The sequence below is a fragment of the Arachis ipaensis genome, chromosome B8 (genome assembly GCF_059453495.1).
Source record: "Arachis ipaensis isolate K30076 ecotype BB chromosome B8, ASM5945349v1, whole genome shotgun sequence".
In the NCBI taxonomy this organism is placed as follows: Eukaryota; Viridiplantae; Streptophyta; class Magnoliopsida; order Fabales; family Fabaceae; genus Arachis; species Arachis ipaensis.
Genome location: NC_142443.1, coordinates 23,856,556 through 23,928,644, shown reverse-complemented (window position 1 = coordinate 23,928,644; position 72,089 = coordinate 23,856,556). Strand labels below are relative to the sequence as shown.

General features: G+C 38.2%; 3 protein-coding genes and 3 pseudogenes across 12 annotated transcripts in view; 2 read left to right on the top strand and 4 right to left on the bottom strand.

Annotated features, from left to right (window-relative positions):
- Window positions 1–16,142, top strand: part of LOC110265426 (uncharacterized) — an 18,460-nt gene extending 2,318 nt beyond the window's left edge. For 2 of the 6 annotated variants that reach the window (XM_088497194.1, XM_088497191.1), the window contains 2 exons: window positions 1–441; window positions 541–921. The exon at window positions 1–441 is cut by the window's left edge and continues 187 nt beyond it. In XM_088497194.1, the coding sequence (XP_088353320.1) occupies window positions 1–372 (372 nt within the window). In that variant the 3' untranslated portion in view covers window positions 373–441; window positions 541–921. Of the gene's footprint in view, window positions 442–540; window positions 922–13,225; window positions 13,639–14,447; window positions 14,537–14,627; window positions 14,763–15,323; window positions 15,446–15,591; window positions 15,662–15,824 lie in introns of those variants that run through there. The other 4 variants (XM_088497192.1, XM_088497193.1, XM_088497196.1 and 1 more) reach the window with 4 other exon arrangements.
- A 1,073-nt stretch (window positions 16,143–17,215) lies between these two features.
- On the bottom strand, window positions 17,216–20,272 carry LOC107610720 (protein FAR1-RELATED SEQUENCE 5-like; annotated as a pseudogene).
- A 9,921-nt stretch (window positions 20,273–30,193) lies between these two features.
- Window positions 30,194–32,503, bottom strand: LOC107610718 (protein FAR1-RELATED SEQUENCE 5-like; annotated as a pseudogene).
- Window positions 32,504–42,674: 10,171 nt separating this feature from the next.
- LOC110265807 (uncharacterized) lies at window positions 42,675–48,931 on the top strand. The gene is made up of 10 exons (XM_021109100.2): window positions 42,675–43,070; window positions 43,195–43,822; window positions 43,922–44,019; window positions 45,810–45,894; window positions 45,986–46,060; window positions 47,052–47,141; window positions 47,233–47,367; window positions 47,929–48,050; window positions 48,197–48,266; window positions 48,401–48,931. Exons 2-10 carry the CDS (start codon window positions 43,334–43,336, stop codon window positions 48,536–48,538), a joined length of 1,302 nt encoding a protein of 433 aa, XP_020964759.1. The 5' UTR covers window positions 42,675–43,070; window positions 43,195–43,333; the 3' UTR covers window positions 48,539–48,931.
- A 484-nt stretch (window positions 48,932–49,415) lies between these two features.
- Window positions 49,416–52,323, bottom strand: LOC110265806 (protein FAR1-RELATED SEQUENCE 5-like; annotated as a pseudogene). The gene is made up of 2 exons (XR_015896525.1): window positions 49,872–52,323; window positions 49,416–49,711 (listed from the first exon to the last, which is right to left on the bottom strand). The product of XR_015896525.1 is annotated as a protein FAR1-RELATED SEQUENCE 5-like (transcript).
- Window positions 52,324–53,182: 859 nt separating this feature from the next.
- Window positions 53,183–69,272, bottom strand: LOC107612098 (uncharacterized). 4 transcript variants are annotated; one of them, XM_021109106.2, is made up of 8 exons: window positions 68,576–69,272; window positions 66,583–66,825; window positions 66,158–66,290; window positions 55,526–55,588; window positions 55,388–55,447; window positions 55,059–55,101; window positions 54,105–54,149; window positions 53,183–53,857 (listed from the first exon to the last, which is right to left on the bottom strand). In XM_021109106.2, exons 3-8 carry the CDS (start codon window positions 66,267–66,269, stop codon window positions 53,794–53,796), a joined length of 387 nt encoding a protein of 128 aa, XP_020964765.1. In that variant the 5' UTR covers window positions 66,270–66,290; window positions 66,583–66,825; window positions 68,576–69,272; the 3' UTR covers window positions 53,183–53,793. The 4 variants fall into 4 exon arrangements, with proteins under 4 accessions (XP_020964765.1, XP_088353151.1, XP_088353152.1 ...); XM_088497025.1 differs by having other exon boundaries at window positions 66,583–66,787; XM_088497026.1 differs by having other exon boundaries at window positions 66,583–66,782.
- Window positions 69,273–72,089: the final 2,817 nt, after the last annotated feature.

Genomic DNA, 72,089 nt, shown 5'->3' with positions numbered 1-72,089 from the left:
AGCAACTCCTCGTACATCATTTGGTCTAAGAATAAGGGGACGACTACAACGGAACCCCTGAACAAGCCGGACACCACAGGGCTAAGAACTTACAAACGGTGTAAGACCAGGACCAAGAACAACAGGAATGATGACCCGGATTATGATCCAAAGTTGAATCATATCACCAACTCAGACGATGGATCGTTCAAGTTCAGCCGAGGCAAGGGCAAAAAAAAGGTGTCATTCAAGACTGCTATGCCGAAGTCCGGTCCTAGGGGGAGGCGTAATCTGTTTCCGGCTTCGATGAGTTCACGTGGATGTCACGAACCCAAAATCTCGTATGTCACGAACACGACCGTTAAGATTGCTCGAGCAAGGAACCTTCAATAGAAGTTCATGCTGCATCGAAACCTGGATAGCAGTTTCATGGCGGGAGACATTGGTAAAACAATACCCAAGGTTTGTTCCTTTAACATTGTGGTGGTAATTGAATTTATTCTATTTGATGTCAACTGTTTCTATTTCTGAATGAATTTAAATCCTGCTATCATTTTTCAGGGTATGCCGGTCTCGTTTCAACCTACACTCGACATGGAGATAGAAGGCTTACACTTGGCCATCGCCGCCTACATCTTTAACACAAAACTGGATCAAGAGTGAGTTTTACATATCCACACTTGTATACTGGTGCACGAATTGTGACTCTCTTACAATTTCGCACATATGACCAGCAAGTGCACTGGGTCGTCCAAGTAATACCTTACGTGAGTAAGGGTTGAATCCCACAGAGATTGTTGGTTTGAAGCAATCTATGGTTATCTTGTAAATCTTAGTCAGGAAGTCAATTATGTTTATCAGTTGAATTGCAAATAAACAATAGAGCATGGATTAAGGGTTACTTGTTATGCAGTAATGGAGAATATGTTGGAGTTTTGGAGATGCTTTATCTTCTGAATCTCTACTTTCCTCTGTCTTCTGATTCATGCACGCACGTCCTCCTATGGCAAGCTGTGTGTTGGTGGATCACCGTTGTCAATGGCTACCTTCCATCCTTCCAGTGAAAACTACGCTCACGTGCTCTGTCACAGCACGGCTAATCACCGGTTGGTTCTCGATCCGGTTGGAATAGGATTTACTATCCTTTTGCATCTGTCACTAACGCCCAGCCTTCAGGAGTTTGAAGCTCGTCACAGTCATTCAATCCTTGAATCCTACTCGGAATACCACAGACAAGGTTTAGACTTTCCGGATTCTCATGAATGCCGCCATCAGTTCTAGCTTATACCACGGAGATTCTGATTAAAGAATCTAAGAGATACTCATTCAATCGGATATAGAACGGAGGTGGTTGTCAGGCACACGTTCATGGTTTGAGGAAGGTGATGAATGTCACAGATCATCACCTTCATCACAGTTAAGCGCGAATGAACATCTTAGATAGGAACAAGCGTGTTTGAATGGAAAACAGAAATACTTGCATTAATTCATCAAGACACAGCAGAGCTCCTCACCCCCAACAATGGGGTTTAGAGACTCATGCCGTCAGAGAATACAAAGTTTAGATCTGAAATGTCATGAGATACAAAATAAGTCTCTAAAAGTTGTTTAAATACTAAACTAGTAGCCTAGGGTTACAAAATATGAGTGGACTATGATGGATGATGCAGAGATCCACTTCTGGGGCCCACTTGGTGTGTGCTGGGGCTGAGATTTAAGTGAGTCACGTGCAGAGGCCATTTGTGGAGTTGAACGCCAGTTTTTATGCCAGTTTGGGCGTTCAACTCCAGTTTTTGATCCTTTTCTGGCGCTGGACGCCAGAATTGGGCAGAGAACTGGCGTTGAATGCCAGTTTACGTCGTCTATCCTTGTGCAAAGTATGGACTATTATATATTGCTGGAAAGCCCTGGATGTCTACTTTCCAACGCAATTGGAAGCATACCATTTCGAGTTCTGTAGCTCCAGAAAATCCACTTTGAGTGTAGGGAGGTCAGAATCCAACAGCATCAGCAGTCCTTTTTCAGCCTGAATCAGATTTTTGCTCAGCTCCTTCAATTTCAGCCAGAAAAATACCTGAAATTACAGAAAAACACACAACTCATAGTAAAGTCCAGAAATATGAATTTTTCCTAAAAACTAATAAAAATAGACTAAAAACTAACTAAAACATACTCTAAACTATATGAAATTATCCCCAAAAAGCGTATAAAATATCCGCTCATCACAACACCAAACTTAGACTGTTGCTTGTCCTCAAGCAACTAGACAAATAAAATAGAAGACTAATAGGTTGAGAGGCAATAATATCTCAGAGTTTTTGAATGAAGCTCAGATCCTACTTAGATGAGCGGGACTAGTAGCTTTTTGCTTCTGAACAGTTTTGGCATCTCACTTTATCCATTGAAGCTCAGAGTGATTGGCATCTATAGGAACTTAGAATTCAGATAATGTTATTGATTCTCTTATTTCAGTGTGATGATTCTTGAACACAGCTTCTTTATGAGTCTTGGCCGTGGCCCTAAGCACTTTGTTTTCCAGTATTACCACCGGATACATAAATGCCACAGACACATAATTGGGTGAACCTTTTCAGATTGTGACTCAGCTTTGCTAAAGTCCCCAATTAGAGGTGTCCAGAGTTCTTAAGCACACTCTTCTTTTTGCTTTGGACCTTGACTTTAACCGCTCAGTCTCAAGTTTTCACTTGACACCTTCACGCCACAAGCACATGGTTAGGGACAGCTTGGTTTAGCCGCTTAGGCCAGGATTTCATTCCTTTAGGCCCTCCTATCCACTGATGCTCAAAGCCTTGGGATCCCTTTTAATTGCCCTTGCCTTTTGGTTTTAAGGGTTATTGGCTTTTTCTGCTTGCTCTCTCTCTTTTTTTTTTTTTGCTGCTTTTTCTTGCTTCAAGAATCATTTTTATGATTTTTCAGATTATCAATAACATGTCTCATATTCATCGTTCTTTCAAGAGCCAACATATTTAACAGTCTTAAACAACAAATTCAAAAGACATATGCACTGTTCAAGCATTCATTCAGAAGACAGAAAGCATTGCCACCACATTTAACCAATTAGAATTTGTTTTATTTAAACTCTAAATTTTATTGCTTCTTATTCAAAAGATCTACTATTTTATTCATGTTTAATGATGATGAGAAAAATAAACTATAGCTTAATTGGAGATAAAATCAAATAGATACTAATTACTATTATATGACTTCTAAGGTAGACTTTTTATAAGGACACTGTCACAGAGTTAAGGCAGAAATTGGAAATTAACAACCTTTATTCTGGGGGTATGGGGGTTCCTCTGATCCTTGGGAGGCTTGGTATCACAGAAGACTTTTGGCGCTTCAGTTCTCTTAAGTCACGTCCCTGCTCCTCTTGTTCTTTAAGCATATGGGTCAGCATTTGACTGTGTTCCTTCTGTTGTTTTATTATTTGCTCCATAGCTTCCTGTATCTTGGTGACAGACATCTCAAGATATTCCCAATATTCCGCTTGAGGAATCTCTGGGAGGAATTCCTGTGCTCTCTTCTTGATATGCTCCTCCTGTGCTTGTTGTCTCTCCATTGATACTTTGGTGATTGACTTTTCAATTAGGATATATTCAGTTATTCCCATCTTGACTCCAGCGTCCTTGCAGAGCAGAGAAATCACGCTTGGATAAGCCAACCTGGCCTCTCTTGAATTTTTATTAGCTATCTTGTAGAGTTCAGTGGAAATCAGCTGATGAACCTCCACTTCCTTCCCAGTCATGATGCAATGAATCATCACTGCTCTTTTAACTGTGACTTCAGAACGGTTGCTAGTGGGCAACAGAGAACGCCCAATGAAGTCCAGCCATCCTCTGGCAACTGGTTTGAGATCCTCTCTCTTGAGCTGGTTTGGGACGCCCTTGGTGTTGGTGGTCCACCTGGCTCTAGGGATACATATGTCCTCTAGAATCTTATCCAGGCCAATGTCTGCTCTCATCATCTTCCTGTTGAAGGAGTCTGGATCATCCTCTAACTGAGGTAGCTTTAATATCTCTCTGATCTTGTCAGGGGTGGTATGAACAATCTTTCCCCTGACCATGGTCCGAAATTCGTAGCAGGCAGTTCCAGATAGTCTTTGCTTGTCAGTCTGCCACATATTAGCATAGAACTCCTGGACCATGTTCCTTCCTACTTTCGTTTCAGGATTAGCTAGGACTTCCCAGTTCCTGATTCGAATTTGCTCCTGGATCTCCGGATATTCGTCTTCTTTCAGATCGAATCTAACTTCCGGGATCACTGATCTCAGACCCATTACTTTAAGATAATGGTCTGAATGTTCTTTAGATAAGAACTTCCCTTGATTCCAAAGTGGTTTTGGAACGCTCTCTTTCTTGCCTCTAGGAGTGTATTGTTTCCCTTTGGGAGCCATGATCTTAGTAGTGATCTCGGATAAACACACCAAACTTAGAGGTTTGCTTGTCCTCAAGCAAAATAAAAGAAAGGAGAGGGATAGAAGGAGATTGAGTAGCACTTGTTGATGAAGGAGGGGGGAGGCCGAACCCAATTTAAAGGGGTGGGGGGTGGTTTTTTTCGAAAAATTGGAAGAGATAAGATAAAAAGATTGAGTTGAAAAAGATAAGATAGAAGATAGAGTTTAATTTTGAAAAGATATGATAGATTTTTGAAAAAGATAACTCTGAATTTTGAAAAAGATAATATGGATATTTGAAAAAGATATGGATTAGTTGAAAAGATTTTTGAGTGAAAAAGATAGATTTGTTTTTAGAAAAGATTTTGAAAAGAGTTGGATTGAATTTGGAAAGATGGATTTTTAGAAATTAAGGATTTTAGAAATCAGGGTTCTTGATATGTTCATGTAAAAATCATGCATTGAAGCATAAAATTTGAAATTAAAATGGAAATACGTGTTGGATTACTGGGTTTGGCTCCTCCCTGTCCTCCTGGCGTTTGAACGCCCAAACACTGCCTGTTTTGGGCGTTCAGCGCCCAAATGCTGATCTCCTGGGCGTTCAGCGCCCAGTTGCTGCCATTCCTGGCGTTCAACGCCCAGTGGGTGGCCATTTCTGGCGTTGAACGCCCAATTGCTGCCATTACTGGCGTTCAGCGCCCAGTGGATGCCCATTTTGGGCGCTGAACGCCCAAAATGCCCCTTTACTGGCGTTTTCTTGCCATTGAGCTCCCTTTCTCTATTTTGTGTGCAAATTCCTTCTGTAACCCTGTAAACTTATACAAATGATTCTGTACCTTAGTGTCAGTGAACTTTATATAAACAAATAAAAATAAAAATAGGGCGGAAATGCTTAGAGGATTGATGCCCCATGGCTGGGTTACCTCCCAGCAAGCGCTTCTTTATTGTCTTTAGCTGGACCTTGCTGAGCTTTTAATCTAGCTTCAGCCTTGAGCAGTCTTGCTCAATGTTGCCTTCAAGATAATGCTTGATTCTCTGTCCATTGACAACGAACTTCTTATCAGAATCAATATCTTGAAGCTCCACATAACCATATGGTGACACACTTGTAATCACGTATGGTCCCCTCCACCGGGATTTCAGTTTCCCGGGGAATAGCCTGAGTCTAGAGTTAAACAACAGGACCTTCTGTCCTGGTTCAAAGATTCTAGATGACAGCTTTCTGTCATGCCATTTTTTTGATTTTTCTTTATAAAGCTTGGCATTTTCGAAAGCTGTGAGTCTGAATTCCTCTAGCTCATTTAGCTGGAGCAATCATTTTTCTCCTGCTAATTTGGCATCAAAGTTTAGGAATCTGGTTGCCCAGTAGGCCTTATGTTCCAGTTCCACGGGAAAGTGGCATGCCTTACCATACACGAGTTGGTATGGAGAGGTTCCTATAGGGGTCTTGAATGCTGTTCTGTAAGCCCACAGAGCATCATCCAAGCTCCTTGCCCAATCCTTTCTACGGGTATTTACTGTCCGTTCCAGGATTCTCTTTAATTCTCTGTTCGAGACTTCAGCTTGCCCATTGGTTTGTGGATGATATGGGGTGGCCACTTTGTGGCGAATTCCATACCGAACCATGGCAGAGTAAAGCTGTTTATTGCAGAAGTGAGTGCCCCCATCACTGATTAACACTCTAGGGACACCAAACCTGCTAAAAATGTGTTTCTGGAGGAACTTCAGCACTGTTTTAGTATCATTAGTGGGAGTGGCAATAGCCTCAACCCATTTTGATACATAGTCAACTGCCACCAGAATATAAGTGTTTGAGTATGATGGTGGGAAAGGTCCCATGAAGTCAATTCCCCATACATCAAACAACTCTATTTCCAAGATTCCTTGTTGAGGCATGGCGTAACCATGAGGCAGATTACCAGCTCTTTGGCAACTGTCACAATTACGTACAAACTCTCGGGAATCTTTATAGAGTGTGGGCCAATAGAAGCCACATTGGAGGACCTTGGTGGCTGTTCGCTCACCTCCGAAATGGCCTCCATATTGAGATCCATGGCAATGCCATAGGATTCTCTGTGCTTCCTCTCTGGGGACACACCTACGGATGATTCCGTCTGCACATCTCTTAAAGAGATAGGGTTCATCCCACAAGTAGTACTTTGCATCAGTAACTAATTTTTTCTTTTGTATTCGATTGTACTCTTTGGGTATGAACCTTGCAGCTTTATAGTTTGCAATATCGGCAAACCATGGTGCTTCCTGAATGGCAAATAGATGCTCATCAGGGAACGTCTCAGAGATCTCAAGAAAGGGGAGGGACGTCCCTTCCACTGGCTCTATCCGGGACAGATGATCAGCTACTTGGTTCTCTGTCCCTTTTCTGTCTCTTATTTCTATATCAAACTCTTGTAGAAGCAATACCCATCTGATGAGCCTGGGTTTTGAATCCTGCTTTGTGAGTAGATACTTAAGAGCAGCATGGTCAGTGTACACAATCACCTTTGATCCTACTAAGTAGGATCTGAACTTGTCAATGGCGTAAACCACTGCAAGTAATTCCTTTTCTGTGGTTGTGTAATTTTTCTGGGCATCATTTAAAACGCGACTGGCATAATAAATGACATGCAGAAGCTTGTCATGCCTCTGTCCCAATACTGCACCAATGGCATGATCACTGGCATCACACATTAACTCAAATGGCAATGTCCAGTCTGGTGCAGAAATGACTGGTGCTGTGACCAGCTTAGCTTTCAGCGTTTCAAACGCCTGCAGGCATGCTGTGTCAAACACAAATGGCGTGTCAGCAGCTAGCAGGTTACTTAGAGGTTTTGCGATTTTTGAAAAATCCTTTATAAACCTCCTATAGAATCCTGCATGCCCCAGAAAGCTTCTGATTGCCTTAACATTGGCAGGTGGTGGTAATTTTTCAATTACCTCTATTTTTGCTTGATCCACCTCTATTCCCTTGTTTGAGATTTTATGCCCAAGAACAATTCCTTCAGTCACCATGAAGTGACACTTTTCCCAGTTTAAAACTAGGTTGGTTTCTTGGCATCTTTTCAGAACAAGTTTCAGGTGATCAAGACAGGAGCTGAATGAGTCTCCATATACTGAGAAGTCATCCATGAAGACTTCCAGAAATTTTTCCACCATGTCAGAGAAAATAGAGAGCATGCATCTCTGGAAGGTTGCAGGCGCATTACATAGCCCAAATGGCATCCTTCTATAAGCAAACACTCCAGATGGGCATGTGAATGCTGTTTTCTCTTGATCCTGGGGATCTACTGCAATCTGGTTATAGCCTGAGTAGCCATCCAAAAAGCAGTAATAATCATGACCTGCTAGTCTCTCTAGCATCTGGTCTATGAATGGTAAAGGAAAATGATCCTTTCTGGTGGCTGTATTGAGCCTTCTGTAGTCAATACACATGCGCCACCCTGTAACTGTTCTTGTAGGAACCAGTTCATTTTTTTCATTATGAATCACTGTCATGCCTCCCTTTTTTCGGACGACTTGAACAGGGCTTACCCAGGGGCTATCAGAAATGGGATAAATAATCCCAGCCTCTAGTAATTTGGTGACCTCTTTCTGCACCACTTCCTTCATGGCTGGATTTAGCCGCCTCTGTGGTTGAACCACTGGTTTGGCATTATCCTCCAATAGGATTTTGTGCATGCATCTAGCTGGGCTTATGCCCTTAAGGTCACCTATGGACCACCCAAGAGCTGTCTTGTGTGTCCTTAGCACTTGAATAAGTGCTTCCTCTTCCTGTGAATTTAAAGCAGAGCTTATGATCACTGGAAAAGTGTCACCTTCTCCTAGAAATGCATATTTCAAGGATGGTGGCAGTGGCTTGAGCTCTGGTTTAGGAGGTTTTTCCTCTTTCAGAAGAAAGTTCAGAGGCTCTTTCATGTCCCCTGAATCCTCCAAATCAGGCTGAACATCTTTAAAGATGTTTTCCAACTCTGATTCGAGACTCTCAGCCATGTTGATCTCTTCTACCAAAGAGTCAATAAGGTCAACTTTCATGCAGTCTGTTGATGTGTCTGGATGCTGCATGGCTTTGACAGCGTTCAACTTGAACTCGTCATCGTTGACTCTCAGGGTTATTTCCCCCTGTTGGACGTCAATGAGGGATCGTCCAGTTGCTAGGAAGGGTCTTCCTAGAATGAGAGTGGCACTCTTGTGCTCCTCCATTTCCAGCACAACAAAGTCAGTGGGAAAGGCGAATGGCCCAACTCTGACAATCATGTCCTCAATCACGCCTGATGGGTATTTAGTGGAACCATCAGCAAGTTGGAGACATATCCGGGTTGGTTTAACTTCTTCAGTTAAGCCAAGCTTCCTGATAGTGGATGCAGGTATCAGGTTGATGCTTGCCCCAAGATCGCATAAAGCTGTCTTGGTGCAATCACCTTCTAATATGCATGGTATCAGAAAACTCCCAGGGTCTTTAAGCTTTTCAGGAAAGCTTTTCAGAATGACTGCACTGTATTCTTCAGTGAGGAGAACTCTTTCTATTTCTCTCCACTCCTTTTTATGACTCAAGATCTCTTTCATGAACTTGGCATAAGAAGGTATTTGCTCAAGTGCCTCTGCAAATGGAATCTTTATTTCAAGAGTCCTTAGATAATCTGCAAAGCGAGCAAACTGCTTATCCTGCTCCTCTTTCCGGAGTTTTTGAGGATAAGGTATCTTGGCTTTATATTCCTCAACCTTAGTGGTTAAAGAAGCCTTTTTAGAGGGGTTGTTATCAGCACTTGTGTGTGTCTGATCCCTCACTGGCAATTGAGTGCCAGAGTCAGAAGCTGGAGTGACGTTAGACGCCAGCTCACTGTCTGTTCCTGGCGCCTGAACGCCAGAAATGTGCCCCTGTTGGGCGTTCAACGCCAGATTCTTGCCCATTTCTGGCGTTGAACGCCAATCCTGCCTTGTTTCTGGCGCTGAACGCCAGTTTTGGGCATGGTCTGGGCGTTCAGCGCCAGCCTTCCACCCATTTTCTAGCGTTTTAGTGCCAGAATTATTTTTCCCTGGGCTCTTACTGTCCTCAGGTGAATCTTTGGTGGGTCGCTCATTTCTTGAATTTTTGATGCCTTGAGGTGGGGTATTTAATGTTTTTCCACTTCTTAGTTGAACCGCTTGGCATTCTTCTGCTATTTGCCTTGATAGCTGCTGCTTTGTTTGCTTAAACTGTTCGTCCATGTGTATATTAGCTATCCTTGTCTCCTGTAGCCTGTCCTTGAATTCAGCTAGCTGCTTTGTTAGAAAATCCAATTGCTGATTGAATTCAGCAGCTTGTTTTACAGTACTGAATTCAGCAGTTACTGTTTTAACCTCTTCATTCATGGAAGGGTTGCTGCTTAGATACAGATGCTGATTCCTGGTAACTGTATCAATGAGCTCTTGAGCCTCTTCAATTGTCTTTCTCATATGGATAGATCCACCAGCTGAGTAATCTAAAGACATCTGAGCTCCTTCTGCAAGCCCATAGTAGAAGATGTCTAACTGAACCCACTCTGAAAACATTTCAGAGGGGCATTTTCGTAGCATCTCTCTGTATCTCTCCCAGGCATCATAAAGAGATTCATTATCTCCTTGTTTAAAGCCTTGGATGTCCAGCCTTAGCTGTGTCATCCTTTTTGGAGGAAAATACTGATTCAGGAATTTTTCTGTCAGCTGTTTCCATGTTCTTATGCTGGCCTTAGGTTGGTTATTTAACCACCTCTTAGCTTGATCTTTTACAGCAAATGGAAACAGTAATAGTCTGTAGACATCCTGATCTATTTCCTTATCATGTACTGTGTCAGCAATTTGTAAAAATTGTGCCAGAAACTCTGTAGGTTCTTCCTGTGGAAGACCGGAATACTGGCAACTTTGCTGCACCATGATAATGAGCTGAGGATTCAACTCAAAGCTACTAACTCCAATGGAGGGTATGCATATGCTACTCCCATATGAAGCAGTAGAGGGGTTAGAATATGACCCCAGAGTCCTCCTGGACTGTTCATTTCCACTTATGTCCATGATGGATATATGGATATAACTTGGACTGATTTATCTTTTTATTTATTTTATTTTATAAAAAGTAAATACTTAAATAAAATAAAATAACTAAAAAGAATTTGAATTTTGAAATAAAATTATTATTTTTTTTCGTAAAAAAGATAAAAATAATTAGTTAAAAAAAATAGAAATTTTTGAAAAAGAGGGAAGATATTTTCGAAAATTAGAGAGAGAGAGAGTTAGTTAGGTAGTTTTGAAAAAGTTAAGAAACAAACAAAAAGTTAGTTAGTTAGTTGAAACAAATTTTGAAAAGATAAGAAGTTAGGAAGTTGGAAGAGATATTTTGAAAAGATATTTTTGAATTTAGTGAGGAGAGAGAAAAACAATAAGATAGTACAAGATTTAAAATTTTTAGATCTAATGCTCCTTGTTTTTGAAAATTTTGGAGGGAAAACACCAAGGAACACCAAACTTAAAAATTTTAAGATCAAGACACAAGGAAAACTCAAGAACACTTTGAAGACTCACAAGAACACAAGAACATGAAGAAAGAACACCAAACTTAAAATTTTTAGAAAACCAAACCAAAATTTTCGAAAACCAAAGGGAATTCAACAAGAAAACACCAAACTTAAAGTTTGGCACACAATTTAATAGAGAAAATATTATTTATGAAAAAGAAGGTTTTGAAAAGAGTATAAAAGATTCTAACCCAATTACCAAGAACACAGATTAACGCTCTAGCCAAATGAGTTATGGAACTTTCGAAAATTTTAGGAAAGATTATTTTTGAAAACACCAAACTTAAGATTTGGCACAGGATTTAATAGAAAAATTATTTTTTTTTTGAAAAAGGTTTTAAAAATATGATAGCCAATTATCATGAACATAAACACCACGTTCTAAATAACTGAGCTATAAATTTAAAGTGTTTTAACAAGGGATAAATAATAAAAGACTCTAAACCAAAAAGAGAAAATTTTTCCTAATCTAAGCAACAAAATAATCTGTCAGTTGTTCAAACACGAACAATCCCCGGCAATGGCGCCAAAAACTTGGTGCACGAATTGTGACTCTCTTACAATTTCGCACATATGACCAGCAAGTGCACTGGGTCGTCCAAGTAATACCTTACGTGAGTAAGGGTCGAATCCCACAGAGATTGTTGGTTTGAAGCAATCTATGGTTATCTTGTAAATCTTAGTCAGGAAGTCAATTATGTTTATCAGTTGAATTGCAAATAAACAATAGAGCATGGATTAAGGGTTACTTGTTATGCAGTAATGGAGAATATGTTGGAGTTTTGGAGATGCTTTATCTTCTGAATCTCTGCTTTCCTCTGTCTTCTGATTCACGCACGCACGTCCTCCTATGGAAAGCTGTGTGTTGGTGGATCACCGTTGTCAATGGCTACCTTCCATCCTTCCAGTGAAAACTACGCTCACGCGCTCTGTCACAGCACGGCTAATCACCGGTTGATTCTCGATCCAGTTGGAATAGGATTTACTATCCTTTTGCATCTGTCACTAACGCCCAGCCTTCAGGAGTTTAAAGCTCGTCACAGTCATTCAATCCTTGAATCCTACTCGGAATACCACAGACAAGGTTTAGACTTTCCGGATTCTCATGAATGCCGCCATCAGTTCTAGCTTATACCACGGAGATTCTGATTAAAGAATCTAAGAGATACTCATTCAATCGGATATAGAACGGAGGTGGTTGTCAGGCACACGTTCATGGTTTGAGGAAGGTGATGAATGTCACAGATCATCACCTTCATCACAGTTAAGCGCGAATGAACATCTTAGATAGGAACAAGCGTGTTTGAATGGAAAACAGAAATACTTGCATTAATTCATCAAGACACAGCAGAGCTCCTCACCCCCAACAATGGGGTTTAGAGACTCATGCCGTCAGAGAATACAAAGTTTAGATCTGAAATGTCATGAGATACAAAATAAGTCTCTAAAAGTTGTTTAAATACTAAACTAGTAGCCTAGGGTTACAAAATATGAGTGGACTATGATGGATGATGCAGAGATCCACTTCTGGGGCCCACTTGGTGTGTGCTGGGGCTGAGATTTAAGTGAGTCACGTGCAGAGGCCATTTGTGGAGTTGAACGCCAGTTTTTATGCCAGTTTGGGCGTTCAACTCCAGTTTTTGATCCTTTTCTGGCGCTGGACGCCAGAATTGGGCAGAGAACTGGCGTTGAACGCCAGTTTACGTCGTCTATCCTTGTGCAAAGTATGGACTATTATATATTGCTGGAAAGCCCTGGATGTCTACTTTCCAACGCAATTGGAAGCATGCCATTTCGAGTTCTGTAGCTCCAGAAAATCCACTTTGAGTGTAGGGAGGTCAGAATCCAACAGCATCAGCAGTCCTTTTTCAGCCTGAATCAGATTTTTGCTCAGCTCCTTCAATTTCAGCCAGAAAAATACCTGAAATTACAGAAAAACACACAACTCATAGTAAAGTCCAGAAATATGAATTTTTCCTAAAAACTAATAAAAATAGACTAAAAACTAACTAAAACATACTCTAAACTATATGAAATTATCCCCAAAAAGCGTATAAAATATCCGCTCATCATATACATGATGGCACTAGAAATTGCAATTATATAAATAGGTTCAAATAACATGGAAACTAATCACTTGACTTGGCCACGGGAGATAAAATTGAATCTGTCAAGTATTTTTAAAAAGGTAATATATCCAATTTAATCCCTGTTCTAAACATTTTCCCATCAAAAGTGGTTCTTGTTGGAGGACAAAACACGTATTTAGTAGTTTACTCATTAACTTTGATATGATTAACGAATTCAGGGAGATGCTTGTTTCAAATCCACACTGTGCGATGACACGGAAGGCACTGAGGACATTAGAACCGGGAAAGCAAATAGTGGATGACGTATGTGACACATCCATATCTGCTATCTGGTTTTGGCAGCAAGATCTCTTCTTGATGACATTTTTTTAACGCAGGTGCTGATTCTGCTGGCAAGGATGCTTGCGTTTGACTCGACCAGGCTGCAATGGTATCTTCCAACGGCATTTGTGGTTATTTTCCAAACCCTATAATCTGGTTTACATTGATCAACTGCGATAGGGGATAAACAGGAAAGTAGCGAATGCCCATGATACATGAGATGCGACGGATAATTACACCGCTTGAAAAGTTTGAATAATTTTTTCATTAAGAAGACAATTAAATGTTTCATTTTTTATATATATTACTAAATAATCAGGTCCAATTTCAGTCTTACACAATGATGAAATTGACACTTTATAATATAAATAATTAATTTTTTTACTTGATGTCGTTAATACTAAAGAAGCTAGAACTAACTTCATTAGAAGAAACATGAATAAATATCCGTATATTTGAATGTTACTTTTCATTTTAACTGTTCTCTATCGTTAGTTAATATAGCTAGATTTCCAAATTTAAATTACTCATGGATCTGATTATTCAATAATAATCAACCATGTAATGAAAAATGTACAGAAATATAATTACAAAATAACATGCAAAATAATTGAAGGCCTAAAATATATAAAATTCAATAATAAATCTTTAATTGAGTCGAAAGAATTTAAAGAATGAAGTTAAGTAGGTTTTCTTGGAAATAATTGAGTTAAGAAAGAACAAGTGAAGAGGATTAGAATTTCAGAGAGCATTAAAAAAAACATGACTTTTAATACTTAAATTTAAATTACTGACTTAATTTTTTATTTTAATTTTGGATTATCTTTTTATTCTAATTATTTAGTTATTATTATAATCAACATGATATTGTTATAAAATAGTTAGATATTTTCTCTGTACATTATGGAAACAGAGGTTGATTAAAAAAAATTATATCGGCGTCAAACTTATTTATTGAGTGTGGGCGAATAAATTTTTATCCCATGTACTACATATGCCGCTATAACATTTTAAAGGGGGCACTTGTCCCCCACAATCTCCGAAGTTGATCCGTCCCTGTACACGTGGTTTTTAATTAACCGAAACTCTGACTGGCGATGTAATATTTTTTATTTGTAGCAAATAGCGACTGGGCGAGGACCTATACCTGAAGCAACCATTTCTGCTATACGCAAGGACTTCATGGGCTCGCTGACGAAGTGCTGAAGGTACGTAAACATGATTAAATTTCTGCCTGCTGCCTACATGACCATCGTACATGACTGATTACACACTTTGTCTCTGGTAATTTTGTGGTAGATTTACTGCCCTATGTGGTGCGATAACCATTGGTTTCTCGTTATTATTGACCTCTCACGAAAGCAACTGGTGTATCTTGACTCGCTGCGGTCCCCAACAGCCAGGTCAAAGAGCCGTCACCAGATCCGAAAATTGGTAATGTTCTTATTCCGTAAGGTCTAAATAGCCTAACTGCGTAGTAATGACAATGAACGATTTTTTGAAAAAAGCATATGTCCCCATTTCTATACTGCATGACCTTAACATGTAACTGTAGATCAAGTTGCATTAGTGTCGACAAAACTACTAGCCATGGGGTGTTGAATTAAAGGCCTCCACCTGTCGAATCCTGGTGTCTTCCTTTAATATCCACATCAAATGTACAGCTATTAGTTGAAAAAAATGGGTGACTTATATTGTAGAATACTAACCATTCCAATTTGTTTAAAAAATCCAAAAGTCATGATTAAATCAACTTTGCAGTCTTAATTTACGGTTGGAGTAACTAGATCTTCCTCTACCTAGGTAATAAAATCACATGCAGAAACAGTTCACATGTTGAAATTCAAAATTAAGGTTGCTGTGTTTGCGATAAGTGTATGTTGCAATAGTTTAATTCCGGACCATTTGGTTATAGTTATTTATTTAAAATTCCCAACCTAATTCTTGCATTAAACTAGACATAATTAACACAAATGAACTATTATTGTTACACAGGCAATATTTCTGGATGACCTCTTGGATGACCGTGCTTGGTATGCTAATGCAGATATTGACAAAATAGAATGCAGTGAGTTTGACATAAAGGAGCCTGAAGTTGCCCAACAACTTCCTGAAAGGTGAATTATTTAGATGTAGAACAAAGTAAAATTTATATTTAATGGTTGCAACTATTACGTTACTTCAATTGGTTAAAACAAATTGAAATCTGATTGGGTGACTTGATTTGTCTTGTTATCAAACACGGGGCCAATAACCCGAATAGCAATGATTGTGGCGTATTTGTTGCGCAGTGGATGATTATGTACCACTTGTTCTATGACTACGATATCGAGGTATCATCTGCACTTACCTTACATGCAACTATAATGAATTACCTCACTTCCCAATGAGCTTGTATAAAATATCGTCAAACGTAAAGCTACACTACTGCGTAACCTAACCCACAACGCGCTTGTGATTATTATAGGCATTTCATTTTGTGACTGATTATGGCAGGATGTGCCTTGCAATCGACATGGTTTTAAAGTATCACAATGATAACAGAATGGAAACCGTTGAAGCAGCTCTAAATTACTGGAGGAGTTTCACAATTGCTCCATGGTAGCAATCCGAAAGGCGTACTTTGCCGCTGAATCTGTTTCTTTGGTTTGAGGCATACAAACTTTTGTTCCGTTCAAGGACTTTTTAGTTGTGCTATTTTGTAAGGTCATTTGTGTAACCAATATGTAAGTGAAAACTGATCTATTTGTGCTGCAGCACATGTGATCTTTAACATGTTATGTGGATTTGATTCTACCGGACATATATATTTTGAATGGCGTGTAGGCTTTAATTTACAACATTGTTGGCATAGCCTTTAATAATGGTTAGAGAATACAGATTGAGTGACATACTTTTGTTGGTGTGCCTTCAGAAATGGTTGCCCGATAACTTTGGCGTATACTTGTGTACAATGACTATAACTTTTAGATGAAGTTTCTTACTGTCATTACCAGCACCTTTTATGTTCACAGATTCAACCATTTAAATTGTCAACACAAAGCATTCATGCATGGCAAATTGTTAATAATATAGGTCCACTCACCAACAACGTTGCAATTGATGGAATATATTTTTTCCACTCCCCAACAACGTTGCAGTTAATGGAATATATTTTTTCAAGTGTGACCTAATGCATCTCCTTTTGTTGGTGATTTGATATTGATGAAAAGTTAGATTGCACAAATGCCTAATGTTAAGTAATGATTTCTTTTAGTTACAATTCTAGCCTTATTTTAATGGCCAACAGTTTAGACATGCTCAAAAAAAGAAATTCAAAACTTGGAACTACATAAGTAAGTGAATGACATAAGTTACTGCGTCGCTTAAAAATTCTTCACAGTAACAAAAGATAAGAAAAAAAAAACCTGCCTTAATAATGGCGAAAATCAAAATGAAGGAGCCATGATAGGAATAGAACAAACTACTTGCACTCAACACCAAAAGTAATGCCTCAAAAAGGTCTCATTTATGGGACAACCATCACATAATAACCAATGTTTACATCACATTAACCTACCAAAAAAACCAACTAAATTGACAGCACAACTAGAATCATTTACATTGAACAACCAAGGTACAACTATGTAAATTTTTCCTAACCACCTAAAGACTTCAATCACATGCAGTCATGACCATGAACCTACTTTCGTCGTGACCTCTTTCCGGAAGTATAAACTGGCCTACAGCCGGATCCACCACCCTGCAAACAAATAAATCGCTTGTGCAATCAAATGGTATAGTTCAAAACATTAATGCACTAGAACTATCATGACATAAGTAATAAGTATAGATGTCAAGAATTACCACATCAAGCGCATACGGATCACCAGAATACCAGGAATTAATCAACAAATACATACCTCATCAACAACATCGTCATCCATGGCAGTGCAATTTCTTCTGTCGTGGCCTAATCCGAGGCACCGCCTACAACGCCTCCCGTTATTCGCATTTGTGCTACCCCGAGGTGCACCCTTGGACCTGATAACCTTTGGGTCGAGAATGTGAGTTTCATCCGCTCCTACTTGAACACGACTGCTCCTTTGCCCTATGCCACCTAGAGATTCAAACTCCCTCGACATTCTGGCTACCTCTGTCATGGCAGTGTTGTATGTTTCCATGCATTGCGCGGCTGTAAAATACAGTGACAGGCAGGCACTCCACAATGCACCGTATCTAACACAAAATCCATCCGTGGGATTGACTGAGGCATGCTGACTACTACTATCGGCGACCTTGGCATCTTTGCACCCCCTGCGCAGGACCAATCGGCTCGGCAATTCTTCTTTCTCTAGCTCTTTCAGGACACAAAATATATGGCAGCAAGGTATCCCTAATCTCTCCCACAACTTACAAGAACATTCATACTTATCACAACTTATATCCACGAAAACCGAGTATACATGATGGGGCTTTCGATACTTTCAGAACATGAACTTCTCCATGCCACCGATACTGTCCCTGTGCAACACTAACAATGCCCCAACTCCCTCAATCTGTTTTTGCACCTCATAGAATATTTTCCTCATGTAGAACTTGCTCACAGATCTTTCCAATGCTTCAAGACCCGTTGTCAACACCGGATTTGAGTAAAGAGTCTTGTAATCTGCAATGAACTCGTTATTCCAGTAATCTTTAACTACTCGATCCAGGTTCTCGACCAGCTCAAGTAAGCAATTCCCAGACTTGATAAATTTCTTAAGTGATGAATTAATACCCTCGCACTGAGAAGTGGTTCGTATGCCGGCATAAAACTTCTCACACAAATAAGCATTTTCCCACATCTCTCTCTTTTCGTATGTCTTTGCGACCTAATCGTTGTCCTCTAAACCGAATGACGTGATCATGTCTACCCAATATCTGTCAAATTCTTCCATATCAAAGTGACCATACACAGCAGTCTTAAACGCAGCACAAAAATCTTTGTCTTTAATATTAACAACTGCATTTTGAGCAAGATGCCAGGTGCATAGTCTATGTGTCGCACTAGGGAATTCACATCTAATGGCTTCTCGCATGGATTCATCGCCATCTGTGACAACGACTTTCGGCTCCTTGTGCCTCATTACCTCCAAGAAGCTACTTAACAACCATTTGTAGGACGGAATCTTCTCGTCCTCTAGCAAATCAAACCCAAAAATAATTGTCTGTCTATGATGGTTGGTGCCAGAAAAGATCACAAGAGGTCTGTTATATAAGTTTTTTCTGTACGTTGAGTCAAATGCTAACACATCACCAAAGCATTCATAGTCATGCTGCATGTTACCATATGACCAAAATAGGTGCCCAAGGTGCTTCTCAGCGTAATAAGAGTACTGTACAACTGCCATCGGATCCAACTCAGCCTTGCCCTTCAAATAGCTTATTGCTGCGGCTGTATCTCCCTCGACAATCCTTGATTGCCTAACTCCATCCATATAATTATACAAGTCCTTACTAATGAAGTTAAGATTCCGATATCCACCACACATGTGGGCAAAGAAGCCCATTATTTGAGTTGTTTTGAACCCAGCTTCATGCATGCTATGTATATGCGCTTTGTCCCCTTCTAGGATCTTCCTATGTGGAGCCATGACATTAGTGAACTCCTGGGGCACCAATTCGTGATTATGTTCCTCGACCAATGTTTTCGTCCGCCATTTCCTACAACTTTTGTCCAGAAACACCACAAGCTTGGCATTGCAATTCGTTCTCGTCTCCGGTTTATGAGTCCTTTTTCTATCAACTCGCTCGTAATGCTTCTTTTCACGCAGCCCTTGCCGATTGCAGAGGAAAAACTTCCTAACAATATTCCCCTCCTCGTCTTTAATAGAATCTCCCTTTCGCACTGCAAAGCTAATTCCCTTTGCATACGCGACATAGCTTGCATACGCATCTCCAATCCCATTAAATTCTGCAGATAACAACACGGAAGCAATCACAGGGTCTGGACAACTGAATTGTTTACCCATGACATTCTCGGAGTTTGCAGGATCCTCTGCAGCAGCATGCATATAGCTTCCACCACCATCCCTACCGTCGTATTCACTGTCGGAATGGCCACTATCCCCTTCCTTAGTCAGCGGTTCCTCCAACCCGTTCAAGTCATCCCCATCTCCCGAATTGGTGCTCCAACCATCAGTCCAATGACCTGACAACTCTGACGTGCTGCCATCATCCAAATCTGACTCACTATCAGACTTCCCTGGATTTAAAAAAAAATATCCATCGAGGAACAAAGCATGTCGTACACATTGTCACTTATGGAATTAACTTAAATGGAGAAAATTGCTACTTAAATTAGCATTAAGCGAAGTCCATAGTCGTCAGTCAATAGTTTATCACAGTGTATGGTCTAAATAAATTGGTTGACTCATTAGTTTCTAACATTACAAAGATAATTTCTTAATTTTTGGGTTAAGGTTGACCAGAAGAGAATTGCTAAAAGAATATATCAAATTCAGTTTAACCAAAATCATTTATACTAAACGCACATAGTTTTGTTTTCAAAAGCATAAGTTTGGTCATTTGATTTTACAGCATCGGGACCTCAAGACCATGACAACGGTTAAATATTCTATTAAGTTTACTGTTCTTGGTAAAGTCATAAGGATCTGCTTTTGTTCCAATCACAAGCAGCCCCTAATAAACAATTTTTTTCGGTTGTCGATTACAGGGTTCATCTTGTTCCTAAGCATCATAATAGAGGTATTAACTTACTTTCAGAAATTCAATTTAAGCAACTCTGTGCATTTTTTTGGGAAACAAAACCAGTATATCCAATGCCTAATACAACAAATTAACAACCATCTCAACAAATTCAGCATAATTGCATATTCCTCCGATATAGAACAAAGCTAAAAAATTATACTCACCAATGTAAGAGCGCAGAATAGGAACGAATAGGAGCCAAATTTCACCATTTCCGAAGAGCAACGACACAACCCAGCAGACACAAGGGACACCAGCGAGTCAGAGATCCAGAACCAGCCTCCAGAGTTCAAGGGTTCCACCCTTGAGAGAGATCGAATGGGCACTTCAAAGGAGACAGAGGAGAGGCAACGATGGCGCGAACCCTACCGTTCCACTATTCTTCTGCTCTTCCTTGCTGAATCGCCGACATAGATTCCAATCGCCTCTTTGGGGATGGCATGCAGCCACCTCCCGCAACAGTTTGCACAGCTTCAAGATGAACCCTAACTTCTCTAACTTTCTTGAAGGTCTGCTCATTCATTTCTAAAATTTGGGATATTTTTTAATTTTTCTTTTTGATTTCTATTTCAATTCCCCTTGTTTCAAGTATTTTCAAATTCGAATAAATGACTCTCACAAACTACAATTACTAATCCATTACATTTTTCCTACTTACCGGTGTTTACTCACATTTACCGTGGCTCATTAACCAAACCAATTATTTCTATGGTCAAACTCATTTGTGAGTTAGTCAACATTCATTCCATGTGTCACGCTTCAATTGGCTACATATTTATTAGCCACCTTGTCCACCCAAATACCTTGGCCACCACAAAAGTCACCTATGGGCAACTCTGTGGTGACAATGTATTAGGTGACCAAGAGTGACCAAGAATGACTTTTGGTTGACCTTCCAATAACCTTGAGACACGTGGGTTATTGGAATGAGTTGCTGAACGGGTTGTCAAAGCAAGTTTAAAGTTGAGCACGGTTATTATTTTGGGTTTACTGTTAGGGCATTTAAGTAATTTTAAGATAAAAAAGAATGGGTTAAGATGGACCGCAGAGAAACAATCAGCCAAAAACCGAAAAGAATGGGCCGTTGGGATGTTCACCATTAAATAAAAAACAAAGCTGAATGAAATAAATAGTAGAGAGCAAAAACCTAGATTCAGTTGGAAGAAGTCCGGAAAAAATGAAACTCAATTGTTATTATTATTATTATTATTATTATTATTATTATTATTATTATTATTATTTTGAAATTTATATTCAATTTTATTATTATTGTTATAACTTAACAATTAAAATGTAAAACATAATTTTTTCTCTCGTTAAAATTTAGATGGCATATTGTTTTCAACTTAATAAACTCCTTTGCTCCGTTATCTCGTTTACTTTACGATTTATTATAGATTTATTTACTTAAAATAATTCTTTTGTGTTAGAAAAAAATTATTTGCCAATTATTTTTATCAGATGACATAAAGTCATTTTAAGTAATTTATATTAATCGTGTATCCTTTTGATGATTTGGAGAAAAAAAAAGCATTCACATTGTAGATAATTAAAGTGAAGACTAAATTTTTTAATGCAAGAATTAAAATTATAAAATATAATTATTTATTGTCCTATTTTTTATACATTCTGAAAATAGAAAAACGAAAAAACAATTAAAATTATAAAGAAAATTAGACTTTTATTTTTTTCGAGAAGATAAAATAGTTGAAATACATGAAGCAATCTAATTTATTAGTTTAATGACTGACTTGTCTTTTTTTTAGATTTGGGTTAAGGTTCACAAAAGCAGACCAAACCCGCAGAGTTCGACCCATTCCCAACAGACCCATACTTCCGACTTGGATCCCACCCACTCCAACGTAGACCTTCTTCCTCCAATAGTAACATATAAAAGTTCCACGAACGTTGAAGAAGATGATGTTCTTTGTGGACTCTCTACACGCTGTCGTGGAATCCTCGTCAGAACATATTTCGTTGCTGCCTCTGTGTCATAGTTGTCGAAACTGAACTGATCATCGAACCGGTTAGACTTCTAGAATTATTATTTTTAATTATATTCTTTCATTGGATGGCATACTATTATTTTTTAGACCTTGTCTTTGGTGGAGATGGTATTTTTCATACCTTGATGGATCTAGTGGAAAGATGCAAATTCAATAGCTAGGATTGTATCCTTACAACAAGTGATAGAAATTCTATGTTTGACCCAAAGTTTAATGAATTTGCAGACCGGTTCAGTATAGTTTGGTTGGACCAATTATTTAAAGACTGTTTTTTTTACAAAAAATAAATTGTTTTTTACGAATTATATTTTTTTTGTAACATGGACTTAAAATAATGTAACATAACTCCATACTCTGAAAAAATTTCCTGAATTACTACCCATATCTTAATGATCAAACACTACATATTTCAGTGAAACACATATTCTCCTGTACAACTTCAACTTTCATATTGACATATGATTTTTCTTTCCTGCAAAAATTTGAAGAAAATGAAAAGGAGTTTATAGTAAATCCCAAGTGAGTTAATTTATCATTTCTAATAGGAACAATAATACATATTATAAAAAAATTAGAATAATAAACAATACACAAAAATTACAATGATAAATTTTACAATATCAAACAAAAAATATTCTATAATTGTTTTAATATTTTCAATATTTTTTTATTTAGTATTATTTTGGAAGTTAACATTTTATTCTCAAAAACCATAGTGTCTTGGTTGAATAGAATCAGTGCATTAGGTAACGGAATTCCTAAAAAGTTATATACCAACACAATCCACAAAATACTACTCTGATTAATAAAAAAATAATAGCAAGATTGATCAGCTTCCAGCTTCGTCGCGACATCGGATCTGCAGTATTGTGACTGGGTCAATTGAGATGACCTCGAACACCCCAAGACATTCGGGCTTGAAGTCAGGGTAGTTCGTGTTCCCATCTTCCTCTTGCTGTAAAATTTCACCGATTTGTTTATTTGAATTGCCTCCCAGCACATCAATTGCAGGTACATTTGATTCCACATCCTTAATCCAACTCATCATCTTGTTATGAACTTCAAGCCAAGGGAGACAATCTTCTTGCTGCTTAGTACCCTTATCGAATCCTCTGTCTCCTCCATATCTCCATTAGATTTCAAGTACTAAAAAACGGCTGCAAAGAATTCCGATAGTGGCCTCCACCTACACCCCCACTTCGTAATGGAACATTCTCAGAGACTTGGATGTTGCGACTAGATTTGGAGAGGCGATGAACAGCGGTGGCGACGGCAACGACGACGGCGAGGCGAGGTCTCTCTCCTCTATGAATCTCTCTGTTTTGATCTTCTCTTAGATCTCCTCAACCAGCAGCACTGAGTCCACGCCAACTTGCCGGGGAAGACGACACAGCGATGAGACCAAGGGGATCCCCTCCAGCTTGACGCGGCATTGGTACTTTCTTGTAATAAAAAATTTTATACTTTTTTTTCAAATTCCTCTCAACTGTAATTCTACTTTATTTGTGAACCAATTTATGTATTTTTTATTATTTGAATTTATAACCTGGTTCTTCAGGGTTCAGATTATTCTTTTCCCAACAAAAAAACCTCCTTATTTTCTAATACGTTTGCACAGATATGATTTTTAAAAAAGAATAATATTAAATCATATTTTCTTATCTATGAGAACATTATACTTTAATATATTATAAATTAACACTGCACAATCAATAGAAAATAAAAATATATATATTTCATTTTGTGTTATTATTTCTAATGGTGTAAGATCATACTTTATACTCTAAAATAAAATCTAAAATTTAGAGAATTTAAATCCATTAATATCGCATGCAAACTTTTTTAACCTGCCTTATTTAGACGACAAGCCTGTTTGTCGATTTAAAAATATAAACGCCATGTATGCCAATCCTTCAAAATCTAATTTAATACGTAACATTGTTATTTCACTAACAAAATTAATTATAAAAAAATTTTGGTTTTCGTAAACTTCATTTTATTTCTTTACTTTTTAAATTTAAATTTGTAATTTTTTGCCATTTTATAAAACAATAATACTGGCATGTAGGTACCTTTTATCTTTTTAATTAATATTGAAATGGATATGTAAAAAGATCACAAACTATGATAAATAGTTTCCAATTTAAAGGCAACGTAAAAGTGCAGAATAATGTTCGATCGCGTAGTACACCAAAGTGCAGCATCTAAATTGGTGCCATAGCAAAATAAAAAGCATTGTTCCTAATGGCTTAAGGTTCTCCTATTTCTAAAGGTAACTTGATATCGGTTGTGAAAAAGACGTCGTTGAGGCCTACGAAGACGTAGGGATCGTCTACTCTGAGACAGACTCGAAACTTGATGACATGTACTCAAGGTGATTCAGGCGGCGATAATTCCTGAATGATGAAGCCATGTCGCGATAATGTGCACGGAGTCGTTCAAGCGCGTTGCGGGTCTCGTAGTGGACAAGTTTCTCCTCCTCTAACAAGTCATCGTTGAAGTCATCAACGACCATCGAATGCAACTCCAACACCTTTCTCATCAAGGCCGCTGCAGCATCTTCGCGCGCAAGATGTTCGTCCGTTGAGTATCTACCAGCCGCACTGCAAGAGGAATACTCCGAGTCGGTTGGAATGACAACCAGGAATCTGTGAACAGTTCCCCTGGTGGTGGATTCGTAGGTCTGCTTGTGGTACACAGGCGGAGGTTCGTGTAGACTAGTACACACTTGCCGGAGTGAGGTTTGGCGGCTCTTGTAAAGAGCCACATGGCTCCAATCACGATCCGGAACGAATTCGACTCCTGCAAAGAAACATGTGGTCAAACACGTATTGCATGTGCGAAATGGGTATGTTCTAGTAGGTGGAGGATGACGGACAGGTACCGTGGTCGTGGCGGTCGGCGAGGGTCAACTGGCGAAGGACATCGTTCTGGTTGAATGACCATGGATTAGCACGAATGCTTGAGCCAGATCGTCGCCGCGCTGATTGCGCTGCACGAATTAGTGCCCGGATGTGCTCCATAGATGCAACTTCATCAGCGGTGACGGCAGGGTTGATCGGGTGCGACATGGCTGTCGGGTTGGAGAGACAACGTGAGTTTGAAGGCCCTTATGTGTGTTCTATACGATGCAGTGTGAAGACAAGAAAATGTCTGGATACAAGTATAAATAGGCAAGAGATCCATCCCCTTCACCACATAAAATGGGCCCCACTTACTATGTTTATTTGCAGAAAGAGTGGAGACCTATTGGCCAGAAAAACCATTATGGAGTTTCGGTAGGTGCATCATAAGAAATGTGAATTAGCTTAGAATACTATGCTTGTGTGTAATTTTTGTTAGCCACGGCCACTGTATACATTTTAAATAGTATAAGTTAAATACAATGAAGAATTATTGAACTACAAATTTTGTACCATGTTTAAAACTCATTACACATGAACATAGGATAGAGTTTAAACTATAATCTAATTAAGCATAACAGAAAAAAAATACAATACTTGTTTTGGCTCTGGTACTTCATTTTGGCTCTGTAATACATTACTTGTTTGATCCTTTTTCTGATTTCTTAATTAAAGTCATTAGATGGACAACGCGAACTAGAGTTAGGAACAATATTACAGTTAATTCGTCTTAACCTTGTTCAACTTAGTAAGATAAATTATTCATGTGAACCAGCTTTAGGAACAGTTTTGAGTAATGATTAGCGAAACTAAAAATCTATAATATTATTTATTGTTGTCAAAATTTTGAAAAAAAATTATCTTTCTTATAATTTTTTATTAGCAATTAACTCTTTTTTAAACGCTAATTCAAAGCAAAAGTTTTATTAAGAGTAATTTAGTTGTATGTGATTAGAAATAAATTGATTAATTACATACTGTAAATAATTATTATTATTAACAAATAAAAATAAAATTCAGTCTAAATTAAAAATAAAGTTTGTTTAAAAATAAAATTACAGTATAAACGGTTTATTTTTTTTAAATGACTGTTTCACATATAACATTCATAAATACACTTTCTTTAGTGTTTACTATTTCATCAAATTGCATTGAGTGTCCATCATGAACAATTTTATATTGTATATATAATTTTAATATCTTATATTAATTTTAAATTTATAGGTTTTCTATTCCATGTAAAACAGTGATAACGAGTAGAAATAGTATCATTTATATAAGTATTTAAATTAAAAAATGTCAACTTAAAAGTATAATTTAAAATTTAAAATAAGTTAAATAATATTTATACAGAATTGCATCATGATTCATTTAGTCTTTAATTATTGATGTATATATAATATTTTTAATAAAAATATGAGTGCTAACAGTACAAGAATATCAAAAGAGAAAGTCTAGGGGGCTAGCACTTTTGTTGAAATCTGGCCAGCACTTAACCATCAAAAGGAAAATGATTAATCCTACACCATTAGATATCATCTCACACCATTAAAAATATTAATGATGGCTAAACGTCACAAATTCTGCTGGCCTCCTAGTACTCCTCATATCAAAAATCTCTAAAATAAGGAGTACACAAAATACCAAAAATTTATAATTGTAACAACTCAATAGTATTAAAAACTCTAATTTGAGTTATGGATACCTAAGTAGAAAATCAAACTAAATAAATTAAAACTTTAAAAATCAGTTTGAAGCTCAAATATAAATCCAAAATAGAACTTTAACTTCTGTAGTTATTAGTTTAATTGAAAATAAAATAAAACCAAAATTTAAAAAAAAATTCTATCAATACATTACGAATTCAAAATTTCTGTACCAAAATTAACTAGGTCTTCTCTTTAAGTTAAAAATTTAATAAAATAGTGATTTTAATTATATCGACCAATGTCCTAATTAATTACTTTTCTGTCTTAAAAAGATTGTACATGAAAAGAATTTAATTAATTTGTGCAATTTAAAAAATAATTATTCGACTAAAAGGAAAGAAACTGCTTGTTAAGAATTTTTTAAAATGTCATTAATATTAGACATATTGTGTTACATTATATCCAGTTATAAAAATTTTATTTTTTATTCTTATTTTAAAAATAAAACAAATTTATATTACTAAATTTTAATCTTTAAAATACAAATTATATAGTAATTATTTTATATATTAGACGAACATAAATTAATTATTTACTTATTCGTAAAAGATTTTAAGAGGTGCAAACTTGTGAGTATATAGAGCAATGCTAGGGGGCCAGCAACTTTTGTGATTAGTAGCCATCAATCTCCGAAGTTGATCCGTCCCTGTACACGTGGTTTTTAATTAACTGAAACTCTGACTGGCGATGTAATATTTTTTATTTGTAGCAAATAGCGACTGGGCGAGGACCTATACCTGAAGCAACCATTTCTGCTATACGCAAGAATTTTATGGGCTACGCTGACGAAGTGCTGAAGGTACTTAAACATGATTAAATTTCTGCCTGCTGCCTACATGACCATCGTACATGACTAATTACACACTTTGTCTCCGGTAATTTTGTGGTAGATTTACTGCCCTATGTGGTATGATAACCATAGGTTTCTCGTTATTGTTGACCTCTCACGAAAGCAACTGGTGTATCTTGACTCGTTGCGGTCCCCAACAGCCAGGTCAAAGAGACGTCGCCAGATCCGAAAATTGGTAATGTTCTTATTCCGTAAGGTCTAAATAGCCTAACTGCGTAGTAATGACAATGAACGATTTTTTGAAAAAAGCGTATGTCCCCATTTCTATACTGCATGACCTTAACATGTAACTGTATATCAAGTTGCATTAGTGTCGACAAAACTACTAGCCATGGGGTGTTGAATTAAAGGCCTCCACCTATCGAATCCTGGTGTCTTCCTTTAATATCCACATCAAATGTACTGCTATGAGTTGAAAAGAATGGGTGACTTATATTGTAGAATACTAACCATTCCAATTTGTTTAAAAAATCCAAAAGTCATGATTAAATCAACTTTGCAGTCTTAATTTACCGTTGGAGTAACTGGATCTTCCTCTACCTTGGTAATAAAATCACATGCAAAAACAGTTCACATGTTGAAATTCAAAATTAAGGTTGCTGTGTTTGCGATAAGTGTATGTTGCGATAGTTTAATTTCGGACCATTTGGTTATAGTTATTTATTTAAAATTCCCAACCTAATTCTTGCATTAAACTAGACATAATTAACACAAATGAACTATTATTGTTACACAGGCAATATTTCTGGATGACCTCTTGGATGACCGTGCTTGGTATGCTAATGCAAATACTGACAAAATAGAATGCAGTGAGTTTGACATAAAGGAGCCTGAAGTTGCCCAACAACTTCTTGAAAGGTGAATTATTTAGACGTAGAACAAAGTAAAATTTATATTTAATGGTTGCAACTATTACGTTACTTCAATTGGTTAAAAAAAAATTGAAATCTGATTGGGTGACTTGATTTGTCTTGTTATCAAACACGGGGCCAATAACCCGAATAGCAATGATTGTGGCGTATTTGTTGCATAGTGGATGATCATGTACCACTTGTTCTATGACTACAATATCGAGGTATCATCTGCACTTACCTTACATGCAACTATAATGAATTACCTCACTTCCCAATGAGCTTGTATGAAATATCGTCAAATGTAAAGCTGCACTACTGCGTATCCTAACCCATAACGCGCTTGTGATTATTATAGGCATTTCAGTTTGAGCCTGATTATAGAAGGATGCGCCTTGCAATCGACATGGTTTTAAAGTATCACAATGATAACAGAATGGAAACCGTTGAAGCAGCTCTAAATTACTGGAGGAGTTTCACAATTGCTCCATGGTAGCAATCTGGAAGGCGTACTTTGCCGCTGAATCTGTTTCTTTGGTTTGAGGCATACAAACTTTTGTTCCGTTCAAGGACTTTTTAGTTGTGCTATTTTGTAAGGTCATTTGTGTAACCAATATGTAAGTGAAAACTGATCTGTTTGTGCTGCAGCACATGTGATATTTAACATGTTATGTGGATTTGATGCTACCGGACATATATATTTTGAATGGCGTGTAGGCTTTAATTTACAACATTGTTGGCATAGCCTTTAGTAATGGTTAGAGAATACAGATTGAGTGGCATACTTTTGTTGGTGTGCCTTCAGAAATGGATGCCCGATAACTTTGGTGTATACTTTTGTACAATGACTATAACTTTTAGATGAAGTTTCTTACTGTCATTAGCAGCACCTTTTATGTTCATAGATTCAACCATTTAAACTGTCAACACAAAGCATTCATGCATGGCAAATTGTTAATAATACAGGTCCACTCACCAACAACGTTGCAATTGATGGAATATATTTTTTCCACTCCCCAACAACGTTGCAGTTAATGGAATATATTTTTTCAAGCGTGACCTGATGCATCTCCTTTTGTTGGTAATTTGATATTGATGAAAAGTTATATCCTTTTATTGGTGATTTGATATTGATGAAAAGTTAGATTGCACAAATGCCTAATGTTAAGTAATGATTTCTTTTAGTTACAATTCTAGCCTTATTTTAATGGCCAACAGTTTAGACATGCTCAAAAAAAGAAATTCAAAACTTGGAACTACATAAGTAAGTGAATGACATAAGTTACTGCGTGGCTTAAAAATTCTTCACAGTAACAAAGGATAAGAAAAAAAACCTGCCTTAATAATAGCTAAAATCAAAATGAAGGAGCCATGACAGGAATAGAACAAACTACTTGCACTCAACACCCAAAGTAATGCCTCAAAAAGGTCTCATTCATGGGACAACCATCACATAATAACCAATGTTTACATCACATTAACCTACCAAAAAAACCAACTAAATTGATAGCACAACTAGAATCATTTATATTGAACAACCAAGGTACAACTATGTAAATTTTTCCTAACCACCTAAAGACTTCAATCACATGCAGTCCTGACCATGAACCTACTTTCGTCGTGACCTCTTTCCGGAAGTATAAACTGGCCTACAACCGGATCCACCATCCTGCAAACAAATAAATCGCTTGTGCAATCAAATGGTATAGTTCAAAACATTAATGCACTAGAACTATCATGACATAAGTAACAAGTATAAATGTCAAGAAGTACCACATCAAGCGAATACGGATCACCAGAATACCAGGAATTAATCAACAAATACATACCTCATCAACAACATCGTCATCCATGGCAGTGCAATTTCTTCTGTCGTGGCCAAATCTGAGGCACCGCCTACAACGCCTCCCATTATTCGCATTTGTGCTCCCCCGAGGTGCACCCTTGGACCTGATAATCTTTGGGTCGAGAATGTGAGTTTCATCCGCTCCTACTTGAACACGACTGCTCCTTTGTCCTATGCCACCTAGAGATTCAAACTCCCTCGACATTCTGGCCACCTCTGTTATGGTAGTGTTGTATGTTTCCGTGCATTGCGCGGCTGTAAAACATAGTGACAGGCAAGCACTCCACAATGCACTGTATCTAACACGAAATCCATCTGTGGGACTGACTGAGGCATGCTGACTACTACTATCGGCGACCTTGGCATCTTTGCACCACCTGCGCAGGACCAATCGGCTCAGCAATTCTTCTTTCTCTAGCTCTTTCAGGACACAAAATATATGGCAGCAAGGTATCTCTAATCTCTCCCACAACTTACAAGAACATTCATACTTATCACAACTTCTATCCACGAAAACCGAGTATACATGATAGGGCTTTTGATACTTTCGGAACATGAACTTCTCCGTGCCACCGATACTGTCCCTGTGCAACACCTACAATGGCCCAACTCCCTCAATCTGTTTTTGCACCTCATAGAATATTTCCCTCGTGTAGAACTTGCTCACAGATCTTTCCAATGCTTCAAGACCCATTGTCAACACCGGATTTGAGTAAAGAGTCTTGTAATCTGCAATGAACTCGTTATTCCGGTAATCTTTAACTACTCGATCCAGGTTCTTGACCAACTCAAGTAAGCAATTCCCAGACTTGATAAATTTCTTAAGTGATGAATTAATACCCTCGCACCGAGAAATGGTTCCAATGCCGGCACAAAACTTCTCACACAAATAAGCATTTGCCCACATCTCTCTCTTTTCGTATGTCTTTGCGACCCAATCGTTGTCCTCTAAACCGAATGACGTGATCATGTCCACCCAATATCTGTCAAACTCTTCCATATCAAAATGACTATACACAGTAGTCTTAAACGCAGCACAAAAATCTTTGTCTTTAATATTAACAACTGCATTTCGAGCAAGATGCCAGGTGCATAGTCTATGTGTTGCACTAGGGAATTCACATCTAATGGCCTCTCGCATGGATTCATCGCCATCTGTGACAACGAATTTCTGCTCCTTTTGCCTCATTACCTCCAAGAAGCTACTTAAGAACCATTTGTAGGGCGGAATCTTCTCGTCCTCTAGCAAACCAAACCCAAAAATAATTGTCTGTCTATGATGGTTGGTGCCAGAAAAGATCACAAGAGGTCTGTTATATAAGTTTTTTCTGTACGTTGAGTCAAATGCTAACACATCACCAAAGCATTCATAGTCATGCTGCATGTTACCATCTGACCAAAATAAGTGCCCAAGGTGCTTCTCAGCGCAATAAGAATACTGCACAACTGCCATCGGATCCAACTCAGCCTTGCCCTTCAAGTAGTTTATTGCTGCGGCTGCATCTCCCTCGACAATCCTTGATTGCCTAACTCCATGCATATAATTATACAAGTCCTTACTAATGAAGTTAAGATTCCGATATCCACCACACATGTGGGCAAAGAAGCCCATTATTTGGGTTGTTTTGAACCCAGCATCATGCATGCTATGTATATGCACTTTGTGCCCTTCTGGGATCTTCCTATGTGGAGCCATGACATTAGTGAACTCTTGGGGTGCCAATTCGTGATTATGTTCCTCGACCAATGTTTTCATCCCCCATTTCCTACAACTTTTGTCCAGAAACACCACAATCTTGGCATTGCAATTCGTTCTCGTCTCCGGTTTATGAGTCCTTTTTCTATCAACTCGCTCGTAATGCTTCTTTTCACGCAGCCCTTGCTGATTACTGTAGAAAAACTTCCCAATAATATTCCCCTCCTCGTCTTTAGTAGAATCTCCCTTTCACACTGCAAAGCCAATTCCCTTTGCATACGCGACATAGCTTGCATACGCATCTCCAATCCCATTAAATTCTGCAGATAACAACACGGAAGCAATCACTGGATCTGGACAGCTGAATTGTTTACCCATGACATTCTCGGAGTTTGCATGATCCTCTGCAGCAGCATGCATATAGCTTCCACCACCATCCCTGCCGTCGTATTCACTGTCGGAATGGCCACTATCCCCTTCCTCAGTCAGCGGTTCCTCCAACTCATTCAAGTCATTCCCCATCTCCCGAATCGGTGCTCCAACCATCAGTCCAATGACCTGACAACTCTGACGTGCTGCCATCATCCAAATCCGACTCACTATCAAACATCCCTGGATTTAAAAAAAATATCCATTGAGGAACAAAGCATGTCGTACACATTGTCGCTTATGGAATTAACTTAAATGGAGAAAATTGCTACTTAAATTAGCATTAAGCGAAGTCCATAGTTGTCAGTCAATAGTTTATCACAGTGTATGGTCTAAATAAATTGGTTGACTCATTGGTTTCTAACATTACAAATATAATTTCTTAATTTTTGGGTTAAGGTTGACCAGAAGAGAATTGCTAAAAGAATATATCAAATTCAGTTTAAAAAAAAATCAATTATACTAAACGCACATAGTTTTGTTTTCAAAAGCATAAGTTTGGTCATTTGATTTTACAGCATCGGGACCTCAAGACCATGACAACGGTTAAATATTCTATTTAAGTTTACTGTTCTTGGTAAAGTCATAAGGATCTGCTTTTGTTCCAATCACAAGCAGCCCCTAATAAACAATTTTTTCGGCGGTCGATTACAGGGTTCATCTTGTTCCTAAGCATCATAATAGAGGTATTAACTTACTTTTAGAAATTCAATTTAAGCAACTCTGTGCATTTTTTTGGGAAACAAAACCATTATATCCAATACCTAACACAACAGATTAACAACCATCTCAACAATTTCAGCATAATTGCATATTCCTCCGATATAGAACAAAGCTAAAAAATTATACTCACCAATGTAAGAGCACAGAATAGGAACGAACAGGAGCCAAATTTCACCGTTTCCGAAGAGCAACGACGCAACCCAGCAGAAACAAGGGACACCAGGCGAGTCAGAGATCCAGAACCAGCCTCCAGAGTTCAAGGGTTCCACCCTAGAGAGAGATCGAAGGGGCACTTCAAAGGAGACAGAGGAGAGGCAACGATGGCGCGAACCCTACCGTTCCACTATTCTTTTGCTCTTCCCCACTGAATTGCCGACATAAATTCCAATTGCCTCTTTGGGGATGGCATGCAGCCACCTCCCGCAACAGTTTGCACAGCTTCAAGATGAACCCTAACTTCTCTAACTTGCTTGAAGGTCTACTCATTCAATTCTAAAATTTGGGATATTTTTTAATTTTTCTTTTTGATTTCTATTTCAATTCTCCCTGTTTCAAGTATTTTGATATTCAAATAAATGACCCTCACAAACTACAATTACTAATCCATTACATTTCCTACTTACCGGTGTTTACTCACATTTACCGTGGCTCATTAACCAAACTAATTATTTCTATGGTCAAACTCATTTGTGAGTTAGTCAACATTCATTCCATGTGTCACGCTTCAATTGGCTACATATTTATTAGCCACCTTATCCACCCAAATACCTTGGCCACCACAGAAGTCACCTATGGACAACTCTGTGGTGACAATGTATTAGGTGGCCAAGAGTGACCAAGAATGACTTTTGGTTGACCTTCCAATAACCTTGAGACACGTGGGTTATTGGAATGAGTTGTTGAACGGGTTGTCAAAACAAGTTTAAAGTTGAGCACGGTTATTATGTTGGGTTTACCGTTAGGGCATTTAAGTAATTTTAAGATAAAAAAGAATGGGTTGAGATGGACCGCAGAGAAACAATCAGCCAAAAATCGAAAAGGATTGGCCGTTGGGATGTTCACCATTAAATAAAAAACAAAGCTGAATGAAATAAATAGTAGAGAGCAAAAACCTAGATTCAGTTGGAAGAAGTCCGGAAAAAATGAAACTCAATTGTTATTGTTATTATTATTATTATTTTGAAATTTATATTCAATTTTATTATTATTGTTATAAATTAACAATTAAAATGTAAAACATAATTTTTTCTCTCGTTAAAATTTAGATGGCATATTGTTTTCAACTTAATAAACTCTTTTGCTCCGTTATCTCATTTAATTTACGATTTATTATAGATTTATTTACTTAAAATAATTCTTTTGTGTTAGAAAAAAATTATTTGCCTATTATTTTTATCAGATGACATAAAGTTATTTTAAGTAATTTATATTAATTGTGTATCCTTTTGATGATTTGGAGAAAAAAAAAAGCATTCACATTGTAGATAATTAAAGTGAAGACTAAATTTTTTAATGCAAGAATTAAAATTATAAAATATAATTATTTATTGTCCTATTTTTTATACATTCTGAAAACAGAAAAACGAAAAAACAATTAAAATTATAAAGAAAATTAGACTTTTATTTTTTTCGAGAAGATAAAATAGTTGAAATACATGAAGCAATCTAATTTATTAGTTTAATGACTGACTTGTCTTTTTTTTAGATTTGGGTTAAGGTTCACAAAAGCAGACCAAACCCGCAGAATTCGACCCATTCCCAATAGACCCATACTTCTGACTTGGATCCCACCCACTCCAACGTAGACCTTCTTCCTCCAATAGTAACATATAAAAGTTCCAAGAACGTTGAAGAAGATGATGTTCTTTGTGGACTCTCTACACGCTGCGTGGAATCCTCGTCAGAACATATTTCGTTGCTGCCTCTGTGTCATAGTTGTCGAAACTGAACTGATCATCGAACCGGTTAGACTTCTAGAATTATTATTTTTAATTATATTCTTTCATTGGATGACATACTATTATTTTTTAGACCTTGTCTTTGGTGGAGATGGTATTTTTCATACCTTGATGGATCTAGTGGAAAGATGCAAATTCAATAGCTAGGATTGTATCCTTACAACAAGTGTTAGAAATTTTATGTTTGATCCAAAGTTTAATGAATTTGCAGACCGGTTCAGTATAGTTTGGTTGGACCAATTATTTAAAGACGGGTTTTTTTTACAAAAAATGAATTGTTTTTTACCGATTATATTTTTTTGTAACATGGACTTAAAATAATGTAACATAACTCCATACTCTGAAAAAATTGCCTGAATTACTACCCATATCTTAATGATCAAACACTACATATTTCAGTGAAACACATATTCTCCTGTACAACTTCAGCTTTCATATTGACATATGATTTTTTTTTCCTGCAAAAATTTGAAGAAAATGAAAAGGAGTTTATAGTAAATCCCAAGTGATTTAATTTATCATTTCTAATAAGAACAATAATACATATTATAAAAACATTAGAATAGTAAACAATACACAAAAATTACAATGATAAATTTTACAATATCAAACAAAAAATATTCTATAATTGTTTTAATATTCTCAATATTTTTTTATTTAGTATTATTTTGGAAGATAACATTTTATTCTCAAAAACCATAGTGTCTTGGTTGAATAGGATCAGTGCATCAGGTAACGGAATTCCTAAAAAGTTATATACCAACACAATCCACAAAATATTACTCTGATTAATAAAAAAATAATAGCAAGATTGATCAGCTTCCAGCCTCGTCGCGACATCGGATCTACAGTATTGTGACTGGGTCAATTGAGATGACCTCGAACACCCCAACACATTCGGGCTTGAAGTCAGGGTAGTTCGTGTTCCCATCTTCTTCTGGCTGTAAAATTTCACCAATTTGTTTATGTGAATCGCCTCCCAGCACATCAATTGCAAGTACATTTGATTCCACATCCTTAATCCAACTCATCATCTTGTTATGAACTTCAAGCTAAGGGAGACAATCTTCTTGCTGCTTAGTACCCTTATCGAATCCTCTGTCTCCTCCATATCTCCATTAGATTTCAAGTACTGAAAAACGGCTGCAAAGAATTCCGATAGTGGCCTCCACCTACACCCCCACTTCGTAATGGAACATTCTCAGAGACTTGGACATTGCGACTAGATCTGGAGAGGCGATGAACAGCGGTGGCGACGGCAACGACGACGGCGAGGCGAGGTCTCTCTCCTCTATGAATCTCTCTGTTTTGCTCTTCTCTTAGATCTCCTCAACTAGTAGCACTGAGTCCATGCCAACTTGTTGGGGAAGACGACGCAGCGATGAGACCAAGGGGATCCCCTCCAGCATGACGTGGCATTGGTGCTTTCTTGTAATAAAAAATTTTATACTTTATTTTCAAATTCCTCTCAAATGTAATTCTGCTTTATTTGTGAACCAATTTATGTATTTTTTATTATTTGAATTTATAACCTGGTTCTTCAGGGTTCAGATTATTCTTTTCCCAGCAAAAAAACCTCCTTATTTTCTAATACGTTTGCACAGATATGATTTTTAATAAAGAATAATATTAAATCATATTTTCTTATCTATGAGAACATTATACTTTAATATATTATAAATTAACACTGCACAATTCAATAGAAAATAAAAGTATATATATTTCATTTTGTGTTATTATTTCTAATGGTGTAAGATCATACTTTATACTCTAAAATAAAATCTAAAATTTAGAGAATTCAAATCCATTAATATCGCATGCAAACTTTTTTAACCTGCCTTATTTAGATGACAAGCCTGTTTGTCGATTTAAAAATATAAACCCCATGTATGCCAATCCTTCAAAATCTAATTTAATACGTAACATTGTTACTTCACTAACAAAATTAATTATAAAAAATATTTTGGTTTTCGTAAACTTCATTTTATTTCTTTACTTTTTAAATTTAAATTTGTAATTTTTAGCCATTTTATAAAACAATAATACTGACATGTAGGTACCTTTTATCTTTTTAATTAATATTGAAATGGATATGTAAAAAGATCACAAACTATGATAAATAGTTTCCAATTTAAAGGCAACGTAAAAGTGCAGAATAATGTTCGATCGCGTAGTACACCAAAGTACAGCATCTAAATTGGTGCCATAGCAAAATAAAAAGCATTGTTCCTAATGGCTTAAGGTTCTCCTATTTCTAAAGGTAACTTGATATTGGTTGTGAAAAAGACGTCGTTGAGGCCTACGAAGACGTAGGGATCGTCTACTCCGAGACAGACTTGGAACTTGATGACATGTACTAAGGGTGATTCAGGCGGCGATACTTCCTGAATGATGAAGCCATGTCGCGATAACGTGCACGGAGTCGTTCAAGCGCGTTGCAGGTCTCGTAGTGGACAAGTTTCTCCTCCTCTAACAAATCGTGGTTGAAGTCATCAACGACCATCGAATGCAACTCCAACACCTTTCTCATCAAGGCCGCTGTAGCATCTTCGCGCGCAAGATGTTCGTCCGTTGAGTATCTACCGGCCGCACTGCAAGAGGAATACTCTGAGTCGGTTGGAACGACAACTAGAAATCTGTGAACAGTTCCCCTGGTGGTGGATTCGTAGGTCTGCTTGTGGTACACAGGTGGAGGTTCGTGCAGACTAGTACACACTGGCCGGAGTGAGGTTTGGCGGCTCTTGTAAAGAGCCACATGGCTCCAATCACGATCCGGAACGAATTCGACTCCTGCAAAGAAACATGTGGTCAAACAAGTATTGCATGTGCGAGATGGGGATGTTCAAGTAGGTGGAGGATGACGGGCACGTACCGTGGTCGTGGCGGTCGGCGAGGGTCAACTGGCGAAGGACATCGTTCAGGTTGAATGACCATGGATTAGCACGAATGCTTGAGCCAGATCGTCGCCGCGCTGATTGCGCTACACAAATTAGTGCCCGGATGTGCTCCATAGATGCAACTTCATCAGCGATGGCGGCAGGGTTGATCGGGTGCGACATGGCTATCGGGTTGGAGAGACAACATGAGTTTGAAGGCCCTTATGTGTGTTCTATACGAGGCAGCGTGAAGACAAGAAAATGTCTGGATACAAGTATAAATAGGCAAGAGATCCATCCCCTTCACCACATAAAATGGGCCCTACTTACTATGTTCATTTGCAGAAAGAGTGGAGACCTATTGGCCAGAAAATCCATTATGGAGTTTCGGTAGGTGCATCATAAGAAATGTGAATTAGCTTAGAATACTATGGTTGTGTGTAATTTTTGTTAGCCACGGCCACTGTATACATTTTAAATAGTATAAGTTAACTACAATAAAGAATTATTGAACTACAAATTTTGTACTATGTTTAAAACTCATTACACATGAACATAGGATAAAGTTTAAACTATAATCTAATTAAGCATAACAGAAAAAAAAATACAATACTTGTTTTGTCTCTGGTACTTCATTTTGGCTCTGTAATACATTACTTGTTTGATCCTTTTTCTGATTTCTTAATTAAAGTCATTAGATGGACAGCGCGAACTAGAGTTAGGAACAATATTACAGTTAATTCGTGTTAACCTTGTTCAACTTAGTAAGATAAATTATTCATGTGAACCAGCTTTAGGAACAGTTTTGAGTAATAATTAGCGAAACTAAAAATCTATAATATTATTTATTGTTGTCAAAATTTTGAAAAAAAATTATCTTTCTAATAATTTTTTATTAGCAATTAACTCTTTTTTAAACGCTAATTCAAAGCAAAAGTTTTATTAAGAGTAATTTAGTTGTATGTGATTAGAAATAAATTGATTAATTACATACTGTAAAGAATTATTATTATTAACAAATAAAAATAAAATTCAGTCTAAATTAAAAATAAAGGTTGTTTAAAAATAAAATTACAGTATAGACGGTTTATTTTTTTTTAAATGACTGTTTCACATATAACATTCATAAATACACTTTCTTTAGTGTTTATTATTTCATCAAATTGCATTGAGTGTCCATCATGAACAATTTTATATTGTATATATAATTTTAATATCTTATATTAATTTTAAATTTATAAGTTTTCTATTCCATGTAAAACAGTGATAACGAGTAGAAATAGTATCATTTATATAAGTATTTAAATTAAAAAAGTCAACTTAAAAGTATAATTTAAAATTTAAAATAAGTTAAATAATATTTATACAGAATTGCATCATGATTCATTTAGTCTTTAATTATTGATGTATACATAATATTTTTAATAAAAATATGAGTGCTAACAGTACAAGAATATCAAAAGAGAAAGTCTAGGGGGCTAGCACTTTTGTTGAAATCTGGCCAGCACTTAACCATCAAAAGGAAAATGATTAATCCTACACCATTAGATATCATCTCACACCATTAAAAATATTAATGATGGCTAATTGATGGCTAAACATCACAAATTTTGCTGGCCTCCTAGTACTCCTCATATCAAAAATCTCTAAAATAAGGAGTACACAAAATACCAAAAATTTATAATAGTAACAACTCAATAGTATTAAAAACTCTAATTTGAGTTATGGATACCTAAGTAGAAAATCAAACTAAATAAATTAAAACTTTAAAAATCAGTTTGAAGCTCAAATATAAATCCAAAATAGAACTTTAACTTCTGTAGTTATTAGTTTAATTGAAAATAAAATAAAACCAAAATTTAAAAAAAAATCTATCAATACATTACGAATTCAAAATTTCTGTACCAAAATTAACTAGGTCTTCTCTTTAAGTTAAAAATTTAATAAAATAGTGACTTTAATTATATCGACCAATATCCTAATTAATTACTTTTTTGTCTTAAAAAGATTGTACATGAAAAGAATTTAATTAATTTGTGCAATTTAAAAAAATAATTATTCGACTAAAAGGAAAGAAACTGCTTGTTAAGAATTTTTTTAAATGTCATTAATATTAAACATATTGTGTTACATTATATCCAGTTATAAAAATTTTATTTTTTTAATTCTTATATTAAAAATAAAACAAATTTATATTACTAAATTTTAATCTTTAAAATACAAATTATATAGTAATTATTTTATATATTAGAAGAACATAAATTAATTATTTACTTATTCGTAAAAAATTTTAAGAGGTGCGAACTTGTGAGTATATAGAGCAATGCTAGAGGGCCAACAATTTTGGTGATTTGTAGCCATCAAATAGCCATCAATGATTATGTTGATGAGTGTGTTTTAAAAAAATGTAACAGTTAATTTATTACTTTTTGAAAATTTGTCCAAATTAAATAATTTTTAATTCTTTTGAATAAAAAATCTTTTAAAAAATTAAATAATATGCAGTGATAAACAGGGAATACATTATACAAAAACTAATTATATCTCAATATAAAAACATCTTTGATGAAAGATTAAATACGCGTCTATATTTAAGTGAATCACTTATAATTATTCAAATATCTATTGTGTAAATAGCTTTCTACATTTGGAGGTTCACAAGAATGTGTGCACCTTAAGACTTAAATATAAGACAACAATTGAGTGTAGTTCTTTGAAAATGCTATCACTACTATGTTTCTGAATATTAATGGATACAACAACGCATCAAACCTTATAATTTCTTACTGACTTTATGTCCAGTTTTTGGATGTAGTCTATATTTTGTAGTTGGTTTAGTAATTATTTAAATATAATTCTTTTCCTTAATTATCATATACAAAAGAAAAAATGTTAAAATATGATAGGGGTAAGCATATGTCGGCAACAACTCCAATCTAAAGTAAACGTGAAGACTAAATGAGTGAATCACACAAAATTTACACGCAAATCGAAGCAATTTTTAAAAAAATAACAAAAGTTATGAATAATTTAAATGTAAACAAAAAATGGGTAACAAAAATAAAATGTCCCTAACAGTGAGTAAAAAATATCTAACTCAGAATGGCATCAAACAAAAGAAGTTGACACTTAATTTTATACTTTGGCAACTAGGAAAAATCAAATACGATGTGGTCAATTGAAAATTACATGCCATAGTCAGATGAAGTACACTGCAATAACCGAGTCGAACAGTAATCAATAAAAAAATGGTTAAATATGGGAGTGTAGAACAAAGTACACATGAGGTAATGCACGGAATCATAGACCTGTCCACCAATCCCAGGAATCATGCAAGTCAAGAAGAAGGCGCGAGCGCAAACGCTGTTTTAACCGGGTCGGACCATGTCTCTGGTTTAGGAATGCGGGATGTTGGTTAACGAATTCTTCATCTATTCACATCCTTTGGTTAATAACCCACTGCGAATCACTCAAACCTTCTCTTCACGTTTTCACACCTTTATTGGCTTGTCCATGGAGGGTGACTCCTGTTAAAGAGACCAGCATCGTCGTCCAAAGTAAATACACATACTTATTCTCCACAATGAGTGATTCTTTCTCGGGCTAAGGAGGATCTATCCAGGGAATATATTCTTCGCCAGTTGTTGTCTAGTAAAAGGTATTCCCCTGACTCTTCTAATGTTGTCTCTGTCGTCCCTTCAGTGACAACATCACTCAACTTTATATAAAGCATTCACACCGTTGGAGGCAAACGTTGCCATGTGTCTTTTGCAAGAGATTGAGAACTATAATTCGTTAGTTTACATAGCTTGTTATCCACTGTTTTTATCTAACCCAAGGCATCTTTTATCGGTTTACGACAGTGTGAACCATGAGAGTTGTGGGCTATGCGAAAGGAACTGCTTTCCTATTGAGACAATTATTTAGCTAATTCATGTTGTAAGAATGAAATAGTTTCTCTGCTAGTCCGTTAGCTAACATTAAAAGTAAGCAACGTAGCACATTTCATTAAAAAAGGGCTATCCTTGTGTACTCAATATTCAGGACCCTTCAGCCAGTGTTCTTATTTATTATCCTAGTATATCGGGAAAGCTGCTGTCCTTTTTGTTGCAATAACACCTAATGCTTTTATGATTTGTCAACTTCCAGTGGGGGTATTCATAGCGACTGCAAGTAGACAAATTTTAAGCTGTGAACCACAACAGAGAAACATTGTGCACTTTAACGTTGAACACGGGTCCCCAAATAATTTAACAATATTACTCCTTAGAGATGGTTGCCATTTGTTTTAAACAAAAACATTTTATTAGTCCAGAAATTCAGCACTCGATATGTTATTGCCAATTGTTTTTCCATGATTTTCATTATTACCATGTTATACTCTAAATTATGCTTTCGTTGCTGTGTTCAACTTAGTTACCTTTTCCTAGCTACCTCATTTGTCTCGATGTGGTTGTTTCATGTTTCTTAGCTTTTTGGGTTTCGGGAACCACAAACGGGATGATGACCAAAAACCACCCAGCGCCATTGCATGACTAAGCAATATAAGCCATTTCAAACTTATTGTTCCTATTATTTTTTGTCCCCATAGTCCAACAAAAAAAGTGTCCAGATACTGGAAAAAAGAAAAAACAATTCGACCCAAAGATCTTTACTTCAAAGGCTCGAACCAAAAAAAAAATTTGGTTAAAAAATTCCTAAAAGAAATTTAACCCAGCATATAAAAGGACATAAAAGAAGAGTGGATTTAAAAGGCTTTGTGCGCCTTCCATTGGGCAGTACTCAAAACTTCCACCCAATGCAAGAATGAGGTATCACGGTGTTCACATCATGTTAACTGAATTAGGGTTCATGCAAATCAGTGGGTGACTTTGATCCCGCACCTAAATATAGTGACCTTCGCCTGACCTCCACTAGCACACGAACCCACGAGTTGGTCACCCAATTAACGGCACCCAATTCCTTCTGCTAGAATGCTGAGGAAATTGGTTGTCTGCAGGTTAACGGTAAAATGGAGAAGGAGATGGAGTTACTTGATGGGCCGGTGGAGGTTTCCTCCGACGATGACAAAATTCAAGAATGGCCTGCATCAAAGCCTTTAAACAGCAGCCCACTCCTCAAAACCATCTTAAGTCATACCCAAACCCCACCGGAGTCGCAGAGGTAATTATGTTCTAGTTCATTTGGTTTTGAGACTTTTTTCGACTATTGTAGCTCATGTTGGAGTTGTGTAAACACAATTTCATTCTCGACCGCAAATTCATTAAACAAACAATTGTCTGTGTAGGAAAGAAAACAGCCACGGGGTTTGACAGGTAGGTGACACCTTAAATGTGGCTTCTCAAGTTGTGAAGATCCAACAACAGATAGATGACCTGAAGGCTATAATCGCAAAACAAGGGCAATTCAATGACGATGTGCTTGAAATGCTCCAGCAAGCCATGAGTGGGAAGGACGGTTTACCAATGGTTGGTAGCAACTCCCCGTACATCATTTGGTCTAGGAACAGGGGGACGACTACAACGGAACCCCTGAACAAGCCGGACACCACAGGGCTAAGAACTTACAAACAACGTAAGACCAGGACCAAGAACAATAGGAATGATGACCCGGATTATGATCCAAAGCTGAATCATATCACCAACTCAGACGATGGGTCGTTCAAGTTCAGCCGAGGCAAGGGCAAAAAAAAGGTCTCATTCAAGACTGCTATGCCGAAGTCCAGTCCTAGGGGGAGGCGTAATCTGTTTCCGGCTTCGATGAGTTCACGTGGATGTCACGGACCCAAAAGCTCGTATGTCATGAACACGACCGTTAAGATTGCTCGAGCAAGGAACCTTCAACAGAAGTTCATGCTGCATCGGAACCTGGATAGCAGTTTCATGGCGGGAGACATTGGTAAAACAATACCCAAGGTTTGTTCCTTTAACATTGAGGTGGTAGTTGAATTTATTCTATTTGATGTCAATCGTTTCTGTTTCTGAATGAATTTAAATCCTGCTATCATTTTTCAGGGTATGCCGGTCTCGTTTCAACCTACACTCGACATGGAGATAGAAGGCTTACACTTGGCCATCGCCGCCTACATCTTTAACACAAAACTGGATCAAGAGTGAGTTTTACATATCCACACTTGTATACATGATGGCACTAGAAACTGCAATTATATAAATAGGTTCAAATAACGTGGAAACTAATCACTTGACTTGGCCACGGGAGATAAAATTGAATCTGTCAAGTATTTTTAAAAAGGCAATATATCCAATTTAATCCCTGTTCCAAACATTTTCCCATCAAAAGTGGTTCCTGTTGGAGGACAAAACACGTATTTAGTGCGTGTTTGGATTACAGTTTGCAAACGGGAGTTTGCATAAAATTGATTTTGTAAAATTGATTTTGATGAAAAGTAAGTTTGAATTAACGTGATTTATATTTGGCCATCTTTATATCGAAATTGATTATAGTAAAATAAATGTTGTTTGGATTATACTACTCAAAATCACTTTTAGATGAAAAATTACCAAAAAAGACATCAATTTAAATAATTTTTTTATATACATGCAAAATCAAAACGCTAACAAAAATAATATAAAAAATATTTATCATATAAATAAAATAAATACAATGAAAAATAAAAATATAAAAAAGAGTACTATAAATTTTATAATATCAAACAAAAAAAAATATTTTATAATTTTTTTAGTACTGTCAGTACTCTTTAATTTAGTATTATTTTGGACTATAATCCATTTCCTTTGTTGTATCAACTTTTTTCATTATCTATGACTCTATTGTTACTTATAATTAATTTTTATTTATTTTGTTTTTTTTTATAAGATCATAATTTATATTATAAATTTTTGATAATAAATATAGTATATAATAATTACAATTAAAAATTTTATAAAATCAGAATAAAAAATAAAAAAATTAATACAAAACAAAAATAGAGTACATCAAAGAATAACAAAAAATTGATACAGATAAGAAATAATTAAAATTTCATAAAACCAACAACATATATCATATGAACAAAAAAAATACAATAAAAAGTAAATAAAATTCATATGAATAAAATCAAATAAAAAAATAAAAAAATTTCATAGACAACATAAATACAATACAGTAAAGGATAGAAAAAAAAAGAATTCATATGAACAAAAAATAATAAAAATATCATAAAATTAATAAAATATTTAAAAATTAGAACACAATAAAAAAATCAACAACATTTGTCATATGAATAAAAAAATACAATAAAATAAATAAAAATCACATGAACAAAGCAAACAAAAATAAAAAAATTTTCATAAAAAATATACATATAAAAAATAGTATAGTAAATGATAAAAAAACTCATATAACAACATAACATGAGAAATTAGAATACTACACAAATAATATAAAAATATTTATCCTATAAATATAAAATACAATAAAAAATATAAAAATTAAAATATGAAAGTGAATACTAAAAATAATAAAAAAATTAAAATATTCACTTTGCTAGTGATTGAAACAAATTTGAACCATTTTGATGAAAAAAATTGGAACTAAGAACAAGTAGGAGAAAATATAGAGAACTGTGATGGTAATAGTTACTAGTATCCTTTGTATAGAAGAAAATGAAGGATAGGATTAGTGAAAAAGAAATAAAATTTCCACCTAATTTTCTAAGATAATCAGCCACCGTGAACGTGAAACGCAGAAGCTACAAATTTTAGCTTCTCCTGAACGTACGTTTAAAGGCAGAATCACTTCTGCGTTCAGAAGGATAAAAGTTGCCAAACATAAAAGTGAAACTTTCAAGAGACTCAAACGTGCTTCTTTCCTCCTCAACGCGTTTGCCAAACACACCCTTAGTAGTTTACTCGTTAACTTTGATATGATTAACGAATTCAGGGAGATGCTTGTTTCGAATCCACACTGTGCGATGACACAGAAGGCACTGAGGACATTAGAACCGGGAAAGCAAATAGTGGATGACGTATGTGACACATCCATATCTGTCTAAAGTTTGTGCCTGCTATCTGGTTTTGGCAGCATGATCTCTTCTTGATGACATTTTTTTAACGCAGGTGTTGATTCTGCTGGCAAGGATGCTTGCGTTTGACTCGACCAGGCTGCAGTGGTATCTTCCAACGACATTTGTGGTTATTTTCCGAACCCTATAATCTGGTTTACATTGATCAACTGCAATAGGGGATAAACAGGAAAGTAGCGAATGCCCGTGATACATGAGATGCGACGGATAATTACACCGCTTGAAAAGTTTGAATAATTCTTTCATTAAGAAGACAATTAAATGTTTCATTTTTTTATATATATTACTAAATAATCAGGTCCAATTTCATGTCTTACACGACGATGAAATTGACTCTTTATAATATAAATAATTAATTTTTTTACTTGATGTCGTTAATACTAAAAAAGCTAGAACTAACTTCAATAGAAGAAACATGAATAAATATCCGTATATTTGAATGTTACTTTTCATTTTAACTGTTCTCTATCGTTAGTTAATATAGCTAGATTTCCAAATTTAAATTACTCATGGATCTGATTATTCAATAATAATCAACCATGTAATGACAAAATGTACAGAAATATAATTACAAAATAACATGCAAAATAATCGAAGGCCTAAAATATATAAAATTCAATAATAAATCTTTAATTGAGTCGAAAGAATTTAAAGAATGAAGTTAAGTAGGTTTTCTTGGAAATAACAGAGTTAAGAAAGAACAAGTGAAGAGGATTAGAATTTCAGAGAGCATTAAAAAAAACATGACTTTTAATACTTAAATTTAAATTACTGACTTAATTTTTTATTTTAATTTTGTATTATCTTTTTATTCTGATTATTTAGTTATTATTATAATCAACATGATATTGTTATAAAATAGTTAGATATTTTCTCTGTACATTATGGAAACAGAGGTTGATTAAAAAAAATTATATCGGCGTCAAACTTATTTATTGAGTGTGGGCGAATAAATTTTTATCCCATGTACTACATGTGCCGCTATAACATTTTAAAGGGGGCACTTGTCCCCCACAATCTCCAAAGTTGATCCGTCCCTGTACACGTGGTTTTTAATTAACCGAAACTCTGACTGGCGATGTAATATTTTTTATTTGTAGCAAATAGCGACTGGGCGAGGACCTATACCTGAAGCAACCATTTCTGCTATACGCAAGGACTTCATGGGCTACGCTGACGATGTGCTGAAGGTACGCAAACATGATTAAATTTCTGCCTGCTGCCTACATGACTATCGTACATGACTGATTACACACTTTGTCTCCGGTAATTTTGTGGTAGATTTACTGCCCTATGTGGTGCGATAACCATTGGTTTCTCGTTATTGTTGACCTCTCACAAAAGCAACTGGTGTATCTTGGCTCGCTGCGGTCCCCAACAGCCAGGTCAAAGAGACGTCGCCAGATCCAAAAATTGGTAATGTTCTTATTCCGTAAGGTCTAAATAGCCTAACTGCGTAGTAATGACAATGAACGATTTTTTGAAAAAAGCATATGTCCCCATTTCTATACTGCATGACCTTAACATGTAACTGTAGATCAAGTTGCATTAGTGTCGACAAAACTACTAGCCATGGGGTGTTGAATTAAAGGCCTCCAACTGTCGAATCCTGGTGTCTTCCTTTAATATCCACATCAAATGTACTGCTATGAGTTGAAAAGAATGGGTGACTTATATTGTAGAATACTAACCATTCCAATTTGTTTAAAAAATCCAAAAGTCATGATTAAATCAACTTTGCAGTCTTAATTTACGGTTGGAGTAACTGGATCTTCCTCTACCTAGGTAATAAAATCACATGCAGAAACAGTTCACATGTTGAAATTCAAAATTAAGGTTGCTGTGTTTGCGATAAGTGTATGTTGCGATAGTTTAATCCCGGACCATTTGGTTATAGTTATTTATTTAAAATTCCCAACCTAATTCTTGCATTAAACTAGACATAATTAACACAAATGAACTATTATTGTTACACAGGCAATATTTCTGGATGACCTCTTGGATGACTGTGCTTGGTATGCTAATGCAGATACTGACAAAATAGAATGCAATGAGTTTGACATAAAGGAGCCTGAAGTTGCCCAACAACTTCCTGAAAGGTGAATTATTTAGACGTAGAACAAAGTAAAATTTATATTTAATGGTTGCAACTATTACGTTACTTCAATTGGTTAAAACAAATTGAAATCTGATTGGGTGACTTGATTTGTCTTGTTATCAAACACGGGGCCAATAACCCGAATAGCAATGATTGTGGCGTATTTGTTGCGCAGTGGATGATCATGTACCACTTGTTCTATGACTACGATATCGAGGTATCATCTGCACTTACCTTACATGCAACTATAATGAATTACCTCACTTCCCAATGAGCTTGTATGAAATATCGTCAAATGTAAAGCTGCACTATTGCGTATCCTAACCCACAACGCGCTTGTGATTATTATAGGCATTTCAGTTTGTGACTGATTATAGAAGGATGCGCCTTGCAATCGACATGGTTTTAAAGTATCACAATGATAACAGAATGGAAACCGTTGAAGCAGCTCTAAATTACTGGAGGAGTTTCACAATTGCTCCATGGTAGCAATCCGGAAGGCGTACTTTGCCACTGAATCTGTTTCTTTTGTTTGAGGCATACAAACTTTTGTTCCGTTCAAGGACTTTTTAGTTGTGCTATTTTGTAAGGTCATTTGTGTAACCAATATGTAAGTGAAAACTGATCTGTTTGTGCTACAGCACATGTGATCTTTAACATGTTATGTGGATTTGATGCTACCGGACATATATATTTTGAATGGTGTGTAGGCTTTAATTTACAACATTATTGGCATAGCCTTTAGTAATGGTTAGAGAATACAGATTGAGTGGCATACTTTTGTTGGTGTGCCTTCAGAAATGGTTGCCCGATAACTTTGGTGTATACTTGTGTACAATGACTATAACTTTTAGATGAAGTTTCTTACTGTCATTAGCAGCACCTTTTATGTTCACAGATTCAACCATTTAAACTGTCAGCACAAAGCATTCATGCATGGCAAATTGTTAATAATACAGGTCCACTCACCAACAATGTTGCAATTGATGGAATTTATTTTTTCCACTCCCCAACAACGTTGCAGTTAATGGAATATATTTTTCCAAGCGTGACCTGATGCATCTCATTTTGTTGGTGATTTGATATTGATGAAAAGTTATATCCTTTTATTGGTGATTTGATGTTGATGAAAAGTTAGATTGCACAAATGCCTAATGTTAAGTAATGATTTCTTTTAGTTACAATTCTAGCCTTATTTAAATGGCCAACAGTTTAGACATGCTCAAAAAAAGAAATTCAAAACTTGGAACTACATAAGTAAGTGAATGACATAAGTTACTGCGTGGCTTAAAAATTCTTCACAATAACAAAAGATAAGAAAAAAAACCTGCCTTAATAATGGCTAAAATCAAAATGAAGGAGCTATGACAGGAATAGAACAAACTACTTGCACTCAACACCAAAAGTAATGCCTCAAAAAGGTCTCATTCATGGGACAACCATCACATAATAACCAATGTTTACATCACATTAACCTACCAAAAAAACCAACTAAATTGACAGCACAACTAGAATCATTTACATTGAACAACCAAGGTACAACTATGTAAATTTTTCCTAACCACCTAAAGACTTCAATCACATGCAGTCATGACCATGAACCTACTTTCGTTGTGACCTCTTTCCGGAAGTATAAACTGGCCTACAGCCGGATCCACCACCCTGCAAACAAAAAAATCGCTTGTGCAATCAAATGGTATAGTTCAAAACATTAATGCACTAGAACTATCATGACATAAGTAACAAGTATAAATGTCAAGAATTACCACATCAAGCGCATACGGATCACCAGAATACCAGGAATTAATCAACAAATACATACCTCATCAACAACATCGTCATCCATGGCAGTGCAATTTCTTCTGTCGTGGCCTAATCCGAGGCACCGCCTACAGTGCCTCCCGTTATTCGCATTTGTGCTCCCCCGAGGTGCACCCTTGGACCTGATAACCTTTGGGTCGAGAATGTGAGTTTCATCCGCTCCTACTTGAACACGACTGCTCCTTTGCCCTATGTCACCTAGAGATTCAAACTCCCTCGACATTCTGGCTACCTCTGTCATGGCAGTGTTGTATGTTTCCGTGCATTGCGCGGCTGTAAAACACAGTGACAGGCAGGCACTCCACAATGCACCATATCTAACACGAAATCCATCCGTGGGATTGACTGAGGCATGCTGACTACTACTATCGGCGACCTTGGCATCTTTGCACCACCTGCGCAGGACCAATCGGCTCGGCAATTCTTCTTTCTCTAGCTCTTTCAAGACACAAAATATATGGCAGCAAGGTATCCCTAATCTCTCCCATAACTTACAAGAACATTCATACTTATCACAACTTCTATCCACGAAAACCGAGTCTACATGATGGGGCTTTCGATACTTTCGGAACATGAACTTCTCCGTGCCACCGATACTGTCCCTGTGCAACACTAACAATGGCCCAACTCCCTCAATCTGTTTTTGCACCTCATAGAATATTTCCCTCGTGTAGAACTTGCTCACAGATCTTTCCAATGCTTCAAGACCCGTTGTCAACACCGGATTTGAGTAAAGAGTCTTGTAATCTGCAATGAACTCGTTATTCCGGTAATCTTTAACTACTCGATCCAGGTTCTCAACTAACTCAAGTAAGCAATTCCCAGACTTGATAAATTTCATAAGTGATGAATTAATACCCTCGCACCGAGAAGTGGTTCGTATGCCGGCACAAAACTTCTCACACAAATAAGCATTTGCCCACATCTCTCTCTTTTCGTATGTCTTTGCGACCCAATCGTTGTCCTCTAAACCGAATGATGTGATCATGTCCACCCAATATCTGTCAAACTCTTCCATATCAAAGTGACCATACACAGCAGTCTTAAACGCAGCACAAAAATCTTTGTCTTTAATATTAACAACTGCATTTCGAGCAAGATGCCAGGTGCATAGTCTATGTGTCGCACTAGGGAATTCACCTCTAATGGCCTCTCGCATGGATTCATCGCCATCTGTGACAACGACTTTCGGCTCCTTGTGCCTCATTACCTCCAAGAAGCTACTTAACAACCATTTGTAGGAAGGAATCTTCTCGTCCTCTAGCAAACCGAACCCAAAAATAATTGTCTGTCTATGATGGTTGGTGCCAGAAAAGATCACAAGAGGTCTGTTATATAAGTTTTTTCTGTACGTTGAGTCAAATGCTAACACATCATCAAAGCATTCATAGTCATGCTGCATGTTACCATCTGACTAAAATAGGTGCCCAAGGTGCTTCTCAACGCAATAAGAGTACTGCACAACTGCCATCGGATCCAACTCAGCCTTGCCCTTCAAGTAGCTTATTGCTGCGGCTGCACCTCCCTCGACAATCCTTGATTGCCTAACTCCATCCATATAATTATACAAGTCCTTAATAATGAAGTTAAGATTCCGATATCCACCACACATGTGGGCAAAGAAGCCCATTATTTGAGTTGTTTTGAACCCAGCATCATGCATGCTATGTATATGCGCTTTGTGCCCTTCAGGGATCTTCCTATGTGGAGCCATGACATTAGTGAACTCTTGGGGTGCCAATTCGTGATTATGTTCCTCGACCAATGTTTTCGTCCGCCATTTCCTACAACTTTTTTCTAGAAACATCACAAGCTTGGCATTGCAATTCGTTCTCGTCTCCGGTTTATGAGTCCTTTTTCTATCAACTCGCTCGTAATGCTTCTTTTCACGCAGCCCTTGCCGATTGCAGTAGAAAAACTTCCTAACAATATTCCCCTCCTTGTCTTTAATAGAATCTCCCTTTCGCACTGCAAAGCCAATTCCCTTTGCATACGCGACATAGCTTGCATACGCATCTTCAATCCCATTAAATTCTGCAGATAACAACACGAAAGCAATCACAGGGTCTGGACAACTGAATTGTTTACCCATGACATTCTCGGAGTTTGCATGATCCTCTGCAGCAGCATGCATATAGCTTCCACCACCATCCCTGCCGTCGTATTCACTGTCGGAATGGCCACTATCCCCTTCCTCAGTCAGCGGTTCCTCCAACCCGTTCAAGTCATTCCCCATCTCCCGAATCGGTGCTCCAACCATTAGTCCAATGACCTGACAACTCTGACGTGCTGCCATCATCCAAATCCGACTCACTATCAGACATCCCTGGATTTAAAAAAAATCCATTGAGGAACAAAGCATGTTGTACACGTCGCTTATGGAATTAACTTAAATGGAGAAAATTGCAACTTAAATTAGCATTAAGCGAAGTCCATAGTCGTCAGTCAATAGTTTATCACAGTGTATGGTCTAAATAAATTGGTTGACTCATTGGTTTCTAACATTACAAAGATAATTTCTTAATTTTTGGGTTAAGGTTGACCAGAAGAGAATTGCTAAAAGAATATATCAAATTCAGTTTAACCAAAATCATTTATACTAAACGCACATAGTTTTGTTTTCAAAAGCATAAGTTTGGTTATTTGATTTTACAGCATCGGGACCTCAAGACCATGACAACGGTTAAATATTTTATTAAGTTTACTATTCTTGGTAAAGCCATAAGGATCTGCTTTTGTTCCAATCACAATCAGCCCCTAATAAACAATTTTTTCGGCGGTCGATTACAGGGTTCATCTTGTTCCTAAGCATCATAATAGAGGTATTAACTTACTTTTAAAAATTCAATTTAAGCAACTCTGTGCATTTTTTGGGAAACAAAACCAGTATATCCAATGCCTAACACAACAGATTAACAACCATCTCAACAAATTCAGCATAATTGCATATTCCTCCGATATAGAACAAAGCTAAAAAAATTATACTCACCAATGTAAGAGCACAGAATAGGAACGAACAGGAGCCAAATTTCACCGTTTCCGAAGAGCAACGACGCAACCCAGCAGACACAAGGGACACCAGGCGAGTCAGAGATCCAGAACCAGCCTCCATAGTTCAAGGGTTCCACCCTTGAGAGAGATCGAAGGGGCACTTCAAAGGAGACAGAGGAGAGGCAACGATGGCGCGAACCCTACCGTTCCACTATTCTTCTGCTCTTCCCAGCTGAGTCGCCGACATAGATTCCAATAGAGAGAGAGAGAGAGAGAGAGAGAGAGAGAGAGAGAGAGAGAGAGAGAGAGAGAGAGAGAGAGAGAGAGATTAAACTTTTTATGAATCCAAATCCTCGATGCTTAGACAGAACTTACAGTCATACAAAGATAAGTTATCTATCCTCTGATAACATACGAGTCTATCAAGTTCAGATATGCCTTTCTCATTGTAACTAACTGCAGCTATGCCTCGAACCTTAACTATATGGTGGATCCAAATCTATCATTTAAAAGATAAATAGCTAAATGAAAAGCAATAGGTCATGATTTCTACAATCGAGGTAAAAAAGGTTGAAAAATGAGAGTTGAATGCGATCCTGAGCTCAAATGAAATGCAGGAGACTTAACCGAAAAGCTGTGATCCAAATGCATGTTTGGTCCTTTGATTTTAGAGCTTCCCACATCATAAATCCATAGTGCACCATTGTTTTGGCTGTACCCTCATGTTGGCTTGTTCTGGTGTTCACATTTGTTGAATTGATGTTTATGAATGACCAAGGAAATACTACAATTTTGTACTTTGTACGGGAAAAATTGTCAAAAAATTTTTGGCAAGAAAATAAACCAAGCATGTAATTTCTAAAAAACATAGCATGAGGCTAACACACAAGAATGTTGATGTCAAAAAGGCTCCTCTTTATTGTAACAAAAACTCAAGTTGGCGGTTGCCAGGTTCCGGGCCTAAAAGTTGCACCAGATCCTGTTGACTCTGAGGACCTAAACAATATATTAAGGAGCAAATAAGAAAGTTCAGAAATTATATATCATAACCCAAAAGCTTGGGAAATGATTACTTTAAGAAATTCAACATGTTTGAATAATTGTATTTATAGCATAGATTTGTATCAATTAGCTGAGTTATGATTTTTATATAGATCTCCAAATGAAAATGTGATTTACAGAATTTTGGCTCATTTTAATGTTAATTGACTTGGAATATCCAGTCATGTTGCTGTGAACTTACTTAGGTTCCACTTTTTCTTTCTCAGTTTTGTTCTCTTGAGTGAACCTGCAAAAAGAGTATGTAATTACTATATGTTGAATGGTTACTTCTAAAGTATTTTATATGAAAAAAAAAAAATAAAAGCATTACTTAATAACAAATACGATATGGAAATTGGAGAAAATAAGCTAGGAAAAGATTGCACCCAAAGGGTGTAATGTATGCAACGTAATCTGATAAAGTCATCCGCAAATTCTACAGCTTAAACCGTGACCTTCAGGTCACACAAAATGAAGAACATCTAAAGAAGAATGAAGTACCTTGTATAGAAGATGAAATTTCTAGAGTACAGCATCAGCGATGCACTCTCTTTTTCTTTTTTTGGTAAACATCAGAGATGCACTCTAGCCGCTAGGACTAGGTATGTATAGTAATTAATTTTACTCCTTAGAGAAGCTAAACCAAAATACAGCCATTGGAACATGGGCTGGACCAGGTTTAGCTAAACCCAAACCCAGACCCAGACCCAGTCCCCGACCCGACCCCATTTCTTGGATGGGTCTTTTCAAGACCTAAACTTCATCCCAGTCCAAAAAAATAGACCCAAAAAGGACCAGGACAAATGGATATAATTTTAGACATTACACATAGTAAAGTAATGGAATATCAAAAGTTAGAGATAAAATTCAATAGATATTATACAATATTTGTACCAAAATAAATTATTACAATGGAAAAATAATATTATATAATATAAAAAAATATTAGTTGAAGTATATAAGGTTAACAATTTATCACTAATTTCACCAAGCCCGAAGCATGACTTGAACCCAGCCTAAAAGCAACACAAGTTGAAAATTCGAAAATAAGAACTCAGCAAAAAACAAGACTGCAGACACAACATGACAAAGCATGTGCATTTTCAATTTCAAATAGATATTTGTCTATTGATCCATCAATTCCAAAAAGACTCACCTCAAGCTACCCCTTGCCCAAGATGATTCTTCAGTCTCACTACCTATAATGCAATTATGTCAAATTGTATTAATGGGAGAGCTGGTTTATTAATACATAGTAATTGTACGAAACCTCAATGCTGGATGGCAAAGCCTAAAAATCAGTAAATCATTTGCAGAGAGTGATAAAAATTTATTGGCTTCTTTTATGGAAAAAAAAAAAATTCATCTATTATTCTGCTTTGAGGTCAGAAAAGTTTAAGTACTTGAGATAAAAAGGTGAGCTTCAAAAAAATAAAAAATAAAAAAGAATCAAATAATTTAAGAAGAAAAGCAATGTATGATGACCTTCTGAGCCAACTGGAATTTGCCGGATAAAACTTTTCAAGTCTGGACCAGCAACTTTTCCTGCATCAAACTTCAATTAATCAATAAATCAAGAAGTAGAAGAAAATTTGGAATATAACAAAATTTTAAGCATCTAACCAGGGCTGACACGTTTGCCTGTACTTCCTTCTTTGGCCCTCCTTTCCTCTTCTCTCTTTAGAACTTAAAGAAAAAGAAACACACAAATAAAAGAAGAAAGTGTTGGGGACTGTAGACCTAGACTTTTACGAAAAAGTTATTGTTTTGTTACACTTATTAGCTAACGTGAAAATATAAGTTACACACACGAACAACATTTTGTCTAACACGTTCACGCCTTGCTTCCAATTCCATCATTTCCTGAGAGGAATAAGAAAGTGTTATCAAGCGCTACTGCAATAGTATAAGTTGTTCTGCCAAAAAGCCTGTTCATAAAAGTTTCACTTCTCAGTAAACAATACAAGCCATTATTTAGTTTAAGATTTTGTTATTCCATTACAAAGTTACAAATAGGAGTAACCAACTCATGGATTAGTTTTGGTTGAAAATATTGATGAACAACTATCTCTTATTTATTCATCCCTTTATAATCCTAACCCCATTTAAACCTCAAACAAAAAACAACCACCCTCACCAAAAAAGTAGAAAGCCTTGGCCAAGAAAAAACCACCGAAAAAAAGAAGACAAATCAAACATATTTCCATTCCTTTAAACAATTTATTAGAACTACATTCATGTTAAAGAATTAGGATATAAACCAAGTGGTTACCATGTAAGAATGATTTTTAATATGACTTTGTTAATTATAAATTTAATGTACACATAATTTGATCGAACAGCTACAATCACATTCTCATATAAAAGTACTGTTTCGTCCCGGCCCAGTTGGCACAATACCCCGACCCGGGCGGTCGGCCTAACAAGGCCGTCGGACCCGAACTGGGAAACCAACCCAGACACCTATTCCCCAGCAGCCAGCCACATGACAGCTGGGACAAGGAAGCTTCCTGGAAGGTGGGTCTGTCCTTGTGGGACCCACTCTACTGACAGGGTATATATGAGGAGGGCCCTACCCCTCCCCCACGGTACGTGACAATCCCTTTACTTTTACTGCCATCTGTATGGTCTCTGACTTGGGCGTCGGAGTCCTTTTTACAGGTGGTTCCCTCTTTCCAGCATAGCTGCTCACGAGGTCGTGAGGTCCCGCTTTCCACTCTCCCATACCATAGTCCGAGAGATCCATCCGTTCACCATCAATGTAGACCAGGCTCCCACCATCACTCACCCTCTTCGTCCATCCGATCCGTTTGATATCTGAGTCACCGAACATTTGGCGCCGTCTGTAGAGACCTGGCGTGAATGAATTTCCTATTAAGTCCTATGGAAGGCAATGATGGAGGCGAGCCACGTAGGGAGGAAGTGGTTCCCTGAACCAGAGGGGTAGCCTCCTTGGCTTCCTCTCGTGAGTGCACAAGATCCCCCCCTCGGTGAGGAGAGCCTCCCTCCCACTCCCGGGAAAGGCGTCCCTTCAGAGGGACGGGGAGCGACTATCCGCAGATAATGTAGGAGTTGCGCCATAGGGTGCAGAACCTGGAACGAGAGCTAGTGGGCAGAGAGAAATCAAAGGGAGAAGCCATGGGGAAAGTAGAGAAGTGCCGAGGAGACGACAAGACCCTATAAGCTACACCCGGCCTCCGACGAAACAAACTGAGGAGGAAAACAGAGAGGATAGCAGAGAGAGACCAAGGAGAAAGCCACGATGCCCTGTGATCATGGGGGCAACCCCTTTCCACCACTCCATTATCGAGGTCCGGCTTCTGAAGCATTTCGATAAGCCAACGGACATGAGATATGACGGCACCCAAGATCCTCAAGAACATCTAATGGCCTTTGAGGCCAGGATAAATCTGGAAGGTGTGGGTGATGAAGTGAGGTGTCGAGCCTTCTCCGTGACCTTAGCAGGGCTGGCAATCCGCTGGTTCAACGCTCTCTCCCAAGGCTTCGTGACAACTTTTGCAGACATAACCCGCGCCTTCTTGGCTCAGTTTACCATGCGTATTGCTAAAGCTAAGCACCCGATCAACTTGTTAGGGGTAACACAGAGAAGCGGGGAACCGACCAGGAAGTACCTGGATAGGTTCAATGATGAATGCTTGGAGATTAACGGCTTAACCGACTCAGTGGCCAGTTTATGCTTGACGAACGGGTTGCTGAACGAGGATTACAAGAAGCACCTTACCACCAAACCCGTGTGCACGATGCAAGAAATCCAAAATGAGGCTAGGGAGTATATCAATGACGAAGAGGTTAGCCAAGTCGTAGCAGCCAACAAGCGGCAGTCCGCCTATAACCCTTGCCATCATCCCGATAACGGGAAAAGGTCGAAGGAGCACTCCAAAGATGGAGGGCCAGCTAAAGGCCTTCAAGCCGTTCCCCCGGGTAGGGAAGTTTACTAACTACACTCCCTTGACAGCCCCGGTCGTCGAGGTGTACCAGCAAATAGCTGACAAAGGCATTCTGTCGAAGCTCCGACAACCTAAAGATAGAACTGGAAGGAACAAAAACATCTACTGCAACTACCACAAAGACTTCGGCCACAAGACCCAATATTGTTTCGATTTGAAGGATGCTTTGGAGCAGGCGATTCAAGAAGGTAAGCTGGCAGAGTTCTCTCACCTCATAAGAGAACCCTGGAGGCGGGATCGTGACCAATCTAGTGACGACAAGAGCCGCGCCGTGAGACCAAGGCAAGAGCCCGAGGAGGATAATGAGCGCGGCCTCACCATTGTGAATGTTGTAGTCGGGAGAGACGTTAGCACCCAGGTTGAAGTCGGCATGTAGGAAAGATGCCAAAGTCTTGGTTGTGTCATCGTCTAGCCCCGCGCCTCCCTCCAGGAGAGTCAATATCATTCGGACCAGAGGACCAATGGTTCGACGACTTGCTGGAGAACCCTTCTATGGTGATCACAGCAAGGGTGGGAACTAGTCTGGTCAGGCGAATCCTCGTAGATACCGGAGCCGATTAAAACATCATGTTCCGTAATGTGTTTGATGCTCTGGGCCTCCGAGACACCGACCTGAGAACCCACCAACACGGTGTGGTTGGCTTAAGCGATAACTTTATCAAGCCTGATGGAATAGTCTCCCTCCCAGCCTCCATAGGAAGAGGTCGAGGGAAGAGGTCGGTAATGGCGGAGTTCGTTGTTCTAAGGGACTCCACGGCCTACAACCTCATCTTGGGAAGGAAAACCATCAACGAGATCGGAGTAGTGATTTGTACCAAACTACTGATGAAATTTGTTGTTAATGATGGGTCGGTCAGATCCATCTGGGGAGATTTGGAAATGGCGGTCGCATGCGACAACGCCAGTCTCTCCCTAAGAAAAAAGTCCAAAGAGGCATCCGGGGTCTTCCTAGCTGATCTAGATGCCAGGATCGGCGACTCGGAAGAAAAGTTCACCTTCGTGAACAGAAACCTCCCTCATGACTTGAAAGAACAACTGGTGGAAATGATTCGAGCAAACGGCGATCTGTTTGCTTGGACACCAGCCGACATGCTGGGAATTGACCTCCAATTCATGCCACACAACCTTGCCGTGAAGGCAGAAGCTAAACCGGTGGCACAGAGAAGGAGGAAAATGTCCCAGGAAAAGGCTGACGAGGTGGCCAGGCAAACAGCCAACTTGCTAGAAGCAGGGTTCATCCGAGAACTGGACTACTCGACCTGGCTGTCGAACATAGTCCTAGTCAATAAAGCCAATGGAAAGTGGAGAATGTGCGTGGACTATTCCGATCTTAACAAGGCATGCCCCAAGGATTCCTTCCCCTCCCTAATATTGATGCTCTTGTAGACGCGGCCGCGGGGTATCGGTTTCTGAGTTTCATGGACGCATATTCTGGCTACAACCAGATACCGATGCACTGGCCAAACGAGGAGAAAACGGCGTTCATAATGCCAGGGGGTACATACTGCTATAAGGTGATGCCTTTCGGGGACCTGTCCAAGGACAACTGGGAAGGGGCCAGGAGGTCGATCCCCCATTGGCTAAAAGGCTAGGAGGCCATTTGCAGGCTGAGTTCGGATGCCGGCGCCTTCTGGAAATTTGTGTTTTCTTGGCACTTTTTGCATCTCCTGACGAATTCTTGGGCGTCAGCCATCATCGTGGGCCAATAGTAACCGGCTCTGACGAGCTCCCGAACCAAAGCCTTCCCCCCTATGTGATGGCCGCAACAACCCTCGTGGACCTCCCTGAGGACGTAGTCTATCTGGTCGGGTCGTAGGCACTTCAATAGGTGTTGACTCAGCCCTCTCTGAAACAGTTGGCCTTGCACTATTGTGTATTTGGCTGCCTCCTTTCTCAATTCCTTTGCCTTCTTGTGGTCGTCAGGGAGTTTGCCACTTCCCAAGAATTCGGTGACGGGGGCGACCCACGACGGATCGACGTCTACACGGGTTGCACAGGGCGATTGTTGGTTCTTTTACCAAGCCTTGAATTAAGGAACGGTTTCTCGTTCCCGGTTTTGTGCTGGCCAGTTTAGATAGGAGGTCGGCGCACGTGTTCCTTTCCCTTGAGACATGCTGTACCACGACTTCTTCAAAGTCCTTGCTCAAGTTCTTAACCTTTTCCAGGTATTTTTGTAGTAAGGGGTCCTTGGCCTGATACATCCCGTTGATCTGGAATGTGACGACCTGAGAGTCACTGTTCACTTCTACCCTTGTCACCCCCACTTCCTTTGACAGTAGCAGGCCGCTGATAAGGGCTTCGTATTCCGCCTGGTTATTGGAGACCAAGAACTCAAACTTGATGGTTTGTTCGTACACTATTCCTAATGGGCTCTCGAGAATTATCCCTCCTCCTCCAGACGTTTGGTTGGAGGCTCCGTCAACGTGGAGCTTCCACCGTGTTCCCGGAGCTTCGTGAGGGTCCCCCGTGAGGCCTGGGCTTTGATCGCATGTCTCGGCTTGTACTGCAAGTCGTACTGGGATAGCTCAATTGCCCAGGTCATCATCCGTCCCGCCAGATCGGGTTTTTGCAAGACTCGACGTATTGCTTGATCCATCCTGACGACAATACGATGACTTTGGAAATACTGACGTAACCTTCTGGATGAGGTTAGCAGCGCATACGCCAACTTCTCCAACTTACTGTATCTCAGCTCCGCTCTTTGGAGTGTTTTGCTAACAAAATACACTGGCTGTTGGGCCCTCCCTTCTTCCCGTATCAAGACGGCCACCAAGGCCTCATCGGTTACGGCTAGGTACAGATACAATGCTTCGAAGTCCTTGGGTTTCCCGAGAACAAGAGGTGCCGACAGTATTCTCTTGAAATGGTGGAAAGCCTCCTCACATGCTGGGTCCATTCAAACGCAATCCCTTTTTTCATCAGGTTGAAGAATGGGAGTGCCTTTGTTGCCGACGCACCGAGAAAACGCAACAGGACAGTAAGCCTTCCGGCTAACCTTTGTATGTCCTAGACACACCCCGGGCTATTCATCTGGAGGATTGCTTCACATTTCTCTGGGTTGGCTTCCACTCCTCTTTGGTTTATCATGAAGCCCAAGAACTCCCCGACTTCCATGGCGAAGGCGCACTTGAGAGGGTTAAGCCTCATGTTGTGCCGCCAAAGAGATGCAAACACGGTCTTTAGATCACTGATGAGGTCTTCGGCCCGGGTGGTCTTCACCAAGATCTCGTCAACGTACACTTCTACCGTCTTGCCGATAAGCTCGCTAAGTACCTTGTTCATCAGCCTTTGATATGTAGCTCCTACGTTTTTCAGTCCGAAAGGCATCACCTTGTAGCAGTATGTACCCCTAGCGTTATAAATGTCGTTTTCTCCTCGTCTGGCCGGTGCATCGGTATCTGGTTGTACCCAGAGTATGCGTCCATGAAACTCAGAAACCGATACCCCGCGGCCGCGTCTACAAGAGCATCAATATTAGGGAGGGCGAAGGAATCCTTGGGGCATGCCTTATTAAGATTGGAATAGTTCACGCACATTCTCCACCTTCCATTGGCTTTCTTAACTAGGACTACGTTTGACAGCCAGGTCGAGTAGTCCAGTTCTCGGATGAACCCTGCTTCTAGCAAGCTGGCCGTTTGCCTGGCCACCTCGTCAGCCCTTTCCTGGGAGATTTACCTCCTTCTTTATAACACTGGTTTAGCTTCTGCCTTCACGGCAAGGTGGTGGGACATAAATTGGGGGTCAATTCCCGGCATGTCGGCTAGTGTCCAAGCGAACAGATCGCCGTTTGCTTGAATCATTTCCACCAGTGGTTCTTTTAAGTCATGAGGGAGATTTCTGTTTACGAATGTGAACTTTTCTTCTAAGTCGCCAACCCTGAACTTCTCGAGATCTCCTTCAGGTTCTGGCCTGGGCTTGTCGTCGACCCTGGCGTCTAGATCAGCTAGGAAGACCCGGGATGCCTCTTTGGACTTTTTTCTTAGGGAGAGACTGGCGTTGTCGCATGCGACCGCCGTTTCCAAATCTCTCCTGATGGATCCGACCGACCCATCATCAGCAACAAATTTCATCATCAGTAGTTTGGTACAAATCACTGCTCCAAACTCGATGGTTTTCCTTCCCAATATGAGGTTGGAGGCCGTGGAGTCCCTTAGAACAATGAACTCCGCCATTACCGACCTCTTCCCTCGACCTCCTCCTATGGAGACTGGTAGAGAGACTATTCTATCAGGTTTGATAAAGTTATCGCCTAAGCCGACCACACCGTGTTGATGGGTTCTCGGGTCGATGTCTCGGAGGCCTAGAGCATCAAACATGTTACGAAACATGATGTTCGAATTAGCTCCGGTGTCTACAAGAATTTGCCTGACCAGACCAGTTCCCACCCTTGCTGTGATCACCATAGGAGGGTTCTCCAGCAAGTCGTCGAACCATTGGTCCTCTGGTCCGAATGATATTGACGGGACTCTCCTGGAGGAAGGCACGGGGCTAGACAATGACACAGTCAAGACTTTGGCATCTTTCCTACATGCTGACTTCAACCTAGGAGCAACGTCTCTCCCGACTACAACGTTCACAATAGTAAGGCCGCACTCATTGTCCTCCTCGGGCTCTTGCCTTGGTCTCACGGCACGGCTCCTGTCGTCACCAGATCGGTCACAATCCCGCCTCCTGGGTTCTCTTATGAGGTGTGAGAACTCTGCCAGCTTACCTTCCCGAATCGCCTGCTCCAAAGCATCTTTCAAATTTAAACAATCTTGGGTCTTATGGCCGAAGCCCTTGTGGTAGTCATAGTAGAGGTTTTTGTTCCCTCCAGTTCTATCCTTGAGTTGTCGGGGCTTCAACAGGATCCCTTTGTCGGCTATTTGCTGGTACACGTCGACGATCGGGGCTGTCAAGGGAGTGTAGTTAGTAAACTTCCCTACCCGGGAGAACGGCTTGAAGGCTTTAGCTGGCCCTCCGTCCTTGGAGTGCTCCTTCGACCTTTCCCAGTTACCGGGATGACGGGAAGGGTTATAGGAAGACTGCCGGTTATAGGCGGACTGCCGGTTGTTGGCTGCCACGACTTGGCTAACCTCTTCGTCATTGATATACTCCCTAGCCACATTTTTTATTTCTTGCATCGTCAACACGGGCTTGGTGGTAAGGTGCTTCCTGAAATCCTCATTCAGCAACTCGTTCGTCAAGCATAAACTGGCCACTGAATTGGTTAGGCCATCAATCTCCAAGCATTCATCATTGAACCTATCTAGGTACTTCCTGGTCGGTTCCCCGCTTCTCTGCGTTACCCCTATCAAGTTGATCGGGTGCTTAGCTTTAGCAATACGCGTGGTAAACTGAGCCAAGAAGGCGCGGGTTATGTCCGCAAAAATTGTCACAGAGCCTTGGGGGAGAGCGTTGAACTAGCGGATTGCCGACCCTGCTAAAGTCATGGGGAAGGCTCGACACCTCACTTCATCACCCACACCTTCCAGATTCATCCTGGCCTCAAAGGCCGTTAGATGTTCTTGAGGATCTTGGGTGCTGTCATATCTCATGTCCGTCGGCTTATCGAAATGCTTCGGAAGCCGGACCTCGAGAATGGAGTGGTGGAAAGGGGTTACCCCATGATCACAGGGCGTCGTGGCGTTCTCCTTGGTCTCTCTCTGCTATCCTCTCGGTTTTCCTTCTCAGTGCGTCTCGCCGGAGGCCGGGGGGTATAGATTATAGGGTCTTGCCGCCTCCTCGGCACCTCTCTACTTTCCCCTTGGCTTTCTGGATCGGACCGGTAGTACGGTGTGCCCCTAGAGCGGTCTCTTCGGAGGCTTCTCCCTCTGGTTTCCCTCCTCCTTTGAAGGGATGAGGAACGATGTTGTCTCGGGGCAGGCTAATAGTGCTCTCTACCCGCTAGCTCCCGTTCCAGGTTCTGCACCCTGTAGCGCAGCTCCTGCATTATCCGCGGATAGTCGCTCCCCGTCCCTCCGAAGGGACGCCTTTCACGGGAGCGGGAGGAAGGCTCTCCTCGCCGAGGGGGGGTCTCGTGTGCTCACGAGAAGAAGCCAAGGAGGCTACCCCACTGGTTCGGGGAACCACTTCCTCCCTACGTGGCTCGCCTCCATCATCTCCTTCCATAGGACCTAATAGGAAATCCATTCACGCCAGGTCCCCACAGACGGCGCTAAATGTTCGGTGACTCGGGTATCAAACGGATCGGATGGACAAAGAGGGTGAGTGACGGTGGGAGCCTGGTCTACGTTGATGGTGAACAGATGGATCTCTCGGGCTACGGTATAGGAGAGTAGAAAACGGGACCTCACGACCTCACAAGCAGTTGTGCTGGAGAGGGGGAGCCACCTGCAAAAAGGACTCCAACGCCCAAGTCAGATACCGTACAGATGGCAGTAAAAGTAAAGGGATTGTCACGTAACGTGGGGGAGGGATAAGGCCCTCCCCATATATACTCTGTCAGTAGGGTGAGTCCCACAAGGGCAGATCCACCTTCCAGGAAGCTTCCTTGTCCCAGCTGTCATGTGGCTGGCTGCTGGGGAATAGGTGTCCGGGTCGATTTCCCGGTTCGGGTCTGACGGCCTTGTTAGGCCGACCGCCCGGGTCGAGGCATTGTGCCAACTGGGCCGGGCCGAATCACAGCTTAATTAAGCTCTTTTTAAAAAAATAGCTTAAACAATAAATACTTATATTAAAAGTAGTTTATAAATAAGTTATTTTGTGTTTGATTTTCTAGTTCTAAAAGTGCTTATTTTAAAAGAAATGTGATAAAAAGTTTTTTTATTATGAGAGAAGTTTTTTTTTTTAACTTCTCTATAAGCACTTAAATAACTTCTTAAAAAACTACAATTTGATTTTGAAAATTGCACCAAACATTAATACTAATACTTTTCATAAATCAAAAGCTAAAAAAAAAAGTAACTTTTGCAGCTTCTCAAACGGCCCTTTGTCCAATAAAAGCGAATATTGCCATACTTCCAAGGTTGTTAGGAGCGGACGCTACCAAAGAAACCACCCTAAAACATATATATAGTTACATTGGTAGCTAAATGGCTATGGCGCTTTCCTTTAACACCTCACTATCTATGGCATCAACTTATCAAGAATAAGTATGGTTTGGACAGGACTGGTTAGGATGCAAATGCTGCTACCCATACTACTCATTCTAGCCCTTGGAAGTTCATTTCTCAAGGTTATACTATTTTTAAACCCTAGCTTTCTTTGAATGTAGGTGATAGTTCTTGTTTTAACTTATCACTTATGGGAAGACCACTGAATAGAAGATACCTCTCTTAAGAGTTTCTACATCTCTATTAACTATCTTCCTTGAATAACTCCCCTATCCAGGCCTTCTACACCAGACGAGGTTCTTTCTTCACATGGGACTTCCAATTCTTCCATAACCTAAATCATAAGGAATCCTCTGAACTTATGATCCTCTTAAGTCTCCTTGATAATTTTTCTTTATATTCCAACCCCGACAAAAGGTCATGGTCTCTTTATTCCCTTGGTAGTTTTAGTTGTAAATCATTCATCTCTAATGCATTCCTAAAATAAAACCTCTTCCCATATTGACAAAACCTATTTGGAAGTCCAAAGCTCCCTCTAAAGTCAAATATTCAATATGGATAGATATGCTTAACAGAATTAACACCAATGGCATGTTTAGGGTTTAGGTTCAAAGGCCACATAGGTTGTCTCCCCTAATGTGTCTTATTTTTTGGAAAACTCAGAATCAAGTTCACATCTGCTTTTGCATTTTCGCATGTGATTTTGTTGAACAATTTGTTTGCCATCTTTGATGAATATTGGGTGGTCCCTGCAACCTTAGATGAATTCCTCTTAACTAGGTTTTTATTGGTTTCAGAAGTATGAAAAGAGGCAAAATCATTGTGGCACTGTGCAATATACGCTACTATTTGGAGTATTTGGTTGGAGCACAATGCACACACCTACAATGACAAATTTTCTAACAAGCAAGTTTTGTGGCATAGATGTTTGGCATCTATTTGGTGTAACTCTTTAAGGAGGACTTTCCGTCCTAGACATATTGAGAGACTGAAACTTATTCTTTATAGATAATTCTTATTGTTTTTTATCTATTACAGAAGACCTCTTATCCTCTAAATTGTATTCTTCTTCTCTCCACCTTAATGAAATTCTTCTTTTACCACAAAATAAATAAATAATAGCACAGTCCATTATCACCCATATAATCTATAAAAATAAATAATAACATCATTCAATATTAAAACCAGAATAATTGCAGCATATGCATAAGGAGAAAGAGAGAAACGCTTACTGATACCATCAACCTCTTCCATTTTGGTGAAGTATTTGTTTCCAGTTTTATCCACTCCCATCATATTTCGATTGCTCAGCAACCCAGAAATCTTTCCCAGAACCCTCCGCATTTTGTTTATTTTTGCCGTTTCCTTTTCAAAGAAAAACAGTCGAAACATGTTACAGAGTTGGATTGGAGATTGCAAACTTCAAAAACTTTACAATATGATACTCCATTACTACCTTCATTCCACAATATTAGACTTTTTAAGGTTATACACTATGATAAATAAAATGATCGAATGTTCTAAATTTCCTAAAAAGAAAATATATACGTGACTAAAATACTAAGTGGAAAGATGAATTCACATATCATATTAAATTCCAGAAAAGAAAATCAATCTAACTGCGGAACTACAATGGAACAGTAGAAAAAGCACTAACCACAGAGGGTGGGGAAGTGGAATCGGTGGTTGAAATCAATGATGAGATGAGCAGGCAGCCACTGTTGTCGCTGGTTATGGGTTGTGGATGTGGAGTGGCTGCCGCTGTTGGCTGGTGTTGTCGCCACTATACTGTTGAAATCGCCACCGTCGTTGGGATGTTGCTGGCGGGTACAGTTTGAGGAGATGGTGGGTGCAGTGCTGCGCTGCGGTGGGTTAGAACTTAGGCGATTGGTGAGGAAAGCTAAAATGTAATAAAACAATACAAAATTAACAGAAATACCAAGGTTCGAAAAACTGAACCAATCATCGAACAGCTCTAACTATTGGTTCACTGATTTATTGATTCAACCGATTCAACCATGCTTCAATCGGAATAACTATTTTATAATAAAATAATAAATAAAATATAAATAAACACATTAAAACATAATTATAGTCTAATATAAATTTTAAAATAGCATCCAAATTAAAAGTACTACATCAACAACAATATTATAATCTCATAGTTGGAAGCACAAGAACCACGTTCAATCTTCTTGATGCTGTAATTTTTGTTTGGCTAATTTTTTTCTCTAAACGCGAACATGATTCTGAATTTGAACTCTCGTTCACAAGAAGCAACAAATTGTAGCTTTTGTATTTAGCTTTTACGTTCACTTGATAAATTAAAAAATTAATTGACATTTTACCAATTTTGCCATGCAATCTCATTTACAATAAAAGATACAAAAACAATCATCAAAATTCTTGAATTTTTTTTTTCATGGCTATGATTTACAAACAAATATTTTTAATATTATTATTAATACTCTTTATTAAGTTTTAATTTTTTATCAATTTTTTATTTATTTTTCTTGTTAATAGTATGAATATTTTGTTTAGAGTTTTTTTTATGTTCACTTATGTATATTATTGTATTTTTTTAATAGAATTTTTAGTATTTATTGTTCATATAAATTTTTTTAATCATTTTTATTAATACGTACTATTTTATAGAACTTTATTTTTTTATTTGACTTTATATATTTTTTATTATATGTTCTTAAATTAGTATATATTTTATTTATTATTGTTGATTTTTATAATATAAATTTCATTAGAAAGATATAATTAAATACAAAAAGAATACTAAAGAAGAGTACTAACAAATTATAACAAAAAGAATACTAAATTTTAACACATAAATTTAAATTTTTTTCCAAAAGAAATTATAGTCAAAGAGTACTAAAATAATATAATTTTGAATGATATAAATTTATGTCTTTTTTTAGTAATTGTTATCTAAACGTAATTTTGAATGATGTAATCCAAACAATATTCATTTTATTATAATCCATTTTGATACAAAATTACCAAATATAAATCACTTTATCACTAACTCACGCTTTATTAAAATCAAATTTGTAAAATCAATTTTATACAATCAAACTCTAATCCAAACACACACTCAAAAGTTAAATAACAAAAAAACCACACATAAAATGCCAACATCAAAGTTTGTCATCAATCATCAAAATATGCAAAATCTTGCTGCAGATTTGCTTCGTCGAGTTTGGACAAGAAGAATCACCAATCAAGTGATGCCCCCCACCACCACTTTGATAAAAAAAAAATACCAATCACAAACCATTTAATCTCATATGAAGTTTAGTTAACGGCAACCCAATGAACAATTTATCAAATCAAGGACAGGAAAACACAATAAAGACAATTTATCAAATTAACAAGTTATCAAAAGGTCAAGAACAGTAGAACAATCTAACAATCAAAAGACTAAGAACAGCACCAAAAAAATAATTTATCAAATTAACAAGTTAATAAGATCAATTAAAACTGAAAATCAAAATAACAAGAACAATTAAAACTTTAAAATACAGCAAACCACCAACAAAACAAGAACTGGAACAACATATTAATCATTAAAACAACAATCAAATAAAACAACAACTGAATAATTAATACAAAAAAGAACAAGAAGGAAAAGAAATCACCTTAGGCTGGAGCACGTTCTGAAATTCAAACAGTACACGGAGAGGTAGCTGGAGCTTTAACACGTGATGGAGATGGCTGAACAACGGCAGAACGGCTGCGGAACGGAGGCTGAACAGAGGGCTAAGCAGCTTGAACACGCGACGGAGAGGGCTGAACAGAGGGCTAAGCAGCTCGAACTAGAAGACGAGGGCTGGAGAACGGCGGAACATCGGCAGAGCCTCGGTGAGACAGCGGCGGAATCACAGCCAAACAGAGGTAGAAGCTCCGCCAAAAAGGAGGCGGAAGAAAAAGGGCGACGCGTTGCGCCGACGCTGTAGCAGTGCGGATGGCAGCGGTGGCTGGACGTTGAAGAACGGCAACGAGATGGAGGGCTGCTTCGTGCTTCCTCCCAGCTGTGTTCGAGTTCTCTTCTCTACGTTCTTCAATGTGTTCAGACGTCCATGGCGGGGAAGGTGGCGTCGAGCAGCTGCGACGGCGGCAATGACATGGCGGTGGCTTGACGGCGCAAGTCTGGCAGTGATGGAGGAGATGTTGCTGCGGTGCTGCCTGGTTCTGCACTTCTGCTAGTGAGTGAGAGAGCTTAGGGTTACGTTCTCTTTTTCATTTTTTTTTTTGAAGGAACAAAACGGCGTCTTTTCGTCCAAAATACGAAAACCGGCCAAATCCCGATTCAGTTCGGCCTGGTTGAACAACGCTAAATTAGAGTGTGCGGATTAATTAAAAATGATATTTTTTTAATTTATTTATGGTATTTTCAATTTGACGGTCAAAAAATTAATTTGTTATAAATTTAGATTTTATTTAAAGATTTACATTAGTTAATAAATTGTTATATATAAAACAATCAAATTTTAATTTTTGATACTTATTTAAGTGAATTAGTGGCCTAACTATTAAATCAATCAAATTAGTTAAAAATGATAAATTGATGAAAATTCAAATGAATATATCTTCAAGTGATAATTATTAAATAATTTAATAAATTTAATTAAATTATCATTTAATGACTTTCAATTATCAACTTCATACGAAAATTACGATTTAAATTTTCACGAGATAAATTTTTATTAAAAATATAATAAAATTTAGCTAATATATGTCCTAAAACCACATGATAAAATTATTAATTAAATTTTTTTATAAAAAATATAAAATTTAAATTTTTAATATATTTATTATGTATTGATTAAAATAAATTATTTAAAACTCATTATTACTAGTAATTTTAATTTGTGTCCTTAAGAATTAAGACACACGATAATAAACCCAAAATAATATTATCTCTGTTTGTAATTTTCTTTGGTTTTAATTTTTGAACCATCATAATTTGAACTTTTTTTTTAATATTGGACCAAAGGTGGTATTACTCACCAAAATGATCAAACTGGAGAGTTTAACGGTGCTATGGGAGTTGTCAGATGCCGCAAGGAAGACATCGACGCTGTTATGCGGAAAACGTCACTGACGTGTTGATCAAAACGTCGCCGACGTTTTGTTGTGCATGGTCGACACGTGGCAGGTTCCTCTCTCTTTCCACACGTTGATCAAAACGTCAACTCCCTTCTTCCTTCATTCTTTCTTCTTCTGTCCATAGTCTCCATTTCTATTATTCATTCTGTTTGAAGAAGTTGAAAGTTGTCATTTTACTTATCCCACCACAAAGAAAATGGCAGCCAGTCAAAGATAGAGAAAGATTAGTATTTTAAACGTTTTATTAGTAGTTAATTAGGGTTAATCCTATTTTTTTGAACTAAAAGTTCTAAAAACAAATAGTATATAATTTTTTTGAACTAAAAGTTCTAAAAACAAATAGTTTGATTTTATATAATTTATGCGAAAAACAGGCCGCTTTAGAATTTTAGTTTTGTTTTAATTTTAGTGTCCCTGAGATTCATGCAAATACCCATAGTAATCCTTAAGATCCCAATTTTTCTATTGTAGTCCTCCAGATAGAGCTCCGAGCACTCAAAGTGGTCCCTGAGTATATTTCTGGTGATGAGTCATCACCGGAGCGCTGACGTTGACTCGGTTTGCCACGCTGGAGGGCTCCGAAACGGCGTCGTTTTGGTTTGGCGCCCTTGATAACCAAAAACAAAGCTGTTTTGACATTATTTAGCATAAATATCAATTTTCTCGCCAATACAAACTTTACTTGTCTCTTCTTCTTCCACCCTCTAACTCCGTCTTCGTATACTCATCAATGGCGTAACCGTAGGGTTCTAATCCCTGGGTTGAAAAAGTTGAGAGAACAAAAAGCAAGAGATTTTCGTTCTTCCCCTCCATCACCAGAAGCAAGAGGTTCGAACTTTGTGATCGTATTTAAGGTAATCTCCCTCTTTTTTTTTTTACTTTGCATTTTCGATTCAATGTTGGTTGTTGATATGCAAGTTGTTTGTGTGTCTAAAGTTTGGGAGTTTTGGTGTCGTTGTAGTGTCTAGGGTTTGAAGGTTGGCTGGGGTTTGTGGGGTTGCTATATTTAACCGGAATGAAACAGGGATGAAACAGGGATATGGTTCAAAAATGTGTTCTTGAGGTGTTGATGTTATTTTTTTTATAATGTATTAGTAGGCTTTCAAATTCTGCTTGTATTAAGTAAAACTATAAATTTCTTGCAGATGGAGTAGAGGTTGGACATCATGTTTCATCATCGGGGTGACTTCAAAAAGAATGCAGAAGGTGTTATGATTTATTCTCCGGACAACAAGGCCTGTTTAGGTGATCTAGACACTGACACGCTGGATGTATTCTTCATATGGAACTACCATAAGGAGCTTAGGTACAATGACATAACGCATTGCTGGTGGCATGTTCCTGGAAAAGGCTTGGATAATGGGTTGAGAAATATAAACAGCGACAAAGAGATAAGCGAGATGGTGAAATGTGCTAGGACAAATGAGGGAATGATTGATGTATATTTCGAGTATGGAGTGTCAGTTCTGAAGGTGTTAGAGGGAGGTAACACAATTGTGTACTTGGATGAAGATGGTGGAGAGGGGTGTAATGCTAAAGATGTTGATGTCAGTCCCCAACTGATTGAGACTCATGCACTCATAGTTGCTCCCACCTCGAAGGTTGTACTTTCACACTCCAACACCAAAGTTCATACTACATCTGAAGTCACACAGCCACCACCAGTGTCAAGGACTCCTACCCAACCCAAGGTGCCAACAAAAACACTAAACCTCCTAAGACAACTAACCCCCAAGGCAACGAAGCCCAATAGATTACACCAGCCCAGCAAGCCCACCAAGCCCACGATGCCCACCTAGACCATCAAGACCACCAAGCCCACCAAGCCCACCAGATCCAGCCAGTCCACGAAGCCCAAGGATCAAGTATTTTCAGGAGACCCTATACATGGTCTGCTCTCAGAGGATTCAGGAGCAAAGTGTTTAGTAATGAAGTTTCATTTGCTGTGTCTTCTGACTCTTCTGACAGTGAAAAGGATACCCTTTTTAAGCCAGGACTGGATGAGGGTAGTTCCTCTGATTCTGAGGCTACAGGGAATGATCA

Bases quoted from the DNA above. Each gene is read 5' to 3' on its own strand.
- LOC110265807 (XM_021109100.2), top strand. From the start codon at position 43,334: ATGCTCCAGCAAGCCATGAGTGGGAAGGACGGTTTACCAATGGTTGGT. The intron at 44,020-45,809 runs GTGAGTTTTACA...TAACGAATTCAG, and splicing joins AACACAAAACTGGATCAAGA to GGAGATGCTTGTTTCGAATC. The intron at 47,142-47,232 runs GTACGCAAACAT...ATTTTGTGGTAG, and splicing joins ACGCTGACGATGTGCTGAAG to ATTTACTGCCCTATGTGGTG.
- LOC107612098 (XM_088497024.1), bottom strand. From the start codon at position 62,993: ATGCAAGAAATAAAAAATGTGGCTAGGGAGTATATCAATGACGAAGAG.